This window comes from Chanos chanos, chromosome 5 (assembly GCF_902362185.1).
Source record: "Chanos chanos chromosome 5, fChaCha1.1, whole genome shotgun sequence".
Lineage (NCBI taxonomy): Eukaryota > Metazoa > Chordata > Actinopteri > Gonorynchiformes > Chanidae > Chanos > Chanos chanos.
Genome location: NC_044499.1, coordinates 37,136,827 through 37,198,314, shown reverse-complemented (window position 1 = coordinate 37,198,314; position 61,488 = coordinate 37,136,827). Strand labels below are relative to the sequence as shown.

At 41.5% G+C, this 61,488-nt stretch overlaps 3 protein-coding genes across 3 annotated transcripts in view; all 3 read left to right on the top strand.

Moving 5' to 3' along the window:
* Nucleotides 1–3,206: 3,206 nt before the first annotated feature.
* Nucleotides 3,207–9,747, top strand: LOC115813361 (arfaptin-1-like). The gene is made up of 8 exons (XM_030776003.1): nucleotides 3,207–3,247; nucleotides 4,062–4,173; nucleotides 6,488–6,587; nucleotides 6,706–6,815; nucleotides 7,331–7,552; nucleotides 8,842–8,999; nucleotides 9,160–9,334; nucleotides 9,581–9,747. The coding sequence occupies exons 2-8, from the start codon at nucleotides 4,081–4,083 to the stop codon at nucleotides 9,734–9,736; spliced, it is 1,014 nt and encodes a 337-aa protein (XP_030631863.1). The 5' UTR covers nucleotides 3,207–3,247; nucleotides 4,062–4,080; the 3' UTR covers nucleotides 9,737–9,747.
* Nucleotides 9,748–21,298: 11,551 nt separating this feature from the next.
* On the top strand, nucleotides 21,299–32,692 carry LOC115812493 (FH2 domain-containing protein 1-like). The gene is made up of 11 exons (XM_030774973.1): nucleotides 21,299–21,801; nucleotides 22,008–22,069; nucleotides 26,522–26,624; nucleotides 26,784–26,869; nucleotides 27,579–27,679; nucleotides 28,897–28,967; nucleotides 29,313–29,420; nucleotides 29,517–29,587; nucleotides 29,731–29,848; nucleotides 30,168–30,332; nucleotides 30,626–32,692. Exons 1-11 carry the CDS (start codon nucleotides 21,373–21,375, stop codon nucleotides 32,690–32,692), a joined length of 3,381 nt encoding a protein of 1,126 aa, XP_030630833.1. The 5' UTR covers nucleotides 21,299–21,372.
* A 25,669-nt stretch (nucleotides 32,693–58,361) lies between these two features.
* LOC115813350 (F-box/WD repeat-containing protein 7-like) overlaps nucleotides 58,362–61,488 on the top strand; it is a 12,404-nt gene continuing 9,277 nt past the window's right edge. The window contains exons 1-3 of the mRNA XM_030775991.1: nucleotides 58,362–58,400; nucleotides 60,637–60,704; nucleotides 61,143–61,284. Coding sequence (XP_030631851.1) covers nucleotides 58,362–58,400; nucleotides 60,637–60,704; nucleotides 61,143–61,284 — 249 coding nt within the window. The remainder of the gene's footprint in view (nucleotides 58,401–60,636; nucleotides 60,705–61,142; nucleotides 61,285–61,488) is intronic.

Sequence of the window (61,488 nt, the reverse complement as noted above, 5' to 3'; positions counted from 1 at the left end):
TTGTAAAATGCTTCTTGTGTGGACGTATTTTAAGGAGACAACATCAAAGATCCTTTCAAAACAGTATATTTCATTGATGGAATGAAAATTTCTCCATGTGTTATAGATAATGTTATTTAAACTGAAATACATATTCTGCTTATATTGTAAATATTAAAAGAAATAGTAATCATTTATCAGGGGGAGCTTCACATTAGCATTTGATTGTTCTGTGCACTTTCATGCAGAGATTGTGTTTGTTTGTGTGTATTTGGCAATATAAATTATGTTTTAGCGAGAGAGCGGAGACTATTGCACACCGGATGGAATCTTCCACTCCCCATGAGACATTGTATGAGCAGACTCTACATTACTGGAAAGTTACCAAATGAATTACATTTGTCTATATTAAAGTCATGATGAGTGACACAACACTATTCAGATATCAGTACAGACCTCACAATGGGCCATGCATCATTATGAGCCAGTTAAATTGCAATGTGAATGAGAAAAGACATAAAAATGGGTACGAAATCATTACAGAAATAAAACAGAATATAAAGTCCAGTGATTTCATATAAAAAAGACCATATTTATTTATTTAAGCCATTAATGAGCCTCATTAACAAAAGACAGTTTTCCTGCCACCAGTTTGTGATGTGATTTACACTACCAGCTCCAGGCCTTCTCTGTAAAATTGTAAATTAACCCTGTGCGTGTACTGAATGCATGCTCCACAAAGCACCAGTGGACTGAAATTGGTTTATCACAATGACATCTAATTACAGAAAAAAGAGGGAGGGGGGAGAGAGGGAGAGAAAGAAAGAGAGAGAGAGAGAGAGAGAGAGAGAGAGTTTTGAATTTTAAAGAAGAGCTGTTTATTAGATCAATTCACTGCAGAAAATATATAAGCGCCCTTGATATTACATTAGGACATCATGAAAAACAAACAAAAGTGCAGTAATAACAATAATAATAAATGCAAAACAAAAATTTTTAATTTAGAGTATTAGAAAAAAATCATTATCTACAATGTGACGGAAAGCATCTCTGACAACAAAATCTTTCTAGATCTTTTCATGGAATATGGCTTAGTAGTCATTAAAGTCAAGATTTCATCTTGATTTAACCAGACCTTTGAGAACTGGAGCTTTCTGCTTTATGCTATTCCCTCCACTAATATGGCTTAGACAGTTAATCAGTTGACATTTGTTTCTGTATTTCTGCCCATACCTACAACAAAGAATGAGAGAAGTGGCACACACACACAAAAAAAACGCAAACAAATCAGAACACCACAAACAAATGCTACAATGCAATAGAAAGAGTAAGAGAGAGAGAGAGAGAGAGAGAGAGAGAGAGAGCATAAATTCATTGCTGTAGAAATTAAGTGTATCTAATAAGAATCAGGAAACATTAAGTAGTGATGATGGGACTCACCAGACTGTTGTAGCTTTTTACATTGTCGTTATTGTATCAGCAGTTGTTTGTTTGTATGTTGGAGTAGTAGAGGGCTGCTCAGGCTTAAATTACAGTCATAACTCAAAGACAGACTAGAATGTTCTCTGGCATGGTTTCCTCAAGAGCTGGGGATCCCCATCACTGTCTCCTTACTGACAAATTATTACCATAGAGGAGGAAAAACAGTGCAATTTTATCCCCATTTTTCTGTCTCAAACCCTCTCTTTCTCTTGTTCAGAATAGAGGCATTTTTTGGAATATGTCCCATTCACAAGTAGAATGGATGGATTTTGGTAGATGTCAACATAAGGTATAGACAGAACTATAGGAACAGCACACACACACACACAGACGGACAGACAGACAGACGGACGCGCGCGCGCGCGCGCACACACACACACACACACACACTAAAGAAACAGAAACAAACCACACAATGTGGGATACTACATTAGTTAAGTCAAATTATTTTACTGCGTGCATGAAGCAAGTAAACGTTCTCCTGGTTACGATCCGTAATGCTAAATTGCCATCTGCTGTCCAAAAAGGGTAAAGGGAAGAATTGTTTGTCTGTGTCAGACTCTGTCACGGTGTGGCACTTTTTAAAGGGAATTTTTTCTCTGTTTGTTTGTTTGTTTTACTGATGATCATGGAACAGAAATAAAAACGCGAGTGAACAGAATGGTAATACCCTCATGCCAGCACTCGGTAAAAACAATAACGAACAATTCTGACGTACTCTGAGTATTTGTATATGAAGCTACCAACCGTTTTATTTAACTGAACTGAAGACATATACGTCATGTGTCGCTTATATAAACCTAGCATTCAAATCACTCAGTACTTCTGCTTGTGTTGCTCCGTTCCTCTAATGATCTGAGGGCTGTACTACGAAGCGAGGTAACTGGCTTATTCAGGTAACTTCTGGTTAATTTAACTCAGAGTAAGTAGTAAACCTCCTAACAAAAGAGCCCTACGGCTTCATTCTCCTGGTAAAACAAAGCCATGGCTCTTCTGTTAGGAGGTTTACTACTTACTCTGAGTTAAATTAAACAGCTGTTACCTGGATAAACCAGTTACCTCGCTTCGCAGTACATCCCTCTGGCTTGGTTGCGTCAATGGGTTCTATACCAGACACATTTTCTTAAATCAAGACAAAACAGCTACTGCAGTGGAAGTTGCTGCCGATTTTCTGCAAGGTCTGTAAAGCGTTTTGAAAGTCACTCCAATAGTGTCGTAATTACGTGAAATATAAAATATGTTTCGTTTACTTTCATCATCTAACTGACTGAAATAACTGACAACGTGTATGCTTGTCTAACCTTCTTAACCATTCTCCTAGATAATAGAATCTCAATGTGTAACTCTGTCAGTTCCCGGATGTTAATGTGTGATTTTTTTTGTTCGTCAACCCCGTCTAAAATCGTCCCCTTCCGGTTTTAAAAAGTTCCATTGTAAACTGCTCGATACAGAAGTTAACAGGGTATAAGACTAATCTCACATTTTTGAATCACCAAAACTCAAACAGCACTCGAAACGCTGAGCGTTTGTATAAACATCATAGCGGATGAACTTAAGGAGAGCTACACTTAATTCGAAGTTGTTGGTAAGACATATATTGTGGGCGTTGTTTGTCATTGTTGGGAAGTGAATTAAGTGTTGGCATTTATACTAATACAGTTGCCTTATTTTCATGCACAGTTCGGATCTTTTGATCACGACGTTCACCTTTTTACTGTTCTACAGACTGTTATTTTGGAAAACTCGTCAAGTTTATCTGCTCTGTTGTTACAGCATTGCGCACAAGGTAAAAATACACTTGTGGTTCGCCTAAATTTTAAACAATGATATTGCGTTGCATTAGCTGGAGTAAGGAACTTAGGTCGCTGTCGATGTGTCATAGATGTTAAACAAGTTTTATGAACTGCAAGGGCAGACCTGTAATGCAGCAAATTACCACAAGATGGCAGTACAACCGCATGTACAAAGTAATAGCAATTGAACCCCATGACAACTGTCAAATGGACAATATAATATAGCCCCCCCCCCCACTCTCTCTCTCTCTCTCTCTCTCTCTCTCTCTCTCACACACACACACACACACACACACACACATATTAAGATTATGGCAGATTGCAACTTGCCTTCCACCAATATAGTTAACATTAATTGTGTTTGTGGGTGGATACATCTAAATAAATACTATTATACTTATGTAAACACTTGGATAAAACAAGTAAGGGAGGCCGTCTGTTCCACTGAGCCAAACTCGGGAAGGAAAGAAAAAAGCTATTAACTTGAAGAATATGAGTTAATGAGGTATTTAATAAGAGGGCAAATACAAACATGTGTCTCCACCTCATATTCAAACAGGTGGAGCTGTAATCCAAGACATTTTGTTTGTGGGCTTATACAGTTTTGGATCTGAATCTAGAGGATAGCAGTTCAACCTCAGAGACATCATTAATCTTCTCTCTCTCTCTCTCTCTCTCTCTCTCTCTCTCTCAATGAATGAACTAATGAATGAAACCTTTCTCAAGGTCCTCACTTTCTGTTATCACATGGTAAAGAGTCTGACTGATCCCAGATCTGTATTTCTCGCACTGTTGCTGCACCTGCAGGAGGGACCAGAGAGACAGCATGGAGGAGGATCTCCAGAGGATGGCAGAGGGTGGAACAGCAGCATGCATTAATGGAGAAGTGGATGAAAGTGGAGAGAGCGTTTTTGGAAAGGTGACAGAGTGTTGAGTGTAACAAAACATTTTTTACACTGACATAAAATGTAACGAATGTATACAATTTCAGGCGATACACAGGAAAGATATAGATGATATGTATCACCATGGTGCTGTTACTGTGAACCATCTACTTTTTTCACCACACTTAATAACCGTGTCCTGGTGCTATTTGATATGCTTCCACATTTTAGAGATTAATTACTGAGGAAGTGGACATTATAACATTTAAGAAGGGAACCACTGTATTCTGAGAGAAAGTGGACATTGACTTCATTCACTAGTGTGTCTTTTTGCTTGTTTAAAGAATCACTGTCACTTCCGTCTGTATGTTCCCTTAAGTCCCATTACATGGTTATTGTCCCCAGAGATGAGGAGGGTCTGTATCAGCTGTCTTTTACTCTGTGCCAGCTGAACAGAGGGAAAGCTCTCTCTCTCTCTCTCTCTCTCTCTCTCTCTCGCTCTCTCTCCCCCCCTCTCTTGCATTACAGAACAACAAAGTATATAACTCTAAAAAATCATATTTTTCCCTAGAAGAACATATCTTCGTGCATTTTTTTTGTCTCTGGCCGCCTATGGTAGTTTTCTGAGAGTAATTGCCATAGAACATGAAAAGTGCTCCACCGATGTCAGTGACATGTAACACACACTCCCAGTGAATCATAGCCTAGTCTGTGTTTGTTAAAGGTGCTATAAAGTTTGTGTAGTGATCCAGTGTTAAATATGTTATGTGTGTGTGGGCGTGTGGGTTAACTTCAGGTAAATAAGGCATCACGCTGATAAAACATAGTGTTACTTGGTAACAGTGCTGTTATGACTGGATTAATTGAGTGTATCATTCATTTCTGTGAAAAGGAAGACAGTTTAACAGTAATGTGCTTCACGCCACTGAGATGTTTCTTATCATCAGCCCAGTATGGTTGTTTTTGGACAGCTGGTTCACCAGATGTTTCTTGTTGAAGGAGAGTTTATTTATGGGGAATGTAAAAAGCAAAGCTGAAGTTATTGTTACAGCGATTGAAAATTGCAATGGTGATGATTCAATGCATTGGGAAAAAGGAATAAGAAAAATGATATGCTGCTTTTGTAGCACTATCAAACCATAACATTGTCAGTGCAAAATCCTTATTTGCTCCTCGAATTTATGGGAATTCCTAACAATTAGTTGTAGATGTATCTTTCACCAGAGATGTGGATACAAATGATGAAAGTGATGATGATGGTGGTGATTAGAGGGATTAGTTCTGTGTAAGAGCCATTCTAAGAAAACTGTGGTGTTTCGTGATTCTGAGTAAAGGTGAGGGTACTACAACCAATTAGAACTGTGTTCCTGTAACCTCTCCCCCCTCAGGTCTGTCTGGGATTCTCTGACCTTTTGAGGGGACCGCTTGGAACAAACGGAGGGGGTAGATGTGTTGATGACGTATTTTTGGAGGAGGACAAGAGCAGGTTGTAAGTGAGGGACCAGAGTACCTACTGTGCCTGCCACAGGAGAAATAATGCACAGAGACAGGGAGAGGGACGGACTTAGGGAGTGTGTGTGTGAGAAAAAGACAGAGAGAGAGAGTCTGTTTTCAGTCGTACCTTTTCATGATTAATGTAGATTATTATCAGCAGGAAAGTCAGGAGATGGAAGAGAGGAATTTTTAATAAGTCCAAATTGGTGACAAATTGGTTACACAAGGGTAACACATTTCACATTTCGTACAGCTCAGATCGAATAACATGACATCACTTGTTTAGTTGTTTACCAGAATCTTCTAAGACATAATACCTAGCATCCCATGAAATCTTTTGTGACATGATTAGAGTGTGTCAACAGGAGGCTGACGAAATGAATTCTGGCATGGGGTTGTATTGTGGTACTGCCTCCTCCCATTACTGTGACTGCAGAAGCCATGCAGACTGGCTTTTGAACCTTGCGTGTGTGTGTGTTTTAAAGTAATTTAGTTATCCTCTGTGACATGGTACCATTACCTCTCCTTTCATCTTCAATATCACCTCTGTCATTTAGAGAATAGAGATTAGAATGCATGCCCCACATATTCCACACACATACAGGGCTTTTGTTTGGGGAATATCATGTCTCCTTTTTACCAGCCAGTCCCGTGACAAGATTGGCTGACAAATTACTGACAGAGGAACAAATCTGATGATGTGGAGTTGACACAAGTTCTTGGGGAGAGAGCCCTTTTGTTTATCTCTTTACATCATTTTTGTGCGTGTGTGCACGCACACATTCGTACATATCCATATGAGAATAGCTAAGGGAGAGAACTTTAGCATGTCATATTTTATGGATGTTCCCTCAGGATCCTTTATATGCTGACTCCAGGTGTGTTAACAATGCCTTATCGTCTGGTGACACATTCACGCAGGAGGAGGGAGGTCTGGGGTCAGAAACCTATCAAGGTAAGTGATCCACCAATACAGATCTGCTTTATAAGCTCACTTGCACCAACATACAGGCATCTGTCAGTCATTAGACTAGATTGTAACCTACAGAATTGTGATATCTGTACGTGTCCAGATGCTGTGACCGTCGACAGCAGTGACCCAGTGATCATTACAGACAAACTGAAAAATCCTGCCATTGAAAAACTAGAACAAGTACGCAAATGGAGCATCAGTACATACAAGGTACCAAGAGACAGTTTGTGTATGTGTGTGTGTGTGTGTACATATGTGTGTGTTTGTTTGTTTATTTTCTATGGTGTTGTATCCACCCTTTCTCGACAATCTTAAGCTTTATTGTTTCTTATGTAAGGTGTAGTGATGGATGACTCATGAATGGGTTAATGGCCTACAGAGAGTTAATGTAGGCAGAGCACCACTGACTGTGAAAGCAAATCTAATTTTAGAAACGTGAGAGCTCAGCTCCTGTTGCATAACTTCACCTCTCTCCGATCTCCCTCTAATTTAGTTATGTATTCCTCTTTTGAAATTAGTCAGTATAAATGTCTACCGTTGACTAAATATAGACGTGTAATGTTTTAGTTGTGTTTCAGTTGTTTTTGCTCGACTATCTCCCTTCTTATTAATCCTCTCTTCTTATTTTACCTTGCTGTGTTTCTGTCTATGCAGTATAGAGTAACAAACACAGATCTGATTTGTCTGCTGGAGTACATGCCCTTTGAACTCTCTCTGTCTCTCAGTGCACAAGGCAGATTCTGTCGGAGCGTTTGGGCCGTGGTTCGCGGACAGTGGATCTGGATCTGGAGGCTCGTATTGAGACGCTGCGTGACCTGCGCAGTCGCTACGCGCATGTCACCAAACTTGCGCAGACCCTCGCCTCACAGACTGCACAGGTCTCACAGACACAGAGGCTTCTGGGAGACGCCTTTGCCGACCTCAGCCTGAAAACTCCCCAGCTACATGTGAGTTGCCATGGGAACCTGTGACATAAGAAGCAGAGTTAATCAGCAGGGTTTTAAAGGTTGTGAATTCTGTTCTAAATGTCCATAGAGACTATTAAGGCTGTGAATTTGAGGTTGTATTTTTTCAGAGGCATGTAAAACCGATCCAGTTGATGTGGTATACACTGGCATTCATAATAGGCGTTCATATATTCTGAAATTGTTCCTGTGATTTACTGGAACTTTACAGTACCATTTACTGGTAGTAAGTGTCTATGCACTCGCCACGCCAGCAGGAGAGTTTGAGACAATTAGTAACACATTCATTTTCATGTTAGGGAAGAACTCTCTCCAAAGGTTTATGATTAAAGACTTTTATACTGATAGTTCAGGAGAGGACTTTTCCTCTTTTTGCTCTTACTTAAGAGGTAATTAAGCAAGATGGAGCTACATTCCTCATGCTGTGTGTGTGTGAGAGAAAGGGAAAGAGGGAGAGGGTGAGAGGGAGGGAGGGAGAGAGAGAGTGAGAGAGAGAGAGAGAGAGATCCCAGATTCTCTGTGTCACCATGGTAACTAATAGGGGCTGAGGGAAGTGTTTGCAGCTGTACTGTATCCTGGGGCATACGACTGATCATCATGATAAAATATTCAAGCTTTTTAAAAGAAGCTCTAGACTTGCAACATAATGACTGAAAACACACACCAATGGCTGTCTTATAAAGCCTCAAATAAATGTCTACAAAAGCTGTGAATACACATAACTGAACCCCTTTTGAATAAAAGATTAAAATAATTGGTCCCCTACTCCAGACTGGATTTGCCTGACAAGATATTGCTCTTCTCAGCCACCACCGAGGCCGGTGGATGGGAACAAAAACTGGTGGATGTCCCCGTCTGCCATCAAGCAAAGGCCGGTTGATCAGTGAATTAGTCAAATCACATATGTTAATGTTTGAGAAGAACAAAACTATCCTGTCTCAAATTTGGAAATGCTGAATTAGAGGAAAAACTGAGAAACCAGCAGCTTGCCACACATTGCAACCTTAGCCCTGTACTGTAATCCTCCTATTGTTTTGGTAATGGGTGCAGAGGTTAAAGAAGGATCTGCTGTTTAGTTCCCTATTATCTGTTCCAGTCCATATGAGAGACATTTTGTTGATTTGTTTGATTAAATTCAGTGTAGTTCTCAAAAGAAATTCTAGATGTCTCACTCTTAAAAAACTGTGTGATAGTATGATTGTGTTTGTTAAAAGTTTTCTACATTTTTGAATCGGTAAAGATTTGATACCATTTTCTTTCATGGTCTCCAGGAGGAGTTTGGTTTTAATGCAGACACTCAGAAGTTCCTGTCCAAAAACGGAGAGACATTATTGGCTGCTATAAACTCTTTCATAGCCGGCATGAACACGCTAGTAAACCAAACTATAGAAGACACCATGGTGAATGTCAAACAATATGAGAGCGCCAGGTAATTACAATCAATCGCATCAACATCGTGCTAATCGCACAGATTCTTACATCAACATCATGCTTAACACATGATAGCAGTGAGGTTTGCATTTTTAACACACACACACTCACAAACTTCCTCCTGTACATACATTGACTGTGGATGTGTCTGGGTTAAGGGTGGAGTATGATGCATACCGCATAGATCTTGAGGAGCTGAACCTTGGCCCCCGTGATGATGTCACTCTGCCCAAAATTGAGCGAGCCCAGAAACTGTACCAGGAACATAGACAGAAATATGAGAAGATGAGAGATGATCTGTTCATCAAACTCAAACTGCTGGAGGAGAACAGGGTAAGAGAGTGAGCATGAGCAAGGAAGAGCTCAATAGCATGTATTGTAAATTATTATCATACATTGCTTGGAAGTATAGAGTGGGATAAATGATTTGAGTGACAGACATAAGTATGTAATTATTTACAGAAGAATACATACACCATGTGTTCATGCTCTCTAAATGGTCTTGGAGAAGCATTTTCTCCTAATGCTTTTTTGTGTGCACTTCTCTTTTCCTTGTGTTTGTGGGTGTGTTGTTTGCAGGTGAAGGTTCTTCAGAAGCAGCTGATTCTGTTACACAGTGCCATTGCCGCGTATTATGCAGGAAATCAGCAGAAACTGGAACAGACCCTTGAAGAGTTCCACATACGACTGAAAGCCCCTGGTGCCAGTGTACCATCCTGGCTGGAGGACTGTTAAATTTCAGTTGCAGTTCCAAAATGGACATCAAATGGAATCAATCAAAATATCTCATGCGCACACACACACACACACACACACACACACACACACAAGCATACTGGCACGCACACAAATCTAAGCCACCCCCCTATACCCCTAAATACTTCAGTTCCCGAAGAGTAAAGAAACTCAAATCCTCACTGTGGCTCTAAATCTCCCTTTGAACTTTGAGTTCTTTTTCTAGTTCACAATTCCTATTTTCCCTCTAAGGCATTTCTTAGGCCCCTCAAGCCCACTGAGATTGAGCTTGACTGCAGATTTGTGGTAGCACTTTCTTCTGAAAGTATCCTCTCAAGAGAATTATGATTCACGTATGATGTAAAAGACCTGGGACCAAGATGTTGTTCAAAAAACAGTGTCCTTCTTGTTTATTCCCTGTCTCCTGTTCTTGTCATAGAAATATCAGCAAATTAGATGGTACTGAACTTTTGCATTTAATGTATACCCAAGGCAGGGAGACACTTGTGTTCTGTTGTTAAAGTTGACCACCAAATTTGTGCTATGTGGAACATGCCCACACACATAATAACTGCACTGATAAATCAGGATTCCCCATAACCCAGCCCTTGACAACTGGCTTTTTTTGTTGTGTGGTGTATGGTGCTCTGCTCACATGAAACACTACCTATATCCATTCCTTGGGAAACACGCACACACACACACACTTGCACACATATATGCACATCTTCCTATGAGAGATCAGTGCAGAGCACATACCATTGGTTTTAATTAAAGTAACATTGGCTGCAACCCTCTGTTATGGAATTATGTTGTATCCATATATATCTATATCTATATATAGAGAGAGAGAGACGAGAGAGCATTACATCTATATACCTATTCCAGTGTGATATGACAATCCACAGTGCCTTAAAGAGATTTTATATACATACATTTTCTCCAGTTATTCTCACATGGTTTTCATATGGTTTTCATACCATCAAAGACTGCACCAGTGTCTGTAAAATAGAAACAAATACTATACCATCTTGAATTAGTCTTTAGTACTTTGGAAATGGTAAAAGTGTTGGTCTGACTCTGTATTGAAAAGATTTTTTTTTTCAAGATAGTTGATCTTGAATTCTTAAACCCTGATCCTCTAGATTAAATATTTTTTTATGGATTTCAAGCTTTAATGGACTGATTGGCCTTACTTTGCCTTTCAGAATGTATATGTTTAAAGTGCCTTCTTGTTTCTTGTTCTTTCTTATGTGGGATGTAAAATGTATCTGTTACAGTGACCAGTTTCTTGCTTTAAGAATGGTATTTGATTGTATGAAAATGTGTTTATGATGTGTTTTTGAATACAGTATTTACCTGGTCCCTCAAAAACTGCCATATTTACCTCATATAAGTAAAATATGTAACAGTGGGTGCAATGTATTTCATCTGCTTACTAAACTATATCAGAGTCATGCTATTGTATGTATTTGTCAATGAACGTAACAAGGGTATTGTTTAATTCATAAAATCCACTGAAATTGTGTTTTTGTCCGATAAGTGTACTAATTAAAATATCAAGAGCAGACCACACAGTCTCTTAAACATCTTTTGAAGTTTTAAGTTTTTCTGTTCCACTGGAGCATAAAATCTATGTACCTGCCCATTCACAAAAACAGATAAATGAGGAACTCATAAGTATTAGACTTAAGTCTTTGGGTGTATTCTGTGACGTAATAGTGGCTTTGTGACATCATTAATATCTTATGCCCTTTATTTTTGTCTCTCTGGGAAACGGTAACATTGTCAAAGGCTCAAGGTAAACAAAGGCTATGTCCAAAATACGAAACCTCTATCTGTCTTGGGGACATGCAGACTGATTTAAACATGCTTGTGCACATTTTCTTGCAGTTGTAAAATGAATGCCATGTCTCTTTTCCCCGATAACCTATTCTAGGAGGAGTTCTTGTCCTCCTGACTCTTTGTTTCTCCTGATTACCTCTGTTTTGGTCCTGCATTGAGACTCATTACGGTAAACATGGGGGCAGACTGGAATGGAGCCCCACGTCTGTTTGTGCACTTCTGCCCATAAATGAGACACTTTCCCAACACTGCAGCATTAAGCACATCCTGCAGACTACTGTTATTGCACTGAAGTGACTCATATGTGGCTAATACTTCAATGACTTTTTACTATGTTTAACTGGTTCTTTTGTTGTTGTATGGTCCAGCACAGCTGCTGGAACAGAAATTCTCATACCAATGCAGTAAATGAGAATAAACCTTACTCAACAGTGGTAATATCACCAGCACTGCAGTCTGGCCATTGTTTGTGCTCCTGTTGTATATTCAGCTTTTACCTTGTTTTCTTTCGGTAGCTCTCTGATTATTTATACGAGTTTTCAAGTAAAGAGAATAGAGTCATGGTCATGAACTTTGTCAATACTCGTATCAGCCAAATAATCTAATGATTGTTGAGTATAAGCCAGAGAAGTGAGGGATTGTACAGAGGGATAGCTTGTGATGTCATGACTCAGCAGATGAACCCCTGGCACCTCTACCTCAAACTAAAAAGCCAAATCTTCGGCTCTTCACAATGAATGAATGTTGTTTGTTGTAAAGAAACTAGACGAATTTCTAACATCACGCATATAACATTAATCATGCATATATTTGTCCTGTTTCACTGTAGATGCAATGCCACTCTATCAGGTTAATAGCAGTAATATGTAGACCAAAAATGTCGAGATCTGTTTTAGAAGATATTTTTGAGTGCTCAACTGGCATCGATCACACCAGCAGCACACCAGATGATGGGTGTGCCGGGCTAAGCGTTTATCAGGTCCAAGCACACATGGCCATGTAGTGCCAGGACTGGCATGTAGCCCACACAGTTACCTAAACTCTCAAAACATTTTGCAGCTCCATACCTAATTACTCGTTGCCTTGTGGCCATTTCATAAATCAAGTTGTCGAACGTGTCGCATAAGCAACCGCAACCAAAAATACCTTTACACTGTGCCTCCTAAACAGCTTTTGAAGATAGCTGTTCACAATTTCAAAATGTTCGAATTCACACTGATAGAATTGTCCTAGTTTTGAGGTGAGAAGGGCCACGAACTCCTGAAGTGTTCGTATGACGCCTGACAGGGGCGTTGTCAACTTCTTCACCTGAGCGGGTCCGTTGGTATTGTGCGCACGCGCAAATTGCCGCTTCTCAGCAACACTTTGCTGTCTCCTTGTACAGTGGTAGGTCAGTGGGAGCAGCAGCAAGTGTACGGCGTGTCTCATGGAGCATCTGAGGAACAAAAAGATATCCATCACCCACAAGACTGCGAATTAAACCGCGCTGTCATCTGAGATATTACTCCAAATATTACAGCTACCTGCTGCGCACTGCAACAGTAAGTGTTTCTGTGTTTTACCCGTTATGTCTACTGTTTTGGTTTTAATTCAGGTCTCTCAATTCATTTTAGCAATTCCTGTTGTGACATATATGCCACACTTGACATTTTGGCAATAATGTCAAAACTGAAGCGAGTGTAGGGCTTTGGTTGTACTACTATCCCCGACAGATTTCGTAGCAGCGGTAACCAGTCAGTCTTTACGATGGTTTAAATTGTTTCTTATGCTAAGTGATACGGAGGTAGACCAGGAGTGATGATGACCTGCTGTCGGTCTGGTGAATATGAGTAGCATGTGGGCTATTCATTTCAACATGTTCTTTTTTGGTTTTGTGAGAAGTCCACCATCACTGCTCTTTCTCTGACAAACGTTCTTCTAAATGCACTGAGCGCATTCGACTGCTTTTCACTAAAACGCTCAGCAATGAAAGTGGAGTGACGCGGACCCAGCAGGGTATGTTGGCTTCACAGGGCAATAAAAAACAAACACAGAAACCTTCCGTAGGGGTGCGTGTAGAAAATAGATGCAGCTCTGTTCTAACTTGGTCATGTTTTTAAATGTTCCTCGCCTGTATGTGGTCCTTATGCTATAAGCATAGAAACGGTTTGGGATGGAAATTAACTACGCTGTGGTCTGGTAGAATGAAGTTCAGTCTATAGCATTAGTCAAACTTGTAGATAGCGACACAACAACACAAAACAACACAAAAATAAGAAGTTGCGTTGCATTTTACCAAAAAAAAAAAAAAGATGGACTGGTTCATTCACTTTAAATGTAAAGATTATGTTCTCATACACATCAGAAATAAAGTGTGATACAATATTGCTACAAAGTGGAATCAACAGTGAACATACAAAACGGAAGACAAAATTGCATGATATTTTCTGTAGATTACAATTAATTTGGTAGGTTTGTAGATGTTGCAAAGTCAGCAAATGGACAATTTTCCACTGCTTGGCGCATTGCGCGATTTTGGATCGGCGCGCACATCCTTGCAGAGTTACATGTCATCCGGTGGTTTCTGACCTTATTGCTATGGAACAGTAAAGAGATGCTGTAACATTGGATTATTCCCTCGAGTTAAAGCAGTGTCCCTGGCCTTTTGCCGCCGTATAGCCTCGCAAATAGCTTCGCATTGAATATCCAATGGAGAGTACCCAGGTCGGGTCAGAGGGTTAAGGAAGCTCTGTACATCGTCATGGAAACCCAACCTAACCGAAAAAATGTCTGACGCCACTTTGAATTGTAAAGGCGCAATAAGAGCTTGATAGATTTGTGTGGGAGAAGAACGAAGGATAATGGCAAGAAGAAAAGCTGTCTCCTTAAAGCATTTTGATAGCTAAGTTTATTACTGCGAGAGGTCTCGCATAGTGCAATTAGAAACCTACATACTTTTTTCAGAAAGTGGGTGACTTCAAGAGAAAGTTAGAGAGGAATATCCCAGATATTAAATTGCCCCAACTAGCGATACCCTGGAACCCTTAATGAGAGAGGGAGCAGAGATGTGTAACATTTATTTTGTATTGCATTTGTTTAGGGTTTTAATTGGGCTACTATCATAGACCGACAGAATCGCAGTTCGTTGCCGCTGTAGCGTCTTTCTATGTGGGAGGTCTGGTAGTTGTATAGATAATCTGAATAGAAGTTTCTCAAGCAGTAGGGGTCTAAAAGTTCTGTATAGTCTCTGTTGAGTGTCCTGTATTGGTGTTTGTCTTATTTAAATGAGTTGCAACAAACAATTTCCTCCTCCCCTTTTCCCGCTATCCTGGAACGTTCGTTACCCTGGTGACCTGCGGCTGAAATTTTGGCATTTGTTATGGTGGCTGTTGCCAGTTTAGGAGTCCAGAAATACAACCCTTTCTTGTGATGAGAAATAAACTGTGTTTGCATGGGAGAGAGAGAGAGACTTTTACAAGTCTATACTGTGTGTGCTCCAGACTTTTAGTAATATGCTGCATTTGATAAGTTGTAATTAAACACCTAAATCTTCTAAATTAATAGTTTCAAAAGAGTTTTTTGTTGTTGTTGGAGATGATACAGTTTAGTACAATTTGGGGGTGAGAGTTTGGTGTTCCAAAAGAAAGACAGCATTGTTGAGGCACAGCTGTATGCAGTTCTAGCAAAACTGTGCTTTGATCCAGCTGTTACCTGGCAACAGGTAGATACTCCTGTTTTCACTGATTACAACTGCGCATGTTACCTTTCAAGTGAATCACTCAGTTAAAAAGCACATTATCTTGCCTCTCTTTTTCCTTCCTCTCTACCTCCTTTACCCTTTGTTTTCCTCTCCCACTTCCCCCTGGGGTCTTTTTCCTTTTTCTTGTTCCTTTGTCCTCTCATCTCTATCTTGCCTCTCTTTTCTCTGTCCTGAAATTTATCCTTGTCTGCTCTCTTGTTTCCTGATTTCCCATGTTTATTCCAACATTGTCAGTCGTTAAGTTCCGCTCAGCTCTGTCTTTCTCAAGTCATTTTTCTTTCCCTCTCCTTCCTCACATGCTTTGTTTGTTGTAGGCCTTTGTGCCTAAGATACTAAGGCTGCTGGACTGCGTTGTCCGCGTGTGGTTTCCATTAATCAGCAATACTTAACAGGCGGCTTTATCAAGCCCTCTCTTTGTCAGCACACAGGAATTAATGGCAGACTTGAAATAATCAGTGTGTTTACTGTGTTATGGTTTATTAAACATCTGTAAGTATTTGCTTAGTAAGATGTAAGTATAGTGGGTGCCTTTTGCAAACCGAATGTGGAAAATTTTGGTTTTGAGATACTCTAGAAATATCACAAAGTCATTTTCCTAAGCAGGCAGCTAAGGACATGGTGGATATTTGAAACCAGAAATGTAATGGTTTGTTGGAAGAGACACAGTGGAAGATATTTGACTTCATTGGTTTTAAAGTTGTCACTACAGATAGGTCAGATGGGCTTATGAAACGACACTGATAATGTAGCACTTTATTCATGTGCTGTTCCTTTAATAGTTTTAATCATAAAGAATATGTGTATGTGTGTGTATATGTATGTATGTATGTATGTATGTATGTATCTATCTATCTATCTATCTATCTATCTATCTATCTATCTATATGTGTGTGTGTGTGTGTGTGTGTGTGTATGTGCATACACACACACACACATACATATATATATATATAACCACGAATGACTTGGCTATGCTGAAATACGGGTGTGCTTCGAACCATTGTTTTGGCCAAAGGAGAGGTCTTTTAAATTGACAGTGTAAATATTTGCCATATGTGCATTTGTAAAGATTCAAAGGTGATTCATTTGGATAACAAAGCCTCTCTTATCCCAGTGGTCTTTCCCTTCACTTCAGGACTTCTTCAAAAACACAGCTACACAGCTTGAATGTCTATCAGTTTTGACCAAGCAAGAATCTTTTCAAAATATTAAGGTATGCAATGCATATGTTCTCATTTAGTGAAGCAATTAGACTTAAACACTTCAAGGAAAAAAACGTAATGTGAAATTTCATACGTCAGCCAAGTTCACACTTGCCATATTTGTTTCAGGTATAGTAACATAGGTTAAACAGGAATCGTAGTTCCAACACAGAGTAACACAACAAGACGTGTTTTCCCTCGGGTGAAAAGAGAGAGAGGGAAGATCATGTTCTTGCTTTTCTTTTGTCTATGATGCGAAGTGATGTTGTCTTCAGACGTGTTTGCGTATCATCTACGTAAATCAGCAGTGAATGTAACATGTCTGTCTCTTTCTCTCTCTCACTCACATACGCATGTTATGTAACCCATACCTAACGGGTAAAGAGTGAATTGTAGACCTGTTGTCTGGAGGTGTGTACGGGGATTGATCTTCATGGCTTACTCGTCAGAGTAATGGCTGAATGAGAATATATGTTTGTGTTTGTGTGAGGATCGAGTTATCCAAGCACAGGGCTTGTGTGTTTCAGGGGTAGGACTCAGTTATTAGGTTGTTGGGTTTTTTTTTATTTCGCATATTATAATGTGTAAATTTGGTGCTCTGTGAACACATTACTGTAGATAAACATAATGCGGCTTTCACATATTTTCACTTTGAATCATTCTTTTCATGTCATTCTATAGTTTTCTCTCTCTCTTCCCCCATTAGAATATAGGTCAGGACCCACAATGCTGGTCTGTAGATTGCTTCCTAATTGGGCCAACTCTGAGATGACTCTGGAATAATTATTTTTGCGTTCTCACGCGACTGAAATGTCCAGGTCACTTCGCCTGGTTATTTTCGCTCTGCTGACAGTTTGAACTAGTTTCTTAATTTTTTTCTAGAACCAACACACTTACTTGAGCAGATTTTGTGTGAGAAACCTGTTGTGAAACATTTCTGCTTCCAGCCAGTCATGATCACCAATGCCCTATTATCTCATTAAGAGGTCGCCAGGGTGTAGTTGCCCACTCGTGATGAAATGACGTCACTTTTAAGCTTTTCAAAGTCCTAGCTTTGTTTACAGTTTTCCTCTTTGAAGAGAGGGAGAGAGTAAAGATGGCAAGCCAAAGTCCCTCCTCAAACACATATATACACTCCCTCCCTCCCTCCCTCTCCCTCCCTCCATCTCTCTCTCCATCTCTATCTTTCTCTCCCTCTATCTCTCTCTCACTCACTTTCTCACTCACTCAGTTTCACTCTCTTTCTTTCACGCACACAAATGTCCATTGTAGTGTCATTGTAGTAGTGATCTATGTTATCTTCTTTGACAGTGCTGGACTAGAGGAAAACAAATGATGTCAGCAAATTGTTTGTGGAATTTCAGTCGTGATCTATGAGCTGTGTCTAGTTTTGCAGGAAAAATGCTTAATTTTAATGTTTTGCAGAGTAAGGAAGTGAGATGGACATGCACATTTAATGACATTTTAGAATAATCCATGGCTTTGATACCAATCTGAAATAGCAGTAGTAAACATGCTCAGGTGAAGGTTACTGCCAAACTAAGGAAAATACTGAATTAATCAAGGGATAGATGATATACCGTAAGTGAATGTTTCCATGGAGGTGCACTTCCTGAGTTAATTAAATGATGGACATCCCATTATGCTTTTTGCAGTGAGTAAAATTCTGAGCAGGCCTAGTGACCCACTGTTTTAACTACCATAGGTAAGGGAACACCTGTCCGTTACTTTAAAACAGTGGTGATATTTGGGGAACATTGGGCAGGAGCCATAGAGATAGAGACTGCATAACCTGCTGATGTTTCATTAGGAATACTGACTTAGGTGATGATGACATGGAACTCAGAGGGAAGAACACCCCCAACTAGGGTCAAGTATGGTCATAAGCACATACTCCTCAACTGTGATGCTCTTGTGTTGGTTTGTGATTCAAAACAAAACAGATGAGTGACTGTGAATCAGATGACTGTAATTATTACTCTAGGGTGTGAGGAGGCAGTGGCATCACGAACGGTCTAGTGAGAAATTCACAGAGAGGGATTCTGTGGTTGGGTTGCTGTTTATAAACTCCTCATTACACCTCAAAAGTGCATATGTGAGTAAAGAGGTGTAAAGAACACACACAGTGTTCTGCTGAGCAGTGAAAAAAAGTCACATGCTTCAATGAGTCATCTCTCACTCTGTTCTCAAAAAATGAAAGAGTGCATGGGAAGAACAAACCAGAAGATGGCCTTGAGTGCTTCTTTCCCTCTTTGTTTTCCGAGGGTTCGGGTGGCTCTGTTGGGGTGCATGGCGCATATTTGTAACATGGTTCAGGTCCACTCATTCTCTCACGGGCCAAAGTAAATGCCAGTCAGTCCATCCTAAGGAATCCCACTCATCCTTTGACGAAGCACTGCTGTCCTTATTGGTAGAATCTTTTTTTGTGGATGTCAATGTTCCAGTCCGCATGGTACAAGTGGTCACTGAATGGTTTGATCAGTATGAAAACAATGCGAAACCATATTCCATGGCCCACTCAGTCACCACGTCTCAACCCAGCTGAATACTTTGGGGAGATTTTGGAGCAGCACTTTCCACCATCATCTACAAAACACCATATGATGGAATGCGTGATGGAAGAGTGGAGTCACATCTCTTTAACAGAGTTCCAAGCCCTGGTAGAATCTGTGGCAAGGCGTACCAGAGCCGCTTTGGCAGCTCCTGTGTTGTGTTAAGCTTCATTGCATTGCAGAGATTAAGTTCTTACAAGCAAATAAGGATATCTCATGTAACGCAGTGAGTCGGCACATGGAGTAACAGAACACAAGTGTACTTGTCGTAAGAATTGCATATTGTCCAAATGTTAACAACCTTGATTTAATTTTCATCCAAGATGATCACTGAAACTGATAAAGCTTAACGTGAATGTACAGGAGGAGCCAGGTTCTAGAGAAAACAGAGGATGAGGAATAGTTAAATTCAGTTGACCTTGTGTTTATATGTTGATGTACTGCGGAAATAAGTGTCCCAGCATCCTGTAATGCTCCTGAGGCTATAAATATTGAATATGAAGTCTTATGTAAGAACCTCTCTCTCTCTCTCTCTCTCTCTCTACATGGTGAGGTCAGCACACAAGCCCTCTACTTTTACATGGATTGCGAAACCCGGCTGAATTTGTCAAATGTCTTCAGGTCTTAGGTGTAACCTCTGATTAAAAACAGGAATTTAGACATTAAAGTGTTTGTCTGTACAAGATGATGGAATTGTGTTTAGACTCACAGGTCTTGTGTCTTGAGTGTGTGTAGAATAACTTTTTCTTAAACTAGTAGTGTTATGAAACCAGTGCAGGTGAGTTTATAATTTTTGAAGGCTTTTTTTGTTTCTAGCAGTTTGACACCTCTGATGTCACTGTACAAACAAACATATTGTGAGAATGAAGACAAAGTACCATAATTCAGTGTATTTCATCAATATACCTGTCATGTGGGCGGTGTTTGTTACAACTATTTAACACTTCATATAGATACGGTTCGTTTCTAGTACAGTCTCTCTCTCTCTCTCTCTCTCTCTCTCACACACACACACACACACACACACACACACTCACAGATCACGTCACTAGACCACATTTCTGCACCTGAATAAAAGATGAGTCTCTGGCGTGTGCACAAGTGTGTGCATGTGTGTTTGTGTGTGTGCATGTGTGTGGGTGTGCATGCATGCGTGCGTGTGTGTAACCCCTGCTCTTGGTGACGGGAGTGCTCTTAAATAAGTAAACACGTACACTCTAGGACTGAGTGCATACAGATGATATCACACTAAACATCACCAATGGAAATCACTCCAGAATCTTCCTTCTCTTTTTCTTTAACTTTCTAGTCACCTGTTTTTTTTTTTTCTTTCTCTTTCTTTCTTTCTTTTCGCCCCTGCTCCTCATTGTGCTTTGTCGCTTTTCCAGCACTGTGAACCTGTTTATCACCGTTTGTTTGTCTTTCACAGTACCCATTCTCTCTTTCTCTTATTTGTCCCCTCCTCATGCTTCCAGGGAGTGGCTCTTTCACTAATCAGATATGTAATCCTTTGTTTGTAAAAGAGGCCTAGTCACATGACCTGGAACCCAAAGCCACTACACAAGTGTACGCATTTGCTCTCTTTGAGGGATTTCATTAATTATAGACTTAAGGCAGGACATGAAAGAGCTTATGAATAATGCCACACATGTACTTTAATTGTAAGATTTTATCCCCTGTCAGAGATGAATGTTGTTGGTTCAAAAGACCCGGTTGTTATAAGCATTCGCCTTATTTGGCAAAGCTCAGTGGGATGACGTAAAATTGGCTTAATTTACCTTTGTTGATTTAGAATCATGTGACAGTGAGGAGGTGGTTATTGTCCACTCATCGAAATCCCCTTTTTGATATACAGGCTTCTTGGCACTACTGAGAGGTTTAAATTCAGTGTGAATAAATGCACATTTTATTCACTGAATTTTCTAAAGCCTGTGTAGATTTGCAATGCGGTGTGTGTTTTTAAAAGCTGCTGAGAAATAAAATGTTAAATTTGTGTTTTTTGTTAATATACCATTTGAGAGTCTTTGGGTGTGTGTCACTTATAATCATGCTCTTCCCTTCTACCCCTCATTGCAGGACCTGCTATCTGATTTGGTTGACTTCTGCGCTGCTGGATATAGTGTGCACTGATATTTGGCCTTTAGATCTGTACCATGGAGTCCTCCTTATGACATGTGGTTCGCATGGAAACAGTGAACACAACGCAAATGATGTTCAGGTCAGAGGGTCTGCTCTACATTTGCTGCTAGTCCCACTCTGACCCCACCTCAATCCCCTCCTAACCCATTAGTCTCTGTGATGCATGTGATGAGCTGCATCCCTTTTGGCAGAGAGGGGGAGAGCTACAGAGAGGTGGACGATGATGTAACCATGCCAGTGCCTTCTTCTGACTCCAAAAGTGCCCGTCTCAATGCTCCTCCACCTCCTCCCCCACCACCTCCACCTCCACCTCCTTCACCAGGCATGGGAAAGCCTGAGTTAGGACTGAAACCGAAAAGGAGAGTAAGGAGTTTCTATTGGAAACCAATCTCAGAGGAGAGAGTGCGGGAACGGGGCAAGCCCAATCTGTGGACCCTGGGCCAAACTGCTGGCCAACAGCAGTTCCAGATCGATGTCCGGACCATTGAAGAACTCTTTGGCCAGGGAGATGAGACACAGTCACCTGTAGGAACTGTTGCCAAGATCAGCAGAGGAGGGAGGGGCTCTATCAAAGAAACCAAAGAGGAAGTAGGTTGAATATTTGATTTTTGTCCTCTGTGATGTAAATTCCTCTGTAATATCAAATAGGTTTGTAGACTTCCTGTGAATTCAAGTTCTCATTTCAGTTCATTCAAGTTCTCTCTTCTCCTTGAAGGGCTGGGTAAGAGAGGTAAGCTTTGAAACAAAGACAGAAAAAAAAACTTCCCTAAAACTGTATCTCTCTGTTTTTTTAGATCACCATCCTGGATGCTAAGAGAAGCATGAATGTGGGCATTTTCCTCAAGCAGTTTAAAAAGTAAGCCTCACTGCGTGACTCTGATGTGATGTCATAAAAGTAAGGGTGGAGCAAGATCTCTGGGCTAATGGGGCATATAATCTTTATATCTCCATATCCACCATGAGACAAAAAAACCCTCTCTTGTGTAACCACATTAATGTCTTCCAATTAAAGAAATCATGCAGGTACTTTGGATTTTATTGCATGCGTCTTCACAAATGCACATCCCGACTTTCTGAAGGACATGTGCGTGATATGTCATGTTCTAACCCTCATGCGGAGTGTTGGTGATAAACAGAGGCAAATACAATGACATGCTACAGAACGGCAAACCTTCTGCCCTGCTTCTGAAAGTCTGATTGGTAATATTGGTGCTTGTGAAGACTTAGTTCTTTGGTTCACATGAAGGTTAAGTTTGAGATGGCTGAGTGGGTTATGAGGGTATCAAGGTTAGAGGGTATATGGTTGGATTGGGTTTAGAATAGGAGTGTAATGCTTTGGATCTGATGTTTGGATGTTAAGGTTTAATTGGTTACAGAGTAAAGTCTTGTGCTGATGTTCCACTGAAGGGTTAAGATTGTGGTTGGTGGTTTATGACAGGTTTCAGGTTGAAACTGATTAATCATGGTTTACAGCTGGAGTCTGGAGTCAGTGTAGCAGTTTGAATAGAATGTAGCTTGGATTAAAAATTTTCCTTAGTGTTTGGCTTTAACTTTTTCCCCTATATTTAGTTTTGGTTTGTGTTTCTTCCAACGTTTTATTTCATATTTCTCCCAACTTTGAATGACTAAGTTACTCACTCTCAAGTCTCCCTCTTGGTGTGTAATGTCTTTATTTATCAGATAGGGCAATGATTAGCATAATACAGCTGAAAGAAATTGTAACTAAATTTACATCTGATACATCTGAAACTAAAATTGTAAAATGCAGAAATTTCCCATTAAGTCCTAAGACTAGACACATATATTTTCTTATGGCCACCCGCTGAATCTGTAGAGTTGGGTAGGCTATTGAGGAAATCGAACTGATTTTTGAGAATGATAATTAACAGTTAAAGTTGGCAGACGCTTGCCTTCACAAATCAAATGCTGGTTGGTAGCCAGGCTAATACATCTCAATGATGAACTGTCATCAATTCCAAATAAAGAGGAGGAAACTGTTTAATCCTATTCTCCACACCTCAGAACACTCTCAACTCACAGACATTTTTAAACAGCTTAATAGTAAACTTGGTCAGAGAGAGAGAGAGAGAGAGATCTTCACAGTCTCTCTGTTTGATACACTTAGTTTGTACTTTAGCATTTACCATTTTTGGAACAATCCTGCTCTAAATGTATCTGTCCAGCTGGAAAACAAGTGCCCGACGTCCCACAGTGACTAACATTTACACTTTCTGAAGAGATTCTGTAAGTGAGACATGATTATGGAAAACGTGAAACTAGGTCATGTTTAAATCTACGTAGCTGGGCTAATGTTTACCAGGCTTGGGTTACAGTCTGATCTTGTGCATTGTTCAAGGGCGCTTTTTTTCAGAGTAAGATGAAAATGAGGGATGTGTGACTGTATCAGCAGAGGGGACAGCCTTAGTCACGGTGACGTTGCTGATGGAGGCTGCAAGTTTATTCACGGTTTCTAAATTCTGTTCTTCGTCGTTACCCTCAGATTTAATTTCCATACGCCATGAACTCCACCTCAGCTTCTTAAATGCTTTACTTGGCGGATATGTTTTATGAACACTGATAGGATACTTATTTCTAAGGTGTTTCACTCCTGTTTTCCAAGCCTTGTCCTATTGTTTCCTCAATCAGTAATAACTAGCCTGTGTGTCTAAGGCCATTAGAGTGTGGAGCCTAAGACTGTATCTAAAGGTTTGTGCTTGTTTTTTTTAACAAGTACGGTGCAAATATTGTATAACTCTTTTTTTTTTTTAACTGTTATTCTTCATTAGTCTGTGCCTCCAGCATTTGTATTTAATATGGGAGGCTGTCCTCATCCAATATTTAATACCACATTAAGTGCTTTGAAACGAAATTATCTGAAAGAGACAGACATTGCTGAACAGTTAAATCTGAATCGATTTGGAAAGATCGTCCTCAGGGGTTGAAGCACAGTGATGCAGCTAAGCATGTTAATACGAGATAAGCCTGTGATGAAGTCTGTGTGTGTGTTTGTATGTGTGTGTCATTCTTCCTCTTCTCCTTCAGGGCAAAATCAATCCACATTGATCGTGGCTTCACGTCAGGTTGCTTCAAGACAGCGGTTGGCCTGGGGCAAGCTAAGATCATTGGTTTGTTGATATGTTCTGAAGGAGTATCTGGCCACACATCCAAGAATTGTTTCTGTGCTGTCTGTCATCACTTTGAAATCACATTAGTTTTGGTTTGTTTGAACTTGTATGAAATATCGACTCTCTTATTTAACACAAATTATTATCGTGTTTAGATCAGTCAGATTAATCTCATAAAGTTCAATTTATGACGGTCTGTTTTTAGCACGTTGTTGAGTCGTCTGCATGAATCTGAATTTCCACACGTGTTCATCACAGTTGTCTCTCTGTTGGCAAAACAGGACAAGATGTCCAATCTGTGGCTGATCAGTATGCAGGTGCCACCAGTTTCTTGTTTTATAAAAACCACCTCCTAAACCGCGTTAGACACTGCTTCTCCTGATTTCCCCTCACCCACTACTGAAACAGTCATCCAGCAAAATCACTTTCAGCGGAGTTTAAAGTAAAATAAAGTTAGAACTGGGATGTTTATGATTTTATGTTATAAAGTGGTGAAAGGGGCCTTTCATGAGAAGTGAGACAAAGCTATAATCTTCCAAATGTATATTTCAAATATTCAGGTTGCATTACTGCCTTCTTGCTGATACCAATAACCTAAAGGCCAAGGATGACACTGTTGTGGTAACCAAATATCACATTGTTCAAAAATTGGGTAGTATTTTTATCAGTGGCTGGTTCTCTTTTTTTAAGTGATATTGTATCACCATGATGGAACTCTCATTAGATATCTGCTTCATACCATATTAAATAACAAGGCAAGAATCTAAGGCACATACAGTATTCGGTAACTTGCTTTTTTCTGTTACAAACATTTACTCTTCAAATGCACCTTACTATTCTCATTGTCATAGTCTGGTCATTTTATGGTAATGCACTGGTAACTGTTGTATCAGTGGATCCTACCTGACAGATTCTTGTTTATGAGCCTACTATGAAATTAGGCCATTAGACCACTCATCCTCCACAAGTCCTGGTTCTCTTTGTTCCTCTTTTTTAACTGTGAATCTGGGTGACACTCATAAGGATACCTCCATCTGAAACCTGCTGGTGCAAATCCTCATAAATTCCCCTATAATCCCTCAGAGACACAAACTGTTACCCGTTTGTCTGCTCCTCTCTCTTTGTGAAGGCAAATGGGATTAGCTGTGGGAAGGTTTCCGTTGAATGGTGAGCTTGTGTTTAATTGCTGGAACCCAGCTGTGATTTCAGGTTCTTGGGTTGCAGTATTAGATTATGAAACGGTTGTTATGTAAGACGGCTGGTGGCATTAAATCTTAACTGATTCTGACACGTTGACACTTCTAACACTTCTGTGCTTTAGTCATATATATGTCATGATTGAGATCGGAGATTAAGTCAAAATGGGTTTTTTTTTTAAGTGGGTTTAGGATAATGATCAAACGAAGTGTTGGGATCAAGATTTGTATTCAGGATTCAAGTTTAAGAGTTTGAGTTTTATTGTGATTGCATTTTTGTAATGACCAGTGCATTATGACCTTTTAGAAGGAAAATGTGCCTTATGACTATTGTCATGATGAAGTATTAATGCTGTAGGAACCTGTGCTTGCTCAATTACCATATGCTGCAAAATGTATCTGTGTGTTAGAACAATGAGCATTTATTATGAAGAAGACAAGGCTTCTGTGTGTCTGTAACACCTGGGAGTGAACACCAGGCATCCTGTGCTCCATGAGAAAATTTATCTTGTATATCTACACACATGTCCTTGGACTTGTTTGCCTCACTCCATGAAAAGCTCTGCACTCCTTAACCTCAGTGATAACTGTGCCTCATCTCTGAAGTGTGCTTCTCCCGTGATCATGTAATAAAGAAGAAATGATTCATCACATCTGAAGTTTGTTGTCTCAGAGAATTAGCAACTCTCATTACAGGGGACTCGGGACTCCAAATTTCCCTTACACCAGAATTTGACTAGATGAGTGGTCAAATTTGAATATTTTGAATATGTCCTTTGTTCATTCCTTCATTCATTCATCCATCCATCCATCCATCCATCTGAATGGCTTAGTGTACAGATATTATTTCATATGAGCTGTCCTGTCCTTTGATGATGCAATGAAAAGGCAACTTGCTGTCACTCTGCTTTTCATGTTATTAGAGAACATTAAAACCATAGCCTTAAGGTACAAATCATTTGTTACTTATTATTTTTTTCCTCTCAGGCCAAATCATTCCATTGTTGAGGACATTCGCTATGGCAACAGTGAGTTGTATGGGCCAGAGTCTCTCAGGGAACTGCTGAAACTCTTACCAGAATCAGAGGAGGTAATGCATCACAACTCATTTCTCTAATAGGTTATCACTTTTTGTGTTCAGTCAGCTCGCTGACTGGGTCATTGATGGATTAATGAATTTAAAACCTTAAGGTCTTTTGTGAAAGTTGCTTTATTGGCATGCTGAATAATCGGTGGTCTTCTGTACCAGCTGAAGAAGCTACAGGCTTATAAAGGAGATCCTTCAAGATTAGCTCTTGCTGATTCCTTCATGTTTCAGCTCACCCAGGTGCCCAGGTGAGTACACACACACACACACACACACACACACACCATGTGATTGTATCACTGTGATACACACACTGAGAGAAAATAAAGACCGCATTACATGTTTAGTCCTGACTATGAGACTGTGGTAGCCAACTGAGTGGTCTAAGACATGTTCAGGTATTAACACCTCCGTTTACTTAAGAAACAGTGTTGACCGGTCTGGTTCTGCTGAGCTAATGATGAGAAACAAGGTTGACTAGTGTAACTGTGTTAGTCTGGTCATGAGAAACAAGGTTGACTAGTGTAACTGTGTTAGTCTGGTCATGAGAGAGAGATGGTTGACTAGTGTAACTGTGTTAGTCTGGTCATGAGAGAGAGATGGTTGACTAGTGTAACTGTGTTAGTCTGGTCATGAGAGAGAGATGGTTGACTAGTGTAACTGTGTTAGTCTGGTCATGAGAGAGAGATGGTTGACTAGTGTAACTGTGTTAGTCTGGTCATGAGAGAGAGATGGTTGACTAGTGTAACTGTGTTAGTCTGGTCATGAGAGAGAGATGGTTGACTAGTGTAACTGTGTTAATCTTGTCATGAGAGAGAGATGGTTGACTAGTGTAACTGTGTTAGCTCAATGATGAGAAATACGTTTGGCTGTAAACATATTAATTAAGTGACTAGGAACAGAAACGACTGGGACACAGGTGACAACTGGGCTCCGTTGTTCTGTCCTGTCTGTCAGTTTTGAGATTCGGATCGAGGCCATGCTTCTGAAGGAGGAATTCCTGTCGTCGTGCTCAACCATAAACAATGACATTGATGTCATCCAGGCGGCCACTAAAGGTAACCTGACACCCGCTGGTCGCTGCTCTTCTCTTTTCTCTCTTCTCTCTTTCTTTTTCTTTCTACATCTCTCACGCTACCACACGTAAAAAATGAAGAATGACCCACATGTTCATTTGCGTGCCAGAAACTATAGAGAGTGTTATAATTCCCATGAGTTGGTTTTATTCTGATGAGAAATAATGGACTATGTGCTATGCTATTATGAGTTATTGTCTGAGCCGTGAAGACCTAGGTCCACTGAGTCAGACTGACTTAAAAGTATCAAAGATTAAAAAGCAACAAATTATATTTTGTGCTTAAGCCATCACCTCATTACATGCAGTCGTTAGCTATGTGGCATCTCTCAACCAGGTGTTAAATATCCAGATTTGTCATACTTTACTGCCTCAAATTAAAACACGCAGTTGCATAAAACTGGCATTGTATCTGCAGTTTTATTTTATTTATTTTGGTTTTCTCAGTATATACTTTGTTCATTTGATAATTTATCTCACACTCTTATATATACCTTTTAGTTGTCATTGTTTTGATTGGCGGAAGGGCTTGTCACTAATCGCTACGGTGAACAGTGAGTATGGCCCATCCAGTAATACAGACACTGTCACGGTCTTATCTCAGTGCAAAGCACCTGTATGACCTTAAGCACAGAGCTACAGAGCAGCCTGCGAAGACATATCCATTTCAAAGGCTTACCATGCAGACATTATTTCTGTAGACTTGAGTTGTATTATAAACGTGAGCTGAGAGATACTGAGTTTCAACAAACCAAGGCTCCAGACACTCCAGGAAAAGCAGTATTGCCGAACTATGCGAGAAGATGACTTGTTCTGCTAATTCACACATTCTCCTAACCTCTCGTTCCTTCTCTCCCTCTCACTCTCTTTTTTTCACACATATACATCACAGCACCCTTTCTGACTGTGTCTCTCACTTACAGTGTGAAATCTTGCTGACACACACTGCTGAACACCCTTTGATGCTATATATGTACTTTTCTGGTGTCACGGCGTATCTAAAGATTGTTTTTCTCTCTCATCTCATCTCTACTACATAAGTGGAAAATTACATGAAGGATTCGTTGTGATTAAGATTAAGAATGCATTTTTTTTTTATTTACCACAACATTTTGACAACTGGATTAATGCAGCCTTTGGCACTCTATAATGTCATCGTTTTATTGATGTCTGTGCTGATTGTCATTCTATTTTACACAGAGCTGATGAACTGTAAGGAGCTACATGCTGTCCTACACTTGGTGCTGCAGGCAGGAAACATCATTAATGCAGTAAGAACACATACATGCCCACCCTTCACTCTCTCTCTCTCTCTCTCTCTCTCTCTCTCTCTCTCTCTGTGTTAGGTAAGGTAAGCATACTAGTTCAGTGCAGGACTCTTATCTTTTTTCCTTCTCTCTCTCCCTCTCTCTCTCTGTTAGGTTAGGTAAGCATACTAGTTCAGTGCAGGACTCTTATCTTTTTTTCCTTCTCTCTCTCTCTCTCTCTCTCTCTCTCTGTTAGGTTAGGTAAGCATACTAGTTCAGTGCGGGACTCTTATCTTTTTTCCTTCTCTCTCTCTCTCTCTCTCTCTCTCTCTCTCTCTCTCTCTCTCTTTCTCTCTCTCTGTGTCACAGGGTGGATATGCAGGGACTGCTGTGGGCTTTAAACTCTCCTCTTTGCTCTCACTGGCTGACACCAAGGCCAACAAACCAGGCATGAACCTGCTCCACTTTGTGGCTCTGGTGAGTGTGTAGACATGCATGTGCATTTATTGGTTAATATGCCTGTGACAGAATGAAAGAATATTTGTCATCTACATTCGCATCATCTTCCCACAGGAAGCTCAAAAGAAGGACAAGCACTTGCTGTCATTTCCTGAGAAGCTTCAGCATGTCCAGACGGCAGCAAGGTGAGAGCCCAAACCACAATACTGTCTTAACTTCTCCATCGTTTGTCAGTATTATATTCCATCTTCACTGAAATAAGCTATTTTTCTTTCTTTCTTTCGTTTACTTTCTCCTTCACTCTCTCTCTCTCTCTCTCTCTCTCTAGGATCTCAGTGGAAAACCTTGAGTTGGACTGTGAATCTCTGTGCTCCAGGATTCAGTCTGTCGAAAAGAAGATAGAGAAAGACACTGATCTACAAAAGCAGTTCAGCCAGTTCTTACAGGTGACTTGATGACTCCTTATTCATCACTTTTTTTCTTTCAGGTGACCTGGTGTTCCTGAGACCATGACTCATTCATACAGTCCTAAGTTTTAGGTGTACACACAGAACATTATTTATTCAGTCAAGAGTGAATGAGCACCACAACTCAGAATGAGCACTGTTAAGTGTGACTTGGCACATTCTCTTGAAATAATGTTCTGTCTTAAATCTTTGCCTCTGATCTAATGCTGCACTGGACAGGCACCTAAGAATTTATATCCACATGCATGTATCAGTGTTGTAATCTGCTCAAATCCAACGGTTTTCACTTCTATTCCAGAGTTCAATGAAAGCCTTGGGCAATATGAAAAAGCGTAGACAGGAGTTACGGAAAGAAGGAAATGCTCTCATTGATTTCTTCTGTGAAGACAAAGAGACTTTCAAATTAGACGAGTGCTTCCGCATCTTCCAGGACTTCTGTGTCAAGTTCAGGAAAGCCGTAAAGGTAGAAACTTTCTTGTCCAGTCTGTAGTCTAAATTCTGGAAGCTATTATTGACCTATTGCAATTAATAATTTCACATTTCTTAAATGAAGGTTTTATGTCATTAATACATAGTAGACTTTGGTATCTATGTACTAATGCTTTCTAAACAGATCCAAATGGATCATTTGTTTTGACTTGCATTGCCCTCTAGTGATCAGAAATCAACACTGCAACTTCTAAAAGCTGTAAAATTCTTCATATAGCTAACCTGTCAGTCTTTCCATCTCTGTCCACATCTGCCCCTCGTCTGTAGGACAATGTGGAGCGGGAACAGAAGGAGGCAGCTAAGCACAAGCGTCTGAAAGAGCTGGAGGAAAAACGCCACTCGTGGTCTGGAGGGGAAGATCAGAGCGGAGTGTTTGGCTTACGCTCCAGCAGTGAAACAGATGTGGAGGGGGCCCTAGCAAGGGAAGGGCTTTATGATCTCCTCAAACCCTGTCCACTCAGCCCCCAGAGTCCTCTGGGGCGTTTTGGAAGCCTCCGGCGCTCCCGCCAAAGCTCCACAAACGTGGACCGTGACCTGCAGAGCTACCTGGAAATGAACAACGACCTCAGCAGAACCGACCCCGCCAAGCCCCATGTTTTCTCCTCCTCGGTGAAAAAAAGGACTGCAATGTTTGACAGCCCTCCCTCTGAGCTGACGCTCACACGTCAGCGCTCCCCCGTCATACGCACATACTCCCCCACACACAGCCCATTGTCCAACAACAAAAATGACATTAACAATACCTATAAAGAACAGTATGACAACAATAACTCAAAGACTGTGTCTGTGGACACTAGGGATTCCAATAAAAATGTCATTGACAATAAGCTGGACAAAAGTATCACCTCAGACTCATTTGCACATCTTCCCTCCACACAGATGAATGTGAATGTGGAGAGACACACCCTTGTACCTGGTCTCCAAACCTTTGACCTTGTTAGTGCACCTCACGGTCAACATGACAATGATGAGGAGTGTAACCATGACAACGTATATATAGCAAAACAGTTTCAAGTTGTGGATCTAGAGGTGGTGAAGGAGAATGCTAGAACACCAACTTCAGGTACTTGTTCAGGTATCACATGCACTGACGAATGGAAAGAGGGCACAAATGGAGATTTGTGCTCTACACAAAAGGAAAACGAGGAAAGCGGAAACGTTTCCGGTGCTTTGACTCCTGACCCTACATTGCCGGTGGATACAGGAGTGAGCCTCGCAAATGAGTCAGAGGAGAGTCAGACAGAGTGTACCTCCGCTAGTCAACTGAGCGAGCAAATGTCAGCATCAGCCCTGATTCATGAAACCTCAGAAAATGCACCCTCCACTGAAGACTCAGACCCTGCCGAGTTATCGCCACTTAAATCTAATGAGGCACCAGAGTCAAAATCTACCAGTGAGGCGTCAGGTCCAGGATCCACCAGTGATGATTCAAAGGGCAAGACTGATGGTGAAGTCTCAAGATCTGTGCCAAGCACTGTCTCTCTGGATGAGAACAGAGAGAATGCAGCAGCAAACTCTGTTGGAAAAGCCCCCAGCAAAGCTTCAACCTCCAAACCCAATCCGAAACCGACCACCTCCCCTAAAATGACAAGCCCTCACCAGGTCCGCACCCTTACCCCGTCTGAAAAACAGGACATGCGCAGGGTGGTTCCCATCACCCGCCTCAGTCGCTCTGGAAGCTCTGCCAAAAATACAGACAAATCTACCACAGACCATCAAACCCCCCCCACCTCACACAACTCCAACTTTCAGCGTGAACCTCACAGAACAAGCCTCCGTGGCAGCGCCCAACACGCCCAGGTTGACCAAAAGCCATCTGCACGTAAGCCAAGTGCCAAAGCGGTGCGGAGCGCAACACCCAAACCCCCCCCAGAGGAGAAAATATGCCGTTCCACCATGCGCGCGCTGGCAAAAGCAGCTTCTGAGGCCCAACAGAAGCTCGCAGAGCGGAGCGTTTCTCAAACCGCCGACACCAGCCCCGCGTCCTCTCTCTCCCACCTCCCCGGCTTCGCCCGCAACACAGTCTCCTCCACCACACGCCTCGCCAAGCAGCGGGTTGCCCCCGGCAGCGCCCCCGTTACCGCAGCCACTTCGCCAAAAGCCTCTCCGTTCCAGCGGACCGCCTCGCTCAGACAATCTCGAAACCGAGTGACCCCGGAGTCAGGCTCAGAGTCCTCTCAGGGCACGTTAAACAGAACAGGGGTCAAACCCTACGGCAATGCTTTGTCCCCCGTCATGCATAACCTTAGGAAAAACAGCGGCAGTTTATCCGACAAGTCGGGCTATTCCCGAGACTCGCAACATGACAAGCCTCTCAAACCTATCTGGAGGTAGAGGGTCTTTTTTTTTTTTTTTTTTAGAAAAATGAGAGACAGCGAGGAAATTACTATTACGAAAGGCAAGGTCTAACTTTCTAAAGTTTAGAATTTTATTTTTATGGCTTATTTAACTAAGTAGTGCCAATAATGAATAATCTTTTCCAAAACTGTGGCTCTTCAGTGTAAGTGTGTTAAAATGGTACTTATCTCCTCTTTTTTGCGGCCATGGTTTAGATTTATATGACAAAATCACTTAAAAATGTAAATGTGTGTAACCACTCTATCCACTCTTTTAGAAAGTATATATTTTGACGAGGGGCTTTTGTGATGGGCCCTACTTTTTGGCAGATTTTGGCCAGGGGGTTTATTATGTTCCCTGTTTTGGCTGAGACTTTCCCTTATGCCTTTATTTCTTTTAGTTTGTAAAGTTTATCATATCAGAACATTTAAAGCAGATGAGACAAGACAGATAATATTTAAGTAGCAATGTTTCAGATCTTCTGAGATGAACATTGTTGTTATTTAACTCTAGAAAGTACATGTAGTTAATCACTTTTTAATCTGAACTGAGTTCAGCACTCCCCTTCTTACACTGCTCAGAAGTTGACTGTCTGTCGTGACCAATCAAAATGAATTTTGATGACTTCATGAAGACCACTGCCACATTAGGCAATGTTAGTTGTTGTGTTGTTTCTCTATTTTGCCACTCACTGTAGTCTGTCAAGCCCCTCATAGATCTGTGTTGTCTAAGTGATTGCAGCTGTCTCTGGAGGGATGTGGTCTGATTTAGTTTGTGGGGTGTCATGAATTACAAGCGAATGATTAGTGGTTTGAAGACTTTCTTTAACTACTGCAACATCTTACATGTCTTGAACTATCTCAGTCTTAAAACTAGAAAACTAGAGTCCTGTATGAAGAAGACATCTATTCAAACTGGAGTTTGTATACATGGATGTAATGTATACATTATTCTCAAAGCTGATCAATGAGCCTGCAAAGGGCAACAGATGAACATGATGGAATTACACGATGATCTGTGAAAATCTGAGCTGCGATAATTGGCAGCAGGCCAAACTCTTGACATAATAAATCAGCACAGACTATGTGCTCTTAATATCACATTCATGCTGTGTCGGCTGGACTTTGGCAATGACATATTGTGTTTGTTGAATGTTGTAATTTTGTACACTCAGGCATATAAAAATCTTTTAAATCCGATTGCTTCTCTGTTTCACTCCAGGTCTAGCATCTGTTACACATATCATCACTATTTTTTAATTTTTTGTTGTCATATTTGATTGTCATGTGTTAACCTCATTTTGAAATTAAGAGTTAAATGTATAAGGAGTTCTCACAATCTGAGCATAAAATTGTTTGAACCAATGTGTGTTATTAAAAACAGGATACATAAATGAGAATGGATCTTTGGCAAAGACGATCGCACTCTTCTTTGTTATTTTTCCATGCTGCTTCCAAATAAATATTTTGACAACACTGACATAGACTCAATCCGTTTGTTGAATAGACCGTTGTGCCCTAATCAGGTTTTCCAGCAGAGGGCGCAAAACGCCACTGAATATGGCACTAACGCACTGATTGTATTCACGGATATTGTAGCAAATCACATCTATACACCAACACGGAGGAGAATGAGTCGGTGGTTTAATACGGTTTATTTCATGTCCGTTGCAGTTTTGTATTAGTACAATAAATTAAATCACGTCCATTATATTTGTGGTCATATAATGAAGACAAACCATCCTGGATTAAAACACCCAAAAATGGTAAATTTATTTCCTTTGGATTTCCAAAACTAAAATATGTCACGTCATTAACCTATACAACATAGTGCACGAAAAGTCCGTCTTTGCCGGGATAGTAAGAAACCCACATACAGGTCACACTGACTTCCATAAATAGAGTCATGTTTTGTGCCAGGCGTGAATGATTTTTTAAAGTTGTTTATACATGTACCTAGATTCCACAAATACTTTTTTTAGCAAGTTACCTTTGTTAAATGTAAGCATCCATGTGATCAGCACATTGCGCACTCGAACTCGATTTTGTTCACAGTCGGTGAATGATACTCGTTTATTTCGCAAAATATGATCAGAATTTTTTTTTTTTAACTATGAAGTAGGTTAATCCTTGTACTCTGGATCTAACTCGCTCGGGCAGCCTCCAAGTATGAAAAATGATGTCACTACTAAGCGACAACAAAGGGTAGTATTGCGTCATGAAAATGCGACAGCATTCACTCCATAGCAAAGAACCACGAAAGAGCTAATGCGAAGAAAGGTTGACTAGAGAAGAAACTCTTAAAAAGTAGTCGTGTTAACGATTTTTATGTTGTAAAAAGCATTGTCATTTATAGGAGTAAACCAGACCTTCACTGGACATTAAATCGTCTGGAGAAAGTCCAAGTACAACCAAGTCTTGCTTGCAACGATAACGTCGTTAGCCGGTCAAGCAAATGCATGAACAACTAAGCTAGCTAACTCTACTTGCACGGTTAGCTTAAAGGGGGAGGGTAACGTTAGCCTATCCACAATTAGAGCACTTGGAGAGCGGCAAAGGGGCTCAGGCAGTTTTTTGCCGAAATTAAAGAAAAAGGGTCGACGACTACCCAAAACTTCACAAGGTGTCTCCCTCAAAGGTGAGTCTGAGTTCCACTCACACGTGGTGCTACACCTGCGTGTTTTGTTTAGAGGTAGCTATTACGTTGAAATTGTACAACAGGAGTTAAGCTATCTGGCTAGTTTGGAAATTTGAGTTGGGGGGGTATCGAAAATGATCATATTCAAAGGTACAAAAGACTGCTCACTCCTCTATTTTCTCCGATTAGTTTACGCAACTGCTCATTTGCATTGCAAAATGGTCTTTTTTCCATTTCTAATAGCTGAATTATCTAAACAGTTATTAGATAACTGCAGCAAAGTAATTTCTTTACTGTCATTATACTTCTATGAATTGTTAAAGGCTGTTTCGAATTCAGTAACTAATGTGCTCTTAACTGTTACCGAATTTCAGACTTTGTCTGAACCTGAATGCTCGGATTGCCATCGACTTAATGCTGTTTGTTTCATAGACAATGCCGGGCAAAATCAGCATCACCTATGTACAGAACGTAGCTAACTTGGTGAAAGTAAAGACAAGTGCCTAGTGGTCAGTCCGATAACTCTGTCAGTCCCGTCTTGCTGAATTGAATTTAGGCTGAGTAAATGAGCGTGTGTTAGCCTATATGTTCTGATTAATCGTTCATGCAAATGTTATACGCTAGATGTAAACATCGCAGGGCTTTTGGAAAGGAAGGGTAATATCGGTTCATATTAGAATAAAGTATTCAACAACTTCAGCAATAATGATTTGCGTGTTTTTACAAATCCTGTCAATGTCAGATTAAATTTTTGATGTACAGATACATTTTTTAATTTTTGCAGAGTGTAAATTTATCTTCGCCCATTTGTTTTGGCCTGTACTGCACTGGTCCGTTGTGACTGTACGATTGCTGTCCGCCTGCAGAAGAGCCAGTCGGTATCTCTGTTCCCTTTCGATTTTTTATCGCCCACGGCCACATGCGCCTGTGTTTCCGAATCCTAGCAGCTCCATTGTTCTTTACTCTCCCGAGGAGATGACTGGCTTTTGGGATGCGGCTGCAGGGAGGAAACTGTTGATAAAAGTGGGGGCGGGGGTGTCAGTCCACTAAGCGAATGGTTAGGGATGACCTGAATGACCATGATTGTTGTTTGATGTTTTCTTTTCTTTAATAATATTAAACAGGAAGGTGGTACACACATTTTCTTGATTCTGGTGTTTATATAACAATATTCATTTCACAGTTAACCACTTTTTCTTTACACAAATTGTGGTTGAGTTTTGGTACGAGAGTAGTAAAAAGTTGAATTCTGAATTCCCGCGGTTTTGCCATATTCACGTAAAAGAGTTTAGTCTCACTGGCTACAAGATTACATGTTTACCTCCTGGGATCAAACAGTAAAGTGAGTTTTGTTGCTGGTTAGGTGTGTTGCATGTATTTGTACTGGTTTCACTGGTTCAAGTTCTCATATTTTATCGTGTCACAAAATGATTTTGTCACTGGAAGTCCTTAAAGGTCTGGTGACATTATGCCTGGATGCAGCCTGAGTTGTTTTAAAACAATAACAAAATAAAACACCTTCTTATCTATAGTTTATGACTCCACACATGACTCGTGTGTCAGATCCAGTCTAAAGCATTGCTCGTCAGTATCTGAGGTATAAAGAAAATCAGCTCTGTGCACGTGTGTGTCTCTCTCTGATTGAGGGGATGTAAAACTGTTTTCAGCAAAAGGTGGTGTGTGTATTTTCTTCTCCTTATCACTCTTCCTTACTTTTCTCTTTTATCCGACCGTCCACTTCCTGATTTTGATTTGTCTAGGCATCAGATCAGAGATAAAGACAGAGAGGGTGAGATGTGTGAATTTGGTATGTCCAGAGGGTTTCCCTGAATGTGTGTCAAGTGTGAACTATAGTGTTATACTAAGTGAACATTTGGTCTGTGTGTGTGTGGGTCTCAGGCAGTGGGCAGTAAATGAATGTGATTTCTTCTGATGGGCATATGTGAGAGGTGTGAAGGGTGTAATATATAATGGAAAGTCTGTACACCACTCCTAACCTTGGCCGTACCCTGAGCACTCTATATATAGATTAGAGAGGCAGCCTATTGCATATTAGTGATGTTATATAACACACACCCACACACCTTTTACATATATCTAATGCCTATACCAAAATTCAACACATTGTGGTTTTTCCTTTTTTTTTAACATTGTGATGTCTTTTATCTTTGAATAAAAGTTCTTTAAGATTGAGACCTCCTATTAACGTACACATACAGTGAAAGCCTGCAAATTGAAAGTAAAAGCTATAGCATGTGGTTAGTTTAATACTTCCATCCGTTTTAACAACAGTTTTAAAACAGTCCCCTACAAAGTGACATGGCATCTTTAATTGGTCCCTACCTGTATTAGTGTGAAGTTGTCCAGAGTTTCTTGATTAGTTACATTTACTGCATTGTGAGGTTGGAAAAAATACTTTCCCAGATGTGCATTTCACAGGGTTCAGCACTTTTGTGGCCTAGACGTGGGTGTGACAGTCATTTTCTATACTGTGCAGCCTTAGGATCGGTTTAAATTATGCCAAGCACAGGAGTTTCAATTAGACTGAGTGTTTTGTGGTCTGGGGAAAATAAAATAGAACAATTTGACTAGACACGTTAAGGTTTTGTTCAAATCCAAGAAACAACATCACGCAAAGAGCACCATCCTCACCGAAAAGCAGTAACTACTCACGAAAAATCATTTGAATACGTTCATGTTTTCTGCACCGACAGAGACAAAGATCATTCCATCTGAAATCGCAAAGAAAAGTGAATTTCAACACTTAACCTCTCAGATTGTTCTGGGATGATTGATTTCTATAGCCAGGGACGGGTGAGATAAGCAGTCCTACAACACTTCTTTGTTCTAAAAGTATTATCTGTGAAAAGAAAAACTAATTGTTTGATCAATAATGACCCTGAATGGACCCAAGAAATAATTGCTAGACCCAATATGGACATTTTGATTAGGCCCTCATAGGATCTACAGAATACTGAATAAAAACAGTACTCCAGTGCTCCTGATAAAAGTAGGAGAATCAGAATTATGACAGTAATTAGATGGCAGAATAGCCCAAATAGTCAAACTCCATGCCATGTAACACTGGTTGTCTGTGGTGAACAGTTTGCAGTGTAGAGTATTGTCTTTAATACTTAAGTAATGCGCTGTCATTAAAGATAGGGATGACACAGATTAATAAGGCATTTGCATTTTAATATTTTGCTGTACAATACTGGGACAATACCATTCACTGTCCATCAGATGCCACTGTTTGTATGTTAGAAATGTCTTTTTAAGGCAGTCTGAACATTGAGCTGTCTGTACCACACTGCTCACCAGCATTATTGATTAGTTCTGTTTAGGCTCTCAATAAGTTTGATCAGTTAAATGTTACCAGCTAAATGACGTAACACTTTTCCCCATGCCGCTACAGGTTATTCAACTTGTTTGCAATGAGATATTAGCTTTGCCGATTATTGAATATCAACCATTTGAATTTTAGCATGTTTTTCAGGGGCCTAAAAGGTAGTTGGACTAGTTTGGCTTTTGCATTGGTGCTAATGATCTGTTGAAACACCTCTTTGTTTGCATGGTGTGTGTATACGTGTGCGTGTTGTGCAATATTATTTGACTGCTGTCTTTGCCTTATGTAAGTTTAGCAGTGGCTTACATGACATGAGGTAAAAGGGGTCATGGCGGTGTTTGTGTGTGTGTGTTACTTTAGCTCACCTTGGCCTCACAGCCTGTAGTAAATCAGTCTTCCTCTTGCAGCTGTGGTAGGTGCTAAGGTAGTATCATAAGGGAAATGCTGCTTCAAACTCCTCTTCAGATGACATTGTGAATATGTGTGCTTAATATGTCATCTCTGCTGAGCAGGCTGTTTGACAGACCAAAGAGTCAGATTGAAATGGGGCTGGAATCAGTGTTTGTCAGACAAATTTTTTTCAGTATGAGCCAAAAGTACTCTTTGCTAGTTTGAAACACAAGCTTCAATGAGGTGACTCACAACAGAACACTTTTCGTTTTCTTTTGCAGTCGGTTCTTTCCCAGTGAATCTAACAAAATGCGCTATTCACTTGTGAACTGTGGAAACTTAGTTTAATGAAAACAGGTTTGAGTTGTGATAAGTGTAAATTGAAGTCTCTCTCTCTCTCTCTCTCTCTCTGCCTTTCTCTATAGAATGCTGGCTTGGCTGCACACTGGCTGCAGGAGATGAAGCAGGATCTGCTGTTGCCTGGCAACGCTGACAGTGGGCAGCAGCGCCCAACAAGCACTTTCACGGGCACCTCTCCTGGTCACTCGGCCTCCTCCTCCTCCTCTTCCTCCTCCACCTCCTCCTCCTTCTCAGCACGGACAGGTGGCGACGTGGGGGCCGAGGATGAGGGGAGCAGAGAACCCGCGGTGGAGGAGGAGGAGGAGGATGAAGATGGCGGACAGGTCGACGTAAGAGCGCAGAGGTCAGGTGCTTGCTCTCAGCATGTGACCGGAAACAGGTCAGGGGTCGAAGGTGGTGAAGAGGAACAAGGAGGGAGAGAAACGGAGAGGAGCAGTAACGTCCAGCGTTTAAAGCTAGAGGCATTTGAGCAGGCTTCCCCTGAGCCTCTGGTGCCAGAGAGTGATGGAGAGGAAGAGGCAGAAACAGATGGAGTGGTGGAGGATGAGAGTGCTGATTCAGCCTGTTTAGAGGAGAGTGATGAAGAGGAGGAAGAAGAGCTAGAGGAAACAGAGCTGCCCTCTCCGCAGCATCCTTTTACAGACTCAAATGAGAATCCAGACTCTTCTACGGATCACCAGTGCCAGTCAACCCAAGGATCACAACTCAGGAGCAAAGTAGGTTTCTCTTCTCTTCTTGCACCTTGAGCTGAATTGGTTCAGTTGTATTTTGTTTCATAATGAGGAGCCTGAAGTGAGAGAGCACTTCTTGGTTTTAACCACTAGAGGGAGCCACAGTATAGTCCAGCTTGAGGCTTTCTGTTAGTTGCTTCAGTTAACCGAGGCCTAATGTGTTAGATCAGGTGGAGACAACTTAAATTTGTGTAGTGCTGTGGTCCTTAAGGGCCAGGAAAACAATGCTTTAAAATCTTCAGTATTATAATGACACCTTTCACACAAATGAGGACAGCTCATAATATACACAGAGACAGCTTTGGGCTGCTTTCACTAGATAGGCAAGTTAGGTCTGTCTTTTGCCCCTTGAATATTTAGACAGCGCTATTCACAGTAAAATAACCCAAGAGAAACCATAAGCACACAGTTTTTAAAGCCACTTGTTTATTAACTTTGTTTACTGGTTAGATGTAGTTATAGCTGAAATAAAATTAGACATGCTGTCACGTTGCATCAGAATAGTCTTTCCCGATATAGCTCCTGCACCTGTGTAATCTGTTTCCTTGATTTCTGTAGCGTCTGCAGTCTTGGACTCTATCTTTCATGCAAATTACCATGGGACCTGCTTTACCTATTGGCTTTTGTTTGCAACTGGTTGTGTGTGGAAATCATAGTCTTTGCTGGTATCTTAAATTTACATTTTCTGTGTGTGTGTGTGTGTGCAATTAGACGTATCACAGTACAATTGTCACTGAGTGTTCATTTGTGTAGTAATCAGTGCTTTTGATCAGGTGAAGACAGATCTGAATGTGTGTGTGCGTGCGTGTATGTATGTGCGCGTGCGCGTATGTGTGTGTGTAGGAGTGTGACAAAAGCTGGAGCTTCTAAAGAGAGACACAGGGAGTTCATCTGAGCTCAACAGCACAGGTATTTGTACTCACTCACCTCTGGTAAATGCTGAGTGTCAGCGCCGCTAACCTGGCTGTTTCTCTGCCCTACTCTGCTCTGGTCATTCTCTCTCTGCACACTGTCACATGAAGATTGTGTGAGTTTGAGGCGTCACATTTGGCCTCTTGACCCTTGGGGTCGCACTACTCTTTGGCTCTGGGGCTTCTCTTACTACCGGGGTCAAAGGAGCCCGAGAATCATAACCTTTGCCCCGAAAAATCATGACCTCAAAACCAGCCCCATCCCTAGAAAAACCAAACTCTTTTGCTTCCCTGCAGAGGTAGGGGGGTCTCTTAAGGGACAGCCTGGAAAGTTTTTCATATTTCTTTCTCGAGTCACTTCCTGCGTCTTTGCAAGCATTATAGTGCCTTCTTTTTGTCCCGGTCTCACTGCAGCCAGAGAGAGACTGTGTGTGTGTGTGTCTATGAGTGCACTCATGCATGAGAGAGTGAGTTAGTGTAGGCCTATGTATGCGTGGAGCAGTTGTCACACAGAATTTTCTGCATTCTTGTCCCATTCCTCAACTGGCCCAAAGCAAAAATAGCTCTCTTACACAATCCCCAGTGGTTTAGTTCATTCATAAGGTTTACTTCACGTCATTCAACCGTTCACATCATTCAGTCAACTAAAAGCACTTATCCAGTGGCCAGTTTCTTCTCTACCCTGTTACACTGTGGGAGCAGAAACAGGGTTTTGGGTGTTGAATGTGACATTAGAATATAAAATCTGACATTAGAATATAAAAGCAGGTAGGTGGGAGCATCTCATTATATTGGTATGGCAGTGGATCAGATAAAGCAGTCTTTTTGTTGGTTTCTTGGTCTGCTTTGAGTGACTGATGGAGGTGGGGGATGGGCCACTGTGAGCCAGCAGTCTGACTGTGACAAAACTGGGCTTTGGAATGTCGTCATGTGATCAGTGAATGTGTGAAAGAGAGGGAGAGAGAGAGAGTGTGTGTGTGTGTGTGTGTGTGTGTGTGTGTGTGTGTGTGTGTGTGTGTGTTGAAGATCCCAAGCCTCGGCTGACCCCAGAGTAACAGTTGGCAGATGACACTTTGCTACAGGTGCCACTCTGCTAGACGTACACCCCCACCAGGCCTGTATACATGCTGCTTCTTTCTCACACTCACTTTCTCGCTCTTGCTTTCTTTCCCAGAATCTCAACCCCCCCCCCCCAACCCATCCCACCCCCAAGGGCCCCAGAAGCCATTTAAAGAATCTCAACCAGTTTCCACATCATGGTTTTTGTCTTTTCAGCTTTGCATCATCTTTTGCATATTGAATAAACCATCTCTTTCTGAAATTATGTGGGTGAAAAGAAAATCATAAATTTTGATTTGGAAAATATGATAATTCGACAGATTATGTAAAAGACTGTGTACCATCGGGTGTGTAGTTGTATGTACTTTCCAAACAGCACAACCAGTGGAATTCACCGCTCTGAGACTAATAATGGAATTTCATTTAAAATCGGTGAAGTTTCGAATTTCGTGAGTGTCAACTCAAGGGTTTTTGTTGCGTAATATCAGAAAAATCCTCAGAACTATGTAAGAGGTGTTTTTCGTTATTGTCGTAGTGAATGATGTTGGCTGCTTTTGTGTCCATGAATAGACTAGGACCGCACGGTGGAATGCGCATGCATCACACATTTATACACAAATCTTCCTCCTCTCTTCAAATTGGCCTCATTCCATCCAGAAACCTGGTCCACACCAGTGTCCTGTCCTTCCCCCGTCCAGCCAAGTGACTCAGCGTCTCTCGCTGTGACCCTGTAAATAGAGGCGGATACCTGACTTTTTCTCCTTCGCACTTGAACACACAGGGATTCGTGGAATCTGCCGCCAGTGTTTCCCGGCGTTGGGCTCCATTGTGGCTCTCACTGTGTTTACTTTGCTGTGTCAGCGAGGCAGCTGTAGCCTCTCTGTCTCTCTTGTCTGTGGTAGACTTGTGCAGCGAGCATTGTTCTGGACACTCCCAAATTTCATCACTAGTGAAGATTCTTAAGGGGCAAATTTTTAAGTGTCAGCTGCCTGCAACATCCTGGAACACACACAAACAGACATAAATATTCACACCAAACAGACAGCCAGAGAGTTACCCTTACACACAGCAAATGGAATTCTCCCTTTCATGTCCCTCTCTGTGACTCCTTGCTCTCTTTTGGCTGAGTAGACAGCACTTTTGCGAATATGAAAGTGGCCAGCAGGGGGCAGGAACAGCCCTACAGCCCAGATGTGGAGCACCACGAGCAGGCAGGGGTTGGCTATGAATGGCGTTGGCTGGGATCTGTTCTCATGCTCCTCACAGTGACGACAAGGCAGGGAAGAAACTCTTCCTAGGCTAGTTTTTCGTGTCAACCCTCTCGACCTTAGAGAGCGGTTCTTGACACACAAGCCCACAGTGATCTCACTCTTGACTGCTCATGGTCACTCTCCCTCTGGGATGAGAGAGGTTTGTATATAGTAAGCTTAACCGGTGGGCCATCTATGGTGTCGGTGAAATTATTGCCAAGATATGTTCCATTCCCTCCCTAATACCACCTTCCTCTACCCCCCCCCCCCCCCCCCCCCCCCCCCGCCCCGCCTTTTAGTTTCAGAAACAAATCCACGAATGTAAGTCCCCTTTTAATCGACAGCAAGATCATTTAAGATGACTAGATTACCACGACAGCTGGCTTTACTGTACAGTAATGATGCCTTCTAGGATTTCCCACCATGAGAACTGGTCACGGAACCAATGGCAACTGTGTTCTGGGGTACCCATGGCAACCGTGTGAACCGTGTTGTGCGGTGACCTAACTGGGGGAAGGCTTCAGTAAGCCTCGCAGAGACAGATGTTTCAGACTACTATTATACTACCCCCCTCACCCTTCTCTGCTTTTCATTCTCACTGTAGATCCTTTAAATATGCTTGAGTATGATTTCTCAGCAAAGGATTACCTCAGCCTAACAGTTTAGCTACTACTCTCAGGCATATGTAAGTGTATATAGTTTACACCTCATTTACAAAGAGTTTTTTACAATTTCATATCCACACGTGCTCATGGCATCTTCACAGAATCTGTTTCTTCATTCTTTGATCATTCTTCTCCAGTTTGAGAAGGAATATCTCCTAACAGTGAAGGTACTGAATGATCTACTATTGGGAGAGAGAAGAGAGTGGTTTTCATTTATCTTTTGTACAAGACTTTCTTGGCACTGAGCACTACTCTCCTGCATTGGAGGTCATGCTTCCCAACATTCCTGAAATTTCTCTACTTTATCTGTGCCCACATTGCTTCTGTATGTCAGCACTGGCTGGGAATCACGTGCATCCCATCACATTCCAGACCGGAATCCTGGGATTAGAGAGCATGGGATGGTGCCAGTGAATGGCTGATATCAAGAATTTTCTCATGCCAGGATTTCTGGATTTTTTTTTCCCCCCTCCAATGAGGGTAAGGCAGGGGAAGCATGAATTTGAATACACATACTTGTGTGGCATTATGGTTTCTCACCAGTGATGCTGTGCTTTTGAGCAACGATTTGTTAGTCGCCATGATTAGACCGCTTCAAAACCTCCGACTAAGGTGTTTTAAATGACACTTACGCTGAAGTGGTAATAGAAATGCCCCAGCAGAGTCGTTAGTTGAGCAAAACACTGGAAACACCTAACGTGTTCTCATCTCAGCCCACTTTGTTCACTGTGAATAATTCAACAGCCAGAGCAGTTTGGGAAATGGTTCTGTTAAAGTTTTATTATGCTGAAAATTGCATTTTTTCACTAACTGTGTCTACATGCTTGTTGCTGTTTTAATGCGAGTCATGAAAACACCATGCCTTTGATCATTTTAAAGTAATTAAGCTTTTATGGACGTTAAGAGTCTTGGGACATCTCAAAATAGTAATTGCATTTTTCTGTTTTCATTATTGCTGTTCTAGCTGGACATGACATCTGGCATCATGTAGCCATTTTTGGGGGAGAATATTAGGAGATCTTTGCTTGATGGATTGTTCAGTTCTTTGTAAATTCAATTAAAGAGAAGCTCTTTTTTTTTTATTGTGAAATACAAATCTTTTCAGGATGTATGTAGTGTACGCGTGAACTGCTTTTGGCCGTTACTATGGCATTAACACCTTGCTGAAGAACTGTGGCTGTTATGGAACATAATACCTCTCTCTCATATTTGATTCTGAACCTCAGGTTGTTAGGGTTTGTTTTTTCTTTCACTCCCAACACTAACATGCTTCATTCAGCTTGACAATTACACATTTAACCAGGCTGTCACTTCTAGGCCAGGACTTTAATCTCCTGAAATGGTTTCTGGAACTGGATTTGAGAAGTTGATGTAGCTAATGCCAGAGTGTGCTTTTTTTCTTTTTTTTTAATATCACCTACAAGTAGACAAGTGCACTTCATACAGTTTATATCAAACAAGCACACATACACATTGCCCTGAGCTGTTTGTGTATGTGTGTGTCTTGGCAAACAGGAGATTAAAAATGGTCACACTTCAGTGGAAGCTGCTACAGAAGTTGATGTGTTCGCAGGGTCATGGCAAAGAAGAAACAGCAAGAGTGTGTGTGTGTGTGTGTGTGTGTGTGAGTGTGTGTGTGTGTGTGTGTGTGTGTGAGAGAGAGAGAGAGAGAGAGTAAGTACAGTCTAAGCATTGCCAGTTTTGGGGTGGGATAAGACAAGCAGACACGAATGCTGTTACCTCACGTTTTTTTTTTGTTTGTTTGTTTTTTTTGTGGCATGTACAGGCTCTGTCTGAGGTTTTTCACATGTCATTTTGATGACGCATTTGGTCATTCTTCATGAATGTGTCAACAACAAAGCCGTAAGTGCCAGAGAAATCTGTGGCAGTGATATAATTACAGCATGGCTAAACTGCATGCCATCCTTGCCATGAACCCACTCTGCCAGCCGTGCAACCTTTTGGATCTATAGAGAGAGTCTGACACAAGCTTCTTTTTACATCTGCCTGCCTCACAGCGTTGACGCAAACGCTGACGTTTTCCAAATAAATGGTTTCCCAGCCCTGAACTGGCCGGTTTGGAGACCTCAGCACATCTTTCTATAGAGATATCTGGACAGCAGTACCTTCTGCTGTACTTCCAAAGGCCTGAATTAAGACTGCTAATAGCTTCGTTATGGAAGTTACGAACGGAGCAAATTTGTCACTGGGATAAATAGAAACATCATGTTCAGCAGATAGCCCTTCAGTCATCTCTGCTGCACCGGGCTAGTGCTGACGAGGGGCTTGATGTCTCAGCAATCAAATGGAACTCCATTTCCCATGATTCCTGTGGTCAGCCACCATCTGTCGCACACCACTTGTTTCCACGCCCTGTTTGGGAGCAGCGCGAATGTCTTACATTAACTCTCAAGTTTCCCGTTGTGAGAGTCCCTGTCTGACCCCTATATGTACGCACACCCACACATGCACACACACCCTGTGGTTTTTGAGGCTGGATGATCAGTGGTATGATTAAATGCCAATGTTCTCATTCATAAACTGGAAGTGAATAAGGAAGTCGAAAGACTGTTGTAATTCTTTGAGAAGTTGCAAGTTTTGCCAAACAGTGCTATGGTAACCGCAGTCTTAAAATATCTTTTCTTTTAAAATGTGATTCTCGATAATGGGAATTAATTGCAAGTGTCTTCCTCTTCATTTAAGATTACACAGAGAACAAGGCCTTAAAATCAATGTTTTGAGAGAGACTGTTAAGAAGACTCCCTCTCTCAGTCATTGATTGCAGCCCACTTGCTTTTAAATGGCTAATTAACCAAATTGTTATCAGTTATTCTGAAATGCAGACTAATCACAGCTATGCTAAATACTCAGTTTTTATTTTCAGCTACACAAATTAGATTTTGTTTGATGTTCTTGATTGCAGCTTGACGTGATGAGAGATACTCATGAGAGATAATTGGACACACACACACACACACACACACACAGAGTGTATGAGTGGAGGACCTGTACTGACATGTTCCTCTCTGGTCAGTGAGTTGGTTTGGTCACTGTGCAGAGTGTCGGTGTGAGGTTTTGGAGCTGATGAAGATAAAACATGGTCTTTTTTTTATCTTCACACTGACTCAGATGGGTGGACAGAGGCTATGAGGGAGCAGTCACCCCTGTAATTTTTCCACATTCCTGTGACTGCAGGGCCCGGTCTGGCACATTCCACTCCTCACTCTCTGTGAATGGTTATGTTTTTGTGGCCGTTTTTCACCAGGAATTTAACTTCAGTTAAATTGCATCCATTCTGCAAAGCCTTTGTCACAAAGCAGATAAGTAGAAATTCCCTGAATTCTTTACAGCAGTGTCAGTTATGAACAGAACCCTCTTCATTGCTAGAAGGGCTCTCAGATTGCAACAGCCAGTCAGTCGCACATCTCGCTGCAGTTAAATGAGAGCATCTTATTTCTGTGATAGCATCAATTGCACAGATTAATACGATGGCCCAGATTAATCTTCAGTCATTGGTGTTTTATTATAAGTGCTCGAGTCATTTATTTACTGTGAGGGAAAAGCCTCGTCATTAACTCTCTTCAGTTGTGTCAGAATGTCAGGCGAAGGTCGTACGGCTTTCTCAGAAAAGGTTTGACACGCAAGGTGTAGTCTCTTACTCTGTACTGTAATGGTACTTTAAGCTTAGTAGAAGGTTTCTTTTGTGATCAGGTAAACCACCCTCATGAATTACTCACATCACAAATTAAACTGGGTTCCACTGTCTGTGTGTGTTTAGTCAAGCTCCACGCCTTTACTAAACCTGTTTACATAGCTGTGTGAATGACCAAAAGCAGGTCATCATAAAATAAAGCCTTTAGAATCACGTCATTTTGTTAGCATCTCAGTCAGTGACTGAAAACCTAATACTGATGTGAAATGCAGCAGACAGAAGTTGGTTGTGTCTGTGACTTTGTGGAAGTTTTCTGTCAGAGGTGAGGTATTCTTTCTGTCAGAGGTGAGGCATTCTTTGAGTATGAACTTGGAGCAGACTTTGCTGCTAATTTGGCCTGGTTGTAAATCCAGCAGCGGGAAAGGTGATAAACTATGGCAGTTAAAAAATGGAAGCTCTGTTCATGATGAATAAATTAGATTCATTAAAGGCCATTCTCCAGGTTCAGCAGGGCATTTAATCACTTTGGTCCTCAAGGGGTGACTCTCTCTCTCTCTCTCTCTCTCTCTTTCCCTCTCCCTTCCTTCCTCACTCGCTCCCAGTCCTGTCTTTCTCTCTTGATGTCTCAGAATGTAGGCAGGCTGTTATTTTCAGTTATTTCCTGCTACCACAGAAATTCTTTGGACAACGTATATATTCACTAACAGGACAGAAGAAACTCTATGACGGTCATAAGCGAAGAACTGTGAATAATTTGAGGTTTTCAGTGGTGTGCGAATGTTTATTTTATCTAGGGTTCAGAGCACTGCCACAGTCTCCTGTTTCTAAATCATAAATTTTGAGAATCCAAAATTTTGTGTAGTTGAACGGCTGAATGCGTGTATGACCTTCAAAAGCCAGTCCTGCTCACAGACGCTGAATAAAACACCAATGAAATCCTGGTTGTCATAACAACAGTGTGTGGAGCAAACCACGGTACATCAGGATGACCTACTATTCTAGAACTTTCCCTCGTCCCTCGCATGACGACGATACTTCAGTTCTTCTCATGCCCTTTTGTGAAGGACAGTTAACAGCCACATACAAAAAGCCCTTGTTCCCACTTTAGGTCACAAACCGTACTTTTGATGAGATCTACAAATTGTGGGAGGGAAAAGAAAACCGAATGAATCATAATGTGAGAGCTTGTTTCTTCGCACGGTGTGTAACCATGGTATCGCACTGTAAATACCGGCCTGTGAGTACAATAGACTGTCTCATCGAGTACATTTCGCACGGTGCAATATGTTACCCCACCTGTTACCTTATCAAATGCTATCGAAGAGCCACGCTCTGATATGATCTGTAAGTGATGAATTGACACTTCACAGAGGAGTTATTGTCTTTGTCCTGAAGGCCGTGTCGTTTGGCCGAGGTGCAGATGCCCCAGATTATTGTCATCTGCACACTGTGGATAATTGGTAATCCCAGTTGAAATCCTATTAGACTGAAAACTCTGCATCTGTCCTCTCATGTGGACTTTGGTATTAAGGGGAACGGAGCGTTGTTTTCACTCTTTTTCGCCGCTCGTAGCACACACTCAGAAAAGCTCTCTGTAGTCATTCTCATCAAAAGACTTGCAGAGATGTGAACTTTACTCTGTTTCTAAGGCAATGCCTGCTCTCTCTCTCTCTCTCTCTCTCTGTCAGACTCCACACACGTCAAACAGTTTGTTACCAGCACAGAACACTCTGACCTCTGCCTGTGTGATCACATCACCTCAGCACTAGCAAGGGCACGATTGGCAGAGATATGTCAGTCTAAGGAACTATGAGAAGAAAAGTACTGGGGTGGCAGTTTTATCGTTTAGTTGTATATTGTGGAATGTTGTACCTCCATGCCTTCCCCTTTCTCTTTCGGTAAATGCTTCATCTCGAGAAATGTCATTGTAGGATTTCTTTTGTTTGGGATTAGGATTGAGTTGATCAGATTGGGACCTAATCAGACTGTGTGTGTGTGTGTGTGTGCCTGCGCGCGCGCGCATGCTTTACCAGTACCCAGCCCATTTTTGTGCACAGAGTTTGACTTTGATTAAGTGTGTATGTACTGCATGGTATATTACTTTGATAAAGTGTGGGTGCATGGTGTGTGTGTGTGTGTGTGTGTGTGTGTGTGTGTATGTGTGTGTGTACAGTATAGTCTTTGATTGATCATGGTGGGCTGGCTGCAGTGTAAATTTAGCCCTGCTGTCTTCTATGATAAGTAGCAGAGAGTTCTCTCCTTATGGACACTGCTATGACTTCTTATGGACTTACCTTCTTCTTTAAGACACACACACGCACACATTAGAACATTACTTGCTATGTACAGAAACATTAGCACATTTGGGCTGTGTAGGATTTTTAGCTGCACATGTTCTGGTTAAGCAAGCAAAGTCTGTGTTTGCCATTTTTATGCATGTAGAACACATTGTATCATGTCACGCTGTGTCTTGGATCAGTGTAGTCAGAGGAGAAGGCAAGGTATGTGTGTGTCCTATCATTTTTGTATGTTTCTGCCTCTGTCCCACTTCTCTGTTCTCCACCCTTTCCTCTGCATTTGTTCTGTATTTAGAGGACACACACACACACACACACACAGAAGGAATGAGTGAGGAAGAGGATGAAATGGGAAACAGGTGTCCCATATAAACAGTACTTCAAAGGCCACTGGTTTATTATCTTTAACAGGGCGGCCTGTGTGTGAGAGCCAGAACATCAGCAGCCTCTCAGAAGAAAGAAAAGAGAAAAGGAGTGTGAGAATAAAGGAGCAGAGTGGCTCATAACAGTGGTGTCTGAAAGGCTACACCGAAAGAATGCGCTTCAAATATGCAGTATCTCTCTGTTCGTCCCTTCTTCACCTTCTCAGGGTCAAAGTCGTGACATTGTCTCTCGCTCGTAAAACCTTGAAGTGCGTGTGTGTATGTATGAAAACTATCCTGCTTCACCAGAATGTGCTAGTGGTTGGCCATCTTCAAAAACTCAGATGGTTTCAGTCAACAGTCAAGTGCATTTTTTAAAATACAGTAGCAGCGTTTCAGTCATTCTCTGGCATTGAGTCATTTAAGAATGCGTTCCAAATATACAGAAAATTATCATTCCTTATTAACCTTTACTCTTATCCAAGTGCCAATGTAAGTTTAAAGTAGAAAAAATCTTGTTACAATTCCATTTTTTTTCCAATCTAGTGTACTATTTGTGATATGTGATATATATGTGATATTTCTTTTAAAATACTCGAATGCTGTTGTTTTGACACTAAAGGTGCTTTGCTTGTTGTGACTGCCTTGGAGCAGATATGTGTGAATGATCTACATGTGGAGAAGAACGTCTGTATGTGTGTGGAATCTGAATATGTAAGAGTTATTTCAAAACTTGAATTTTCGAGTATGCCAAGAATCTGAGTCCTTGGCCACGGAATTTCGGGCGGTGTTTCATTGTGCGTTTTCACTTCCCATGTTGCCTCTGTCTCGTAGTGGTAAGCACATTCCTGTAGTCGGGAATCAGCTGTTGGTGGCAGTACCTTCGGAATGTTGCTCCTGGCATTCCCACTTTGGAAAGATCGCCAACACGCTACAGAAGGCACCACAGCAAACAGGACCAGAATGAAAAGGAAGGAAGTCAAATGAATAAACAAATAAACAAACAAACAAACCAACGCAGAAATCCATTCATGTGTACATAAACTGAGAGCAAGTATCAGACTTTCGGAAAACCTTTCCAATAAGTTGTCCGAGCATTAAAGGTGGTGAAAGAATGAACTGGTGAAAGGCAGAAACAGAGATGAATAAAGAGATATGCATCAGTCTTTGGAGATGATACACTGCGGTTTCCTCCTAAACCACATGGTATTGTGTCAAAGTATGATATTCAGAAATATTGTTAATCAGTCTGTGTCCCCATACTCAGACACTCCAGTTTCACTCCATACAACACTGTGTAACCAGACATGAGGATTTGTGTAAGCTCCTAGGGATCACTGTCAAGGGGTATGAATATTTGCAGTATATACACACTGGCTGCTTTTATGTTTAGGTATAGATGAATACAGTCTGTTCTCACACACACACACACACACACACACACTGTTCCTTTATGTACAATGATGACACTGATAAATAATCCAAGGAGCTGTTTTGCTCACAGATCTATGAACGGAACTTTGAAGAAGCTCATCGCGGTCCACTGTGGTTTGGGAGGATATGTTGATTAAACATTAACAAGAAAATGATTTACCATGTGCAGTTTCTCACAGGTGGTTTTCTGCGGTTTGCTGTGATTGGCTGGTAAAATGGTAACACCCGCACTAAAAAGCAGGAAAATGCAGGAAGCCCATCATGAACGGGCACTTTCTACATTTAAAATCATCTTAAGAGTGAAAAGAGACCATTTTCACTTGAGAGCTGTTATTCATACATGGATGGGTAGTGGAGAATAGTGTTGAAGCCCGTAATTTCCTTGTCATTTAAGACGCGCTACAGAAGTGACGATCAGATGAGTAAGGTAATGGGCTAGGAGTGTGGTGTCTCTGGATTGGATGAAAGACTGTAATGTTGATTGCCTGTCCTGGCTGGTGTGTTCTGGGCAGTACTGTGGGAAGACAGTATGACTCAGATAAAAAGGCAGCCATGCTGTCACACACATGTACTCTCAGGTTAAGAGACACATTGGGATGGGATGGGTACCTGGCCTAGAGACTCCCTCCCTCACTCACTCACTCACTCACTCACTCACTCACTCACTCCCTCTCCCACATCAAGTAGTTACAGTCCCTGCTTTTGTGAATTTACTAGTCCAAAGCATTTGTGTCCTTAGCAATTCCGTCTCTGTAACTGGCGTTAATTCACCGTGCTTAAAATGATGTATATTGTAAAATTTGAGTGGCTTTTCACAGCCTTTGCAGTGCGACTGCAGTATTCCCCTCTGCTGTGAAAATACGTCTGTTTCGGGTTGACATTGAAGCGGTCCCTCTCGTGCACACATGCTTATGAAATAGATGGTGGCCAGACCGTATCAGAATTAATTAGCTTGAAACCAGCTGTCATTATTCGGAATATAGACCTGTAAGAATGAACCAATAGTCTGCTTCTCTGGCTGCTTACTGCTTTTATTTTCCATATACACCAGGACAAAGCACTCCATACACACACACACACACACTTTGTGAAAGTGTCTCTGCTTGATAGACAAGATGTTAAGTGGTTTGAATAGGAAAGGATGTGTTATAATGACATAATGGGTTGAATATGAAAGGGATGTGTTATAATGATATAGGTTACCTATTTTTCCCATCCTGTAATCATCGAAACACAAAGTGAATGGTGTTTGTGAATGGATATAGAATATGGCAGAAGCTGATCATAATCCAAGTGCCCACTGACTGAAGAGTAATGATGCAGTTTGGCACTTTTCATCCTCATAATAGTTATGTCATGAAGTCAGGTGTGAGTGTTGGAGCAAGCACTGATTCTTTGCTATAACAAGGGGAAAGGTATTTTATCTGTGTGTGTGTGTTTCTCTCAAAACCTGCAAACGCCATTAACTGTAAAGTTTCCTGTTGCTTTGGTTTGCTCTGAACAGATGGTATAAAATCACAGGAAACTGAAAAAATGCGTACGCAAGCACAAATACGCACGTGCGCGCACATACACACACACACACACACACACACACACACAAGCATACCGTTGTCCTGTTCATGCATGCAGTGTGCCATGTCTTACTTACCTGTTATCCTCATTTTCCCTGTGTAGCTTTTCCCCACTGTCTCTAAAGTCTAGTCACGTCCTGCCCGCTTTACGAGGCAAGGGCTGGGCAGCCATTTTGGCTCTCCTGAGGACTATTAAAGTACACCCAGTCAGGCACAGAATGGCACCTTAGTACTGGGTGAAAAATGACTGCTTACACCCTGGCACCCTGCATGAACTATTTACCCCTGCAAAAAAAAAAAAAAGAATGAACCCATTTTCACCTCAGAGGTGATGGAACCGAACTAGCATCAGAATCCATCAAAAGGTAATTTCATTGTTAGGAAGTATCATTTTTTTCCAAACGGGAAATTTCCATCTGTGCATTCAACGCTGAAGGTCATCATCTTAAAAAAAAAAAAAATTAAATAATAATAATAATACTTTGATGAAAAGGTTAGAGAAATACGAGCTGAAGGTGTTGGCAGGCAGAGGCACTGTATATCAGAAGCACTGAAGAAAGACTTTAATAGTTCCTCTATTCATTGCAGCAAGACATTGTGTATGTGTTTATTGTGTTGAGTTTAATCACACATCACTAACACAGGACTCCACAGTCCCCAAAAGACAAAGTGACACAAAGTACCAGGAGTCCTCTCCCTTCTCCCCTTTCTGTTATCCCTCTTATAATCATCATCTCTCTATCTATGAAAAGAATGTGTTCGCCGGGTTTTTCCCTCGTTTAATTGTGTATTACTTCTCACTCTTTGGTCATTTAAGTCAATCAGCCATCGCTTCTGTTTGTACTGTGTTTTAACTCTCTCTGATTGTGTAAGGTTAAAGCAATGGAAAGATTCACAGAAAGACCGGTCATAGTAGACTTGTGTCTCATACAGGCCTGTCACCTAAACCAGTGCTCCCTATTTGATATAAACATTTTTAAAAAATAAGAATTAATTTGAATATTTCAGTCAATAGTTAAGAGAGAGCGGGGTAAATATTGCCACATTGCTCTCCCAAAGTATACTATCATAAATAAAAAGGTATTAAAACAAAATAAAATATTAATTACTCTTACACAATTAAATACTTGTGGGCTGCTGAACTATGCCGATTAATTGCAATTAAATTGCATGGCAGTAGTCACTGAAGGAGATTCCAAACATTTCATCTTAGTGAGGGAAACAAGAGCTGAGTTTGACATGAGTGATTTTACTCAATGACTGTCCTAGTAAAAGACAGAGAAGTTGTAAGGGAGACGTGGAGAGTGACAGTAATTGTGTTTGGTGGTGTTTTCCGGTTGCTCTGTGTGTGTCTGTGTGCGTGCGTGTGCTTGCGTGAATATGTTTGCACACCTGTAATAAAAGTGTTTTGGCGTATTTGTTTGCTCTGTGTGCTGTGTGTTTAGTTTACGTGCGTGTGTGTGGATAGCAGGTTAAAGTAACCCTGCCCAGAATCATCCAACTTTTGACGTATTTATGCTTCCCTTCTGTGTTTGACTTCAGCCATTCCTCATTTACATGACATAAAATACACTGGACTCATGTGTTAGGAAGAGGAATCTTTGATCACATCCAGATGCTCCCAACACATCTTCAATGGATGTTTAGGGAAATGGGAAGCACACCCTGTCCTCTTCTGTCTCTTTTTCTCTCTCCACATTAACGGGGGGCTGTGATGGAAAGCAGAACCTAAATAGTTCACGTGTTCCCCTTTTCCAATGCTGAACAAACATTGTGTTTCGCTTTGAATTATCTGTGCATTATTAAGTGTGATTAACTTTGAATTACCTGCACACTGTGTGACCCAGCAATTTCCCATGGCTAGCTAGGAACTACCAACCTCAAACTGGGAATTTTCCCTAATAAACTGGGCTTCCTTAATGAAACAGATTTAAGTGTCATGTTGTATACTTCTCAGACTTGGCTTTTATGGGTGTTAAGAATGTGGATTTAAAACCAGTGTTTGGGGTTTTAACATTGGTAGTTTTTCTCTTTGAGGCACAGACGGAAACTCCCAATTGTGTTTTCCAATTTCTCCAATAATTTGCCGAGCTTCAAGGACAGACTGTAAGGGATTTTCCTAAAGTCCATGACTTAGCCAGCCTCCCCAGCTCCCTAGGGATGCTGCCTACTCCAAAGACTGCCTCTTAAACCCAACGCACACGCACAAGCGCACACCCTCTGCCATTGTTCACTTTGAGCACATGCAAGAGTCAGGGAACAGGGGGCTGAGGTCATTGTCTCAAACACAGACTCCATGCTCAATAGGTTGGCATTCCTGGCGCTTTAGCGATCGACCCTTTGACATGCAGGGTTGAAGAATGTTTTTATACTCGTCACACTCTTTGTCAGATCACATCCCTGATGTGAGTTTGCATTTTTAGGCAGGAGGGGAAAAAAAAAAAGATTTCACAGTAATGCTTAAATGGCTCTTTGCCAAAGTACGTCTTTGGAACAGCATAGTGCACAAATAAAGATAATCTTTAAATGGAAATTAAAGAGGAGACAGTTTGTCTGATTTTAAAGAGGGATCATTATTTGTGCTTGCTTCCTCTCTGGTTCCGGTGGATGTTTTTTTTTTGGGTTTTTTTTTAAACCTGTGTACATTCAGTCTCACAAAAAAAAACGCTCTTTGTCCTGAATATGTCTGTATGTGTCACTGGACTGACTGTAGCATTGCATCAGTTGTATATGTCTAACATCATAAACAGCACTGTAGATTTTTTGCGAAGGTTTGTGCTGTTAGAGATTCTCCCCTCTAATCTGTTCCTTCGGATGTGCGGTGATGAGCTTTAAAAGTTCCTCTCGGCAGGCTCAGCTCTGCATGCTTTTACAGAACCTGTGGTTGGACACAACAGTGGACTTTGCTGATTGACTTGTTTTGGTGTAAACAGTTTTAGCAGTGTGTGTGTGTGTGTTGTGTGTTTTAAAAGCCATAATATCTGATGCCACAAAGGTCGAAGAGTAATTACGAGCACTGAGAATTCACCTCAGAATGACCCTGGAAAGCGGTCAGACGACAAGTGGAAGAAAGAAAAGATGTAGGAAAGAAAGGTAAAGTGTACAGATCTGGGAGGACTGCCCTCTACTCTTGAGAAGCTCACAAGAATTGTCTTCTTGAGTTGCAGTACAGAGGCAGTAGGTTTAAAGAGGAATCAAAGAATTCAGTGCCGCCGCCAGGACGTCATTTGGTCTCTGCTGTGTGCTGTACTGTATATGGCCGAGATGACAATAAAGCCCCACTTGACTTGACTTGATTACTTTAGTGGTGCCACAAGAAGACATGAATATACTTCCAGCCTTTGTAAATGAGAAACAGTAGTCATTTAAAATAAGTAACCCGAATGAGGCCTTCCTAGTGAATACTTTTAGCTCGGTTAATGAATGGCAGGTCAAAACTATCATTTGTGCCTTGTGATGAAACTAAAGCCTTTAATCAAGCCAGTTGATCTTGCTACAGTGCTGGACTGGCAAAAGACATTCACTTATCTGTTGCTGAAATAACAAATAGGACATTATCTCAAAATCTAAAGGTTGCCACACCTTATACAAAGGGGATTTTCCCCAAAGTATAAAAGAAAACTCAAAGGAAATCTGTTTCTTTGTTGTGTCTAACGTGTCAGCTGAAGAGCCGGGTAAACTTTTCTTTTAAAAAGGCATAGTTTTAGGCTTCCTGCCCAGTTGCCCTGCTCTTTCACATTTCTGATGGTGTAGCTTTCTCTAGACTGAGTCTGGCATCAGACGTTGGCATTTTTACCCAGTCAGCGTTAAATTTCATTCTTCCGTGTCCCTGTGTCTCTGTCCTTGGTGGACTTTGTCTGGCCTTGGGAAACCAGAGATGCAAAAGCACGAATTTTGCTGCTCTTAAGCCTCTTTGAAAACAATTAGCAGACCACACACATTCATTTAGATTTTATGTCGGCGAGCTTCAATCACTCAGACATAGGGTTTGCATGTATTGTAATTGCTTGCCAATAATTATATGTACTACTGGTACACGTATGTCCGAGGACTCGATTTTGTTATCCGTTGGACTTGCCGCAGATGAGAGATAAGCACAAATCAGCGCTGAAATCAGCGCCGGCTGTAAACGTCATTATAGCACATCTGTTTGCCACACTCTTTATCACAAACGCTTGATTATTTAAACTATCTTGGATGGGGTGGTGGGGGGGTATAATACGTTAATCTGCCTTGTCCCCATCTGAATCCATGGAGGACTGCATGCATAATTCATTGATGCTTGAAAACCAGGACGCAAGTGAAAATTCCACAGACATAATCATGCGGAAATAATTTGGTTCATGCGGAGACATCGACGGCCAGGGGTAAAGCAACAAGTAAATGAGTTGCTTAAGTTCGAGTCATTTTAAACCGACTTCAGTGACGGCTGTGTAAGTCACACTGTCCTTGCCATTTTTCCTGCGTTGTGAGCATATGGAGCTCCTATGCATCGTGCTTACCCAAGCTTGCTACTGAATTATACGCATTCCTACCACGGGGGAAGACGTAACCCGATCTGTGCGCACAAATCGGCAAAGAGAGCCTGAGAAAAATCCCCCCTCCCTCTCTCTCTCTCTCTCTCTCTCTCTCTCTCTCTCTCTCTCTCTCTCTCTCTCTCTCACTGAGCCCTCCTCCGCTCAACACGACATTCCCTCTTTCATTATCCGGCTGCAGACCTCCGCAGAAGCCAGTCACTGTGGGAACTGACAAGCCTCCAGGTGGAACGAAATCTGGCTTGCTCTTAGATCTTCACTTTATCGGTGACGCTCGCTGTAACCACGCGTCCGCACCAGGGGTCTTGCCCGAGCATGTCCACTGCCGCTCGGGATACATTTTCCGAACAGGGAGAATTGGTTGTCAGTCGTCCTTGGAGGGTAGCCTGCGTAATTTACCGGCCCGGTCACTGTGGAATTTAATCGACTGAGAATAGAAGAGGATTGAAACGGCAGTACAATCATGGGGTTCAACGGCACTTTAAAGATGATCTTTCACAAAGTGAGTGGGTATTTTGATCTTTTAAATGGAGTTTTGTTTGTTTTCCAACTCCGCTAAATACGATGTTTCTGCAACAATTTACACCCCTTACCAATAGTCTTTCTGAAAGCGGTGCCTGTCAAAAATGGAATAGTTGTAGGGAAATAAAATTAGGTTACAGGAAAAGCAGTGAAACATTCATGGATTTGTCCTTAATCGAAACCTCTTACCATTATCAAAGGTTGTGCTGATCCTGTTTTAACGTTTACCACATGAAGGTGCGAATGGGTTTTTCCCCACCGAAGAGCATGTTTTGATGCTTTTCCATGTACATACAGTAGCAGGCTAGCAATACTAGTCGGGTACCTGAATGGATTTTTTTTGTATCGAGTCGGATTTGTAGGTGGTTTCAGATGCAGAGTTGCAGTGATCTTTTATCCCTGCTTATGGCAAAGACGGGAGTTCCCATCCTCACAGGCATGGCAACACCGCGTATGTGTAACCGACATTCCCTCCCTGCGTCTCGGCCCTATTACTGCAGGCCCCGCTGAATGTTTGCTTCACCTGCTGTATCCATTTTATGGAAAAAAACACGTTTGTACTAGAATAATTCACATCCTCAAATATTAGAACATCCATATGTGTGTGTGTATATATACACAGTTTTTTTCGTTTGTAAGTTACTCCGTGATTGGTGCGTTGGGCGACACCGCAGATTGCTGTCAGCCTTGCGTTACATGCATTGATCGAATTGTACACTGTAAGCAGGTTGTAACTGTCACGTTCATTTTTAAATCAAGTTTGAGAATATATGAACCCTTTAGATTTTGGTGGGTCCGAATGCTTTCATTTTAACGGCTCCTCCTTGATTTTCCCGGCCTGAGTAACAGTCATTGTTGATTGCTGTGAAGGCATCACGCTGGTTATCCACATAGCCAATGCAGTCGGAGATGCTCGTGTATCGAAGTAGACACGTAGTTATGTTTTTCATAAATGACTGCGAAGCTAACATAACGTGCTGAGGGCATGACACATTTTTCAAGGGCTCACGGAACATAAGGCTGAAAGTCAGCAGAATCGAACAATATTAAGGATTCGTTTGGGTTCGCTACCACGAACCATTTATTGATATCTTCACTGATTGACACCCACATGGTTCTCGTTCTTGTTGAGTCATACGGTAGTCAAACGTAATGGTAGTCATTTGCTGGATTGAAATAGTCAAGTCTAATTGCTGAGTTATTAAGATTGCCTTTAAACTCTCTCAGGTATTCTACCAGATATTCTGTGTTATTACTGCTGCATGGGTGTTGTCCTCTAAAGGCTTCAAGAGAAGTGTGTGTGGGTGTTTGTCAACTAATAGCTTGCTTTGTAACCTACAGTCAGTCAATACTGATTAATGTCGTGTACACATACACATACACACACACACACACACTACGTCATTGTGTATCTATAATATTTATATAAAAAATATGAAATTTCCAAGAGGTTCCATGTGTCTAGGATGAAGTCAGTACATCTTCTATAGATTTTACCAGGTGTTGTCCAGTCATCCTCTGCTCTTTCCCACAAAGCAACAGCTGGAGAAACTGTTATACAGACTTTTCCCTCATATTTTCACCCTACCTTGACTGTCTCTCTTTTCTCCCATCTCCCTGGGACATCTGAGCTTCAAACTCAGAAGTAAGACTTGAAACAGGCTTGGTTTGGCCAGCAGATGAATGGTTGTCAGCCTTAAGGGGAGTAATGTGGTCACCAGCGCAGGGCACCACAGGTTTATTTGCTATGGAGGGATAAGTTGTGACGGATGAAAGATTAATGCCAGATTTGAGGACACACTGCCGGTTTTCTCACAGACTTGTACACATACATGTGCTTACACACACGCGCGCGCACACACACACACACACACACACAACCCATTAATGTTCATTATTATAAATGTGGTCCTGTTCTCTCTGTGTTTGTGGCTATTTGTGGGCAGAGACCATTCATTCACACTTCCTTTAATTTCTCGCCGCAAGCTCTGATAGGATCATTCCCGTGTGCGTACAGCGGTGCGTTATTTGCATCTGTGTTTTGGTTTGCATGAAGGCTTTTCTCCTCTTGAGCATTTTCTTTTACCCTCTTTGCCAAAATGCAAATTCTGCCCCCAATACCGTGATGGTGATGGTTTCAGCTCACTGGCCTCTGACCCTCCCCCTCTTTCTCTCTCTCCCTCCCTCCCTCCTCCCCCTCTCATTTTGGTCCTTAGATGAAGAGAAAGCTGGTCCATGGCGAAGATCGAGCCGGGAAAAAGCCCAAGGGCCCAGCATACCCAAGGTGAGAGACACACACTCACACTCTAACGCTCTTTTGATGTGGCTGCCCACAGAACACAGTAAATATGCGTCTCAGTGCTGTAATTCTTACTTTAAAAGGCCAGCCTGCCAATAATTAGACCCCAGCGAGACAGATAATGTGGAAATAATCAGAGATTTAAGCTCTAGCATCCAAAACAAAGTGCCTATGAAAGGAGGGAAAGTGGTTTTATTGAAAAATTGTTCCCTGGAAAATAGGACAAAATAGAATCTTCTGAGAAGAAAGACTCACATGTGGCTTGTAGTACATTGTTCTGTTGTTAATTATAATTTCTGGCACCATCTTTTCCTCTCATTCCATCCCCTGGTCTTTATCATGCTTTCTTCCCCCTCACATTGTTTCTCCTCTCATCTCTCTGTCTGTCTGTCTGTCTGTCTGTCTGTTTGTCTCTCCCCTCAGTCCTGCCAGTCTTGTCCCCTACTCAGCCACACCCACCACATTCGGGGACCTCCGTGTAGCCAATGGACAGGGATCACAGCGGAGACGCATCAACTCAGTCCCTCCCCCCTCCGACATGCAGGAGTGGCTACGCACCTTCCAGGTGAGGCTATATCCGCTAATGCATATCAAAAGCTCATGTAAAACGCAGCTGCGCTCCAGTGTGATCTGTGCTAATTGGAGCACATCTGAGCGCATGACTTGCTACAGTCCTGAGACGCACATCGTCACCACTGACACAGCCCTTTCACTCCTCACGTATCACGTAAGTCCCATAATACACCAAAGTTACCGAACAGAAAGGGCA

Excerpts from the sequence above, each read along its gene's own strand:
- LOC115813361 (XM_030776003.1), top strand. The coding sequence starts at position 4,081 with ATGGAGGAGGATCTCCAGAGGATGGCAGAGGGTGGAACAGCAGCATGC. Across the intron at positions 4,174-6,487 it reads GAGAGAGCGTTTTTGGAAAG|GATCCTTTATATGCTGACTC; the intron begins GTGACAGAGTGT and ends ATGTTCCCTCAG. Across the intron at positions 7,553-8,841 it reads TGAAAACTCCCCAGCTACAT|GAGGAGTTTGGTTTTAATGC; the intron begins GTGAGTTGCCAT and ends CATGGTCTCCAG.
- LOC115812493 (XM_030774973.1), top strand. The coding sequence starts at position 21,373 with ATGCATGTGATGAGCTGCATCCCTTTTGGCAGAGAGGGGGAGAGCTAC. Across the intron at positions 28,968-29,312 it reads CAGGAAACATCATTAATGCA|GGTGGATATGCAGGGACTGC; the intron begins GTAAGAACACAT and ends TCTGTGTCACAG. Across the intron at positions 29,849-30,167 it reads AGTTCAGCCAGTTCTTACAG|AGTTCAATGAAAGCCTTGGG; the intron begins GTGACTTGATGA and ends CTTCTATTCCAG.